Below are 71,165 nucleotides of genomic sequence, written 5' to 3' on the forward strand. Positions count from 1 at the left end.
TTCTTCTTCTTGGTGATCATAAAGTTCTTGTAATGTTCTGGACGACTGATGTAATATATCCCTATTCACTTGTCCTGCGACAATCAGCGAAGTCCTTTGTACACTTGCATTGATAACTCCTTGCGTATAAAATCCTTACACGAAAATGGTGTTCGCCAAACACGTTTACAACTCCTTGCGCAATTCTCCTATACTAAACTCCTTGCGCCGTCCTCCTATGCTAAACTCCTTGCGCCGTTCTCCTATGCTAAACTCCTTGCGCAGTTCTCCAAATTTAACTCCTTGTGCTGCTTTCTCCAAACTTGGTGCTATTTCCACCTTTCACACAATATCTTCAGGAAGCAGGACTGCGATGCAGTTGTCCCCTTATTTTGACAGTTGCGTTGAATCAAAATACCAGACTTCAGCAAGTCGACAGAAGAATATATTTCCTTTCTTGGAAGAATAACGTTCTTTGACGTATTCTAGATCTTCTCCGACAACACTGGTAAATAGTAGTACTTTGACTACATAAAATATTTCTGGTTTGTAATTTCCTTTCTTTCAAGGAATTGGACTGTAAGCATAGCCCAGATCAACACTATCAACTGTGACAATAATAAAGGCTATTGCAGCCTGTCAGATCTGTATCCAGATGATAATAATTGTAACAAAATTTCATAAAGTCGCCTCTACAATCCGCAGTAGACCCTGATGTCTTACTTTGGTCCATTTTCGTAGCTTTGAAATAACCATATTTCAGGCAAGGCTGAACTTGTAGCACTGTAGGAATCCTCCATGGCTACACTTTGAAATACTCCCTGAGTATCCAGAATAACTGGTTAACATTAAATACTCTCTTTTTTGAGAGCTGTAGCTACATCCATTCACATTACAATCAAATCGATACAGGTCTGCCTAGAATTATTATTAACATTGTGTTTTATCCCCATCTGGGATTTTCCCAATGTTCTAATCATAGACATTAACATTTCACCTTACATCACTTCCTGTGGGTTTTTCCCATGATGTCATCATCTTTCTTTACAGTCTCAGGATTTCCCTTGACATAAATAGTCTTGATAAATGATGCTGTTATTGCATTCATCTGGGTTTTCCCCTAGATGTAATAATAAACAAACTATTGCATGATTATAAAGGTAACTTCCCCTATTTCATGAGATACAATTATACAGGGTACATCACACCCTCCCCCTTAAAAGAAGAAAGTTTGAATGTAATGAACACTTTCTTTCTATTTCACATGAACTTACAACAACATCAACTTGCAACTTGGAAGTTACATTACAACTCGTACACTTTGTACAGTGACTACTCGCCACACATGTGTTCCTTTTAAAGGAATTTTTTGTTTGTAAAAACATACAAAATTTTGATCTGCTGGCTTTCTTGTCTTTTGTCTGTATGCTTCAGGCACCAGTTCATAGGCCTTAAGGACTGCTTGTTTGACTTCTTCATAATTATTACATTTCTCTATTGGTAGAGCTGAGTAAGTTTCCCTGGCCTTCCCCACAAAACTACTTTGTAACAGTAGGGTCCAATGCTCTGGAGGCCATTTCAAATTTGTAGCTACCTTTTCAAAATGTTGGAAATACTCGTCAACATCTTTTTCTTTGAATTTAGGCACCAGCTTTACATACTTTGTAACATCAAACCCTGACTTTGAGGAGAAACTTGATGAGTATTTGTCACCTAGCTTTGCCAACTTCTCTTGTTCAAACTTGTACTTTTCTTCAATTTCTTTTTGTTTCAAATTGTCTTCCATTTCCAATTTTTGTTTTTCAAGTTCCAATTTTGCTACCTTTTCCTTTTCTTCTGTTTCTAATTTGTGGTGCTCAAGCGCCATCTTTTCTTGGCGTGCTTTTTCTTCCATTGCTAGTTTTTGTTTTTCAATGTCTAGCCGTTCTTGTTTTTCTTTATTTTCATTCTCTAACTTGATCATTTCCAGTTTTTCTTTTTGGTCCATTTCTATTTTCTTTTGGTCCATTTCCATTTTCTTTTGGTCCATTTCCATTTTCCTGAATTCTAATTGAATTTCCAACTCTTTCAACTTAAATGCTGAGTCCCCACCAATTTCTACTTCAAGTTTCTCTTCCAAATAGGATTCATCAAAAATGTCCTCCCCGACCAAAACATCAATCAAGGCATTTTTGATTATTTGCTTTCTTGTAGCTTGTGTTACTTTCAAGTCATAATGTTTGGCAAATGCTAATAAAGCAGGCTTCTTCAACTCATCAAACTTCTCCCAATTTATAGTTTCAAGAAACTCTTCTGCTTTGAACTCTGCCATACTGTACTTTCACTTTCAAGACTCAGTATATTAATGTCAACTTTTTTACAGTGTATATCCCGGACGAGCCCCCAATTTTGTTACGAGTCGTACTTGACTCAAGGCCAAAATCACCTTTTACCCGAACTCACACGAATGCACAACACAAATACACTGTTTGTTTAAGCTAACAAAATCTAAGTCTTTAATTGAAAGCAAGTTTCGTTTGGTACAATATAATGACTACAAATGCACATATACATTAATCAAATATAATCACTCTTTATCTATTTTGTACTTAGCCAGCATTCTTCTTCTTGGTGATCATAAAGTTCTTGTAATGTTCTGGACGACTGATGTAATATATCCCTACTCACTTGTCCTGCGACAATCAGCGAAGTCCTTTGTACACTTGCATTGATAACTCCTTGCGTATAAAATCCTTACACGAAAATGGTGTTCGCCAAACACGTTTACAACTCCTTGCGCAATTCTCCTATACTAAACTCCTTGCGCCGTCCTCCTATGCTAAACTCCTTGCGCCGTTCTCCTATGCTAAACTCCTTGCGCAGTTCTCCAAATTTAACTCCTTGTGCTGCTTTCTCCAAACTTGGTGCTATTTCCACCTTTCACGCGATCTCCGCGGAAGCCGCACTGCGCTGCCGTGGCCCCCTCTCAATCTGACAGTTGCGTTGAATCAAAATACCAGACTTCAGCAAGTCGACAGAAGAATATATTTCCTTTCTTGGAAGAATAACGTTCTTTGACGTATTCTAGATCTTCTCCGACAACACTGGTAAATAGTAGTACTTTGACTACATAAAATATTTCTGGTTTGTAATTTCCTTTCTTTCAAGGAATTGGACTGTAAGCATAGCCCAGATCAACACTATCAACTGTGACAATAATAAAGGCTATTGCAGCCTGTCAGATCTGTATCCAGATGATAATAATTGTAACAAAATTTCATAAAGTCGCCTCTACAATCCGCAGTAGACCCTGATGTCTTACTTTGGTCCATTTTCGTAGCTTTGAAATAACCATATTTCAGGCAAGGCTGAACTTGTAGCACTGTAGGAATCCTCCATGGCTACACTTTGAAATACTCCCTGAGTATCCAGAATAACTGGTTAACATTAAATACTCTCTTTTTGAGAGCTGTAGCTACATCCATTCACATTACAATCAAATCGATACAGGTCTGCCTAGAATTATTATTAACATTGTGTTTTATCCCCATCTGGGATTTTCCCAATGTTCTAATCATAGACATTAACATTTCACCTTACATCACTTCCTGTGGGTTTTTCCCATGATGTCATCATCTTTCTTTACAGTCTCAGGGATTTCCCCTTGACATAAATAGTCTTGATAAATGATGCTGTTATTGCATTCATCTGGGTTTTCCCCTAGATGTAATAATAAACAAACTATTGCATGATTATAAAGGTAACTTCCCCTATTTCATGAGATACAATTATACAGGGTACATCACAGTACATTCAGCCAACGGAGTGAATGTGGCATTCAGCCGCTGTCAGTCCCATTCAGAGGACCCTAAGTTACAACAAGCAATTGCTTTGACATTTATGTCCAAACCATCTTTATCACCAATTGCTATTTCATTTCAGAGCTATCTACGGCTTGTTCAGGTGGCACTATCAATCTGACTGAAGTCCATACAACAAGTGTCATGAGTCCAATGTATCCAAGTACTCCTCGGTCTATATACGCTTTCCATTGCGCTTGGATTATTCACGTTCCTCCTGGTATGGCATGCTTAATCGACATCATCCACTATGAGGCTTCTTATTGGTTAACGACACGTATACGAATGACATCGACAGAGACTGGAGAAAGAATTTCTTTTGGCTTCCACAGCACAATGGCACCAAGTTCAATAACAGTTGGAAACCAATCAGTCATTGACCTCGATCTACGTGAGCAAATTTTTCAACCTCAACGATCTGCAAAAGAAGTATTTTTCGCAAATATCACAGCTCTGCCGCTCACAGATAATAGTAATTATTACAGTGCTTTTTTAAAATTCCCAACCAAAGTGATTCCATCTCAAACGTGTTCTAAAACAGGTATTTCTATTCACAGGGGCATTGAACAAAATCAAACCGGTCAAAGGTCATATGGGGTCAAACAAGTATGCCAATTGGACTTAAACGTGCTAAAAGAATTCTCAATATGACGGGAACATGTCTAAAAGTCAAAAGATCATCAGGGGGAAACAGTATCTATATCATTCTACTTGTGGTCTCACAGCTACAGAGGCCCTCACAGCTACAGGTGCCCACTAGTATACAAACATTTGATTATTCAACTCAATCAAATCCGAAGCCCTGTCTGCCAGCAGGACTCAAGGCGATGTACCTCCCAAGTTCCAATGAGGCACACGAGGGGGATTTCTTACTCTGGGTTTCGCGATCAATAAACCAATCCCACAATTTCGTTCATTCATATATGTGATGCGATCAAGCAAAATCAGTCGGAACTCGGAAATATTAAATTATCAGTTTCTTATACATGTAGAAAAGTTAAAAGCATTTACAAAGCTAGATTTTGCAGAAAACCCCATTGAAATTGAACAGCCAGTTCCAAAGATATGAGCAATTAAATAGTTTCCAAAACAACAGGAAACAAAAGGAAATATTTCCTCAAAATATATCTCAAAATCAATATTTCCGAGTTCCGACTGATTTAGCTTGATCGCATCACATATCTCGTTGTTTCACAGGTACATGGATGTGCAAATTTAATGAATACCAATGTGAAGTGGATTATACCGGGTTATCAGTTTGCTTAGACAGCCATCGTGTATGTGATGGAAAATATCAGTGTTCGCTCTTCCAAAAAATAATGGAAGGACGAATAGTGCCAGCGACCAACGAAGAACAAAACTGTTCTTCAAGTAAGTTCGTTAATTGGTTGTGGTGTTGGTGATGCTGGTGTTGGTGGTGATAGTGGTGGTGGTCGAGGTGGCGTTAGTGATGTTGTTATTGTTGGTGGTGATGAAGATGGTGGTAATGATGGTGGTGGTGGTGGTGGTGTTGTTGTTGGGGATGATGGTGTTGGTGTTGGTGATAGTGGTGGGAATCACCTCTTTAGCCAGTCTATAACAAAACTGGATTACTTGTAGTTAAAGTGATGGTTATTGTTATGGTTAGGATTTACCTCATCAAACAAGATGTCGAACAAACGGTGGGCTACTTTTTCCATTTCAGCATGTGGATTAAGGAATATAAACCTACACAATAACCATACATTGGATTCACTCTCTATCATAAGCAGTGATGGCCAAAGTGGCTATCGGAACGACATCATCTGTGTGTATCAAATTTCAACCACTGAATCTGATATGATGTTATTACGAGTCAATCATTTTGATATTGAGTTAGATTACGACTTTCTCATCGTCGGATATGGTGAGGATCCATCTGATCATAATACCGAATTGGCCACATTGACTGGGAAGTCTAAGCTACGCACACTGGTTGCTTCAAATAATAATGTTTGGCTAACTTTTGTGACTGATTCATCTGGTGTTGCAACAGGATACAGCATTGATTTCAGCATCCTCCAAGAACAATCTGTTGATGGTATTCTAATATTCACGTTTTTCAAGTAGTTACATCAATAGAGCCAATTATGTTTGAAGTTGTAAACAGGTTGTTTGTAAACGGGGTTGATATAACATATCGCAAAAGATAGTTCATAGTTTCATGACCTTTAATTTTGTATCATTTGCATTTTTTATATCATTTTAGGTATTTGTCGAGAAGATGAGTTCTCTTGTGGCTCGACTGGGTTTTGTATCGAAGCATCGGGTGATTGTGATGGTTTTAATGATTGCCATATCAACAACGCTGACGAAGAAATTTGTGGTACAAAAGACGTTTTTTATTGTTGTCCTTTGCTCATGAGAGAAATGGGAAAACTACCCGTATCCCGTTCAGAATATAAGAACATATTTATCAGAATGGAAGATAGTTGTGTCGTCAGAGAAAAAAAATAAATGACAACAATTTTGATGTAAAACAATACATGTGTAATAAAAAAAAAGTGGTCCCATTATTGAACCCTGGGGTACAACACACATCACATTTTCATAATGTGATGTAACATAATCATAATATACAATATACAAGTAATTACGTATGATATATTCTATGGATATATATATTAGTAGCGCTTGCTGCTTATACGTGACTTCTGTGTGCAAGTGCATGGGGGTACGGTGATGCGAGTTTGTTTGGAAATAATATGTGCTCGGTTTTCATGTTATTTTTTTCCTATATTAAATATCAAATTCAATCCGTTTTGTTTGAAGCGTATATTATATGTCCGGAACACTACTTATGTAAGAAAGCCACATTCAACACAGGGAATACACCATTTTGCATCATTATGGCGCACGTTTGTGATGGAATTCAACATTGTTACACAGACGAGGATGAGACAGAATGCGGTAATGTATATTAATGATCATTATCTTCATTATCATCATCATCATCATCATCATCATCATCATCATCATCATCATCATCATCATCATCATCATCATCATTATCATCATCAGCAGCAGCATCAGCAGCAGCAGCATCATCACCATCTTCTTCTTCTTTTCCATCTTCTCCTTCTTCTTCTTCTTCTTCTTCCTATCACAGAAACTAAACGTTGTCCTGCTGAGTGTAGGTGTACTTTTATTGGCGGAAAGTTCCAAACAGAATGTCGAGGATGGACATACCAAACTCTGTTTAACGTTGCACGGATAACGCAAATCTTGTAAGTATCTGTATCATGTATGTTGATTTGGGAACATGTTAACCATTAGGGTAATTTTATCATAAGCAAATCTCTGCAATACGTGAACAGGTTCATGGTTTAATTGGATAAGTTCTCATTTACCCTTAAAATAGGACATTGGCTGACAAAACGTCTTCAAGCATTGCTTATGATGATATGTTCAAAACTTTGAGCAATCTACAGACGATGTAAGTGATTTTATTTGTTCATGTTAAATTTCTGGTCACATTGAGTAAAAGTCTTATTTAAGTTATAACTTCAATTCAAAGCTATATAGAGATATGCAATACTACCCTACAACAGTAAGCAGGTAAAATGGCACAACTCGAGATCATGGACACACCCACGAAGAAGTTGAATTTCGGCAAAATGAAAATATTTGGGACAAAGACGAAAAATATTTCCAGGTTGCATCTTTTTGAACTGGTATTATCGGTGAGAGAGAGACTATTCATCTACAGAATTCGAGTCTGTGTGAGGGAGCACTCTGCCACCTGCCCCTGACTACGCTACTGCTATGAATTCCTATCAAACATTTTATCCAGATGAACCTAATGCAATGTATTACTATGTTTCTGTTTATTTGCATATAACTTTTTGTATTATTCATTGGGTTTGTTCGTTCACTCTGTCTGGAGCGAAATAAATGGCTTTTGACTGATGCTTGCACTTGATCATGTTATTATTATTATGATAATAGTGTTTTAATTATGCTGATCAATTGGGTAACACAATAGAGTAATGTGATTTCTTATCTTAGATCTCTGGTTCATAGTATGATAACTGAGATCCACAAGAATGCATTCCGTGGAATCAACGATGCAACATTATTGTAAGTTATTTAATAGCAGTATGCAAAGTACATCATTATGCAGTTATGGCTACAGCAGAATTCACCACGACCTTTGCAGGACTTCAACCCCATTAAATCAAGATAAACCTCCTTGAAAACAGCTCAACTATGTTAAAAGGGATGTCTGATATCCCTGGTTAAATCCATAAACACATGTTTCTGATTTACCTGTGCAATATTACAATGTGCTGTGATGAAATAGGTATTATAATTTCAGTTGGATGTACCATTACAAAGCAAACGCACAGTAACAATACTTAGCGTGGACAATAGTCTGCATATTGTTATCCAGCCATGTTGATGGTACAACTCATGTCAAACTTGTCGTAGTTATTGTGATCGTAATTTACAAGTAAATGAGAAACATGTGGTTTTAGACTTAACACGGTTTGGAAAAGGTTTTTCCATTTTTAGCTCCCTATCGGGTAGTCAGAACTCCATTACTCGTTGATGGTCGATAAACGTCCCAATAAATCGGACTTAGTCACCGGTCAGTTCTACAGCATAGATATCCATGGCTAACGATGGTTAACTATGGAAACATGTTAAAGGACATCAAGAAAATTTTCTAAGTTATTTATTTTGAGCTCTTTCGAGACGAGTAATGGATATATTCTGTAGATTTAGTTTTGTCTGTGACTGCTAATGTGAGGCCGTCGTAGGTCGTACGGGGCTCAAACTCGGTGGGTGGGTGTAGTTCTGTCCTGGCAAGAAGAAGTTTATGTTCGTTAAGTCATCCGACCCCGGGGCCCCCTCCAAGGGGTCATTTGAGGTCAAATGACTAAAAACTGCCATATGGGCATGAAACTAGGTCCTACGGGACTCAAACTCGGTGGGTGGGTGTAGTTCTGTCCTGGCAAGAAGATGTTTATGTTCGTTAAGTCATCCGACCCCGGGGCCCCCTCCAAGGGGTCATTTGAGGTCAAATGACTAAAAACTGCCATATGGGCATGAAACTAGGTCCTACGGGGCTCAAACTCGGTGGGTGGGTGTAGTTCTGTCCTGTCAAGAAGATGTTTATGTTCGTTTTAAAGTCATCTGACACCGGGGTCCGCTCCCAGGGGTCATCTGAGGTCAAATTACTAAAAAGTGTCGTATGGAAAATAAACTTGGGAGGTACAGTCAACATTTAAAACAACATTTTTTGAAGGTCTTTTTGGGGTCATCCAAGGTCACCACGGGTCATCTGAGGTGAAATTAGTAAAAACTCATATATGGGCATGAAACTTGGTGGGTACAGTCAACATTTAGAGTTATAAGTTTAGATTATTTTGGGGTCATCCAAGGTCACCCAGGGGTCATCTGAGGTCAAATTACTAAAAACTGTCGTATGGGCATGAAACTTGGTGGGTACAGTCAACATTTAGAGCCAAATTTTTGGAAGGTCATTTTGGGGTCGCTAGGGGTCATCTGAGGTCAAATTAGTAAAAACTGTCATATGGACATGTCACCATCAGCCTGGTAATCGCGCCCAGCCGAGAACCGCCAAATATGGTAACCGCCTAGTCTATTTTAAAACTGATGCATCAATGACTATGTTCATCATGTCATTATTGTATCATTCTCACATACATTAGGAAATGAATTTGGAGAATAGAGGCCTTGCATGTGACATATCATCCCGTAAATATGGCGGACTACTCAAATGCATTCAACAAAAGCATGATTGCAATCAAATAGGTTGATGACAACATTTGATTGAATGGACTGCACTCCGCCATAACTACGGTGAAGGACACCGGCTCAAATCCTTTGTTTGGAGCCAATCGATAATTTCATGCAGGGCCTCTATACTTTCTGTTAATAAAATACTATGCTGACCTCACACTCCAGTAATTTCAGATCATTGAGCTCAGTAATACATCAAAGAATGTCTTCCAATTCATGAAAACAAATAGATAATGTGCATATCGGATTACAAGCTTGAGGCATTTCAATTGCAAGGCCCATTACTTATACACCAACAACAACATAGGCCTACAAGTGTATATAATGTAGCATGTGCACACATTATCATGTTGTGGATGGTGAATCAAGCTGCAGTGCCTACCCATTCCCAAATAAATGCAGTGACCAACCGGTGTTCACTCATGATTGACATACTGATCATTATGTATGATTTAAACTCATAGGTTTTGGCAATTTGGGAGGGGTGGGTTCAAAATGACCCCATAGGATGAAAAGAAAGAAAAAATTTCAAATTGCTCAAATACCCCTTTCAAATATATCAAATTATTTAAATAAATAAATGAATGAATGAATGAATGAATGAATGAATGAATGAATGAATGAATAAATATATTAATAAATGAAAAAAAATTGAACAAATTGTAGCGTAGCATTAAAATCATAATAACCATTGCTGGCAGGCGGATTCGAACCAACGATATTGACATTACCAGTCTGATGCTCTAACACTGAGCTATGCCATCATCTAGTAATGAGGGTCGAGTTTTTAGCGTATACAGTGTTTGTCTGTGAAAATGCCGCCTTGTGAAATAAATAAATATAAAGTCTCAATTTTTAATTTAAATTTATTTGATAATTTTCTAACCTATATTTTCTTTAGAGCAGGGACAAATATTTCCCTTTTATCCAATTTGGCCGCTAAATAAGAATCTACTTCTTTTATTACTGATTTAATTCCGCGATTTGTTCCATTCAGCAATATCAAAGATTAATGTCAAGCATCTCACGACAGATATTTAGTTGGCTTAGTGGTTTTGCACAGTGCTTTTTAACCGGGAGGTACCGAGATCGATTCCCACCTCTGCCTGCAATATTTTTTTCAAGACTGGGAAATAATACCCTGACATTCGCCGCTGACATTCGTACTGCAGAAGCGGAGTTGTAACTTGTTAAACTTTGCTCCTTCCGTAAAAGGGTACATTATTTTGGCACTACATTATTTCTTTTTTTTCCACATTGCTGGTAGGCCCTATTAAATATCAAATGGTCATAATTGGCGGTCACTTCAAATCATCGCCAACTGAACGAGGTTCAGGAATGTACTCTCATTGTTAATTGTTGGTTAATCCACCACTTGAACAGGACTTAACCAAAGCAAACAAAGACTTAAGCTTTTTTACGAATGCTATACATAAGTATAAGCTTATTATCCTCTTCAACAATAGGATTAAAGATTGGTGCTTGACTGGAATTACGTGCTAGTGTCATTGGTTATTGTTAAAAGGCAATAAGGTGTGTAATTGCAATATTTCCTCTGAATAGGAAAGACTCTCTACATCGAACCATGGATGCTGGTGGTTCGAATTAAGCCCGATCCTGACTCCACTTCGCAGCGGTATGCGATGCTGCGATGCTTTTCAAACATCTCAGCATCCAGCGATGAAATTAAAATGTACAGGTGGAGTCAGTATCGGGCTTTAGGAATAAAAACCCAATTCGAAATGATGCGCTTGAGAATTCAACAACATAAATAATGGTAGCTCTATTATAATACACATTAATGATAAAATTCCAAAATATAATACGTTTTCTGTCTTTGCTTGTCACGTGGTAGCGATTATATTTTTAAATAAGTTTCAAATGAATAACAACAAGACAAGTGGCCGAGTGGTCTAAGGCGCTAGGCTCATAGAGTACTAAGCGTTGCGCCGTGAGTTCGAACCCCGCCTCTGCCAAACTTTAAAAGAAGTAAATTAAAATTTGACTTTTTTTAATTTCATATTTGGGAAATGTGACTGGGAGAATTTATGTATGGTGTGGAGTGGTGTGATAGGGCATGTACTTTAACTGGCCGGCGCGGTCCGGTGACTAAGTCTTTATTGGGCGTTTTATCGGCAGTCAACGAGTAATGCTATATTTGAAAGGGCTCGACAACAATCTTCCCAAAATCGCATTTTAATAATTTTTAGATGACCATAGAGGGAAAGAATTGAAGTTTATTTACAGCTTCTATGGCGAAAACTGATCAAACCGATCACACAATGGTGCCCGTTCGAAGTTGGAGCTCGCGAGTCAGCTGTTGAGCACAATTTGACATTAAAATTACACGTCCGACTGTTATGAAATTTTGGAAGACTCTCTTCGGAAAAACAGCTCGACAACAGCTTTCCCGTGACACTTTTTACTTCTAATTGTAGTATGTTAAGGATGAACATTATAATTCTCATGTGAACCTCTATTGGGTGAAGGGTTTTCCCACCAGCCTACTAACTAGTCTATTGCCTATACCTACAGTACAGTGAGTGAGCGAGAGGTCAATCATCAATTGGAGCGATGTGTGTGCACTGGTGAATAGGGAAAACGGACAGTAACTGCATAATGTATAATACACCATACACGTAACATACAACAATTTGACTTACGGTAAATCTCATAAACCATTGTATATGGACCCCTGTTATCGTCACGCATTTGCGCACACCCTTACTGCGTACTTATATATGCGTCTGAAATATCAATTTGTATGTAATTATTTATAGGGATCTCTCAAGAAATCCAATTACAGATATCAGCAACAACTTCTTGCGCGATGTGCCTAATCTTTCTCAGCTGTGAGTACTGACAAAATTGCAATTAGCAGATAGTCATGATAGTGGTTTAAGATGGTTTAGAGGAAGCGATTGGATTAATAATATCCTTAATTGCATTATCGTTATTATTATCATGATCCTTATTTTCACCACCATCATCAATACTCGCAGCAGCAGCATTTTCATCATCAGTAGCATCATCAGCAGCAGCACCCACATCATCATCATCATCATCATCATCATCATCATCATCATCATCATCATCATCATCATCATCATCATCATCAGGATCATCTTCAGTATCATCATATTATGGATGAAATCAAAACTCGACCGCCGGTTGACCGGTGGTTACCGGTGGTTGGACCGCGTTCGATTGTTTAGAACATTTGAAACCGGCTCCAAGCGGAATGAATTACCGCCCAGAACCGGCGGTCGACCACCGTTCGAGTTTTTATTTCATCCCTTAAAATATAATTATTATCAACATAGTAGTATAAGTAGTTTAAGTTCATTCTAATTTTTTAATGAGTTCATGTTGCAAAACATTTTATTCGTATAGATTTCTTTTCAATGTCTCGTTGTCTTCTATCAAAAATGGGAGTTTTAATGCAATGAAGAATCTTAAAACATTGTAAGTGAAACAGCAGTGTCAATGCTTCTTGTAATTTTCATAATCCTTTCATCTCAGAACCATTAACATGTTATGGCTTCAAGCCTCAGAAAAAGTGTCTTTCCTTCAAGGGGTAACCCTGCTGAGTCATAAATGAATTCAAATAGTTCTGGTTCATCTCCAATAAAGTTGTATCATAATCTTATACATTTCAGGGTTCTTGCAACTGAAACAAATCCAATCGAGGTTAAATATGGTGGGCTGCACGGAATGGAAAATTTGTCTGAATTGTAAGCATATTACAATAAGTTTATTTCAAAGAGTATGTTAAAAAGTTAAATAAATTACTAATTTTCAACACTACTAAACGTTTAAAATACAGAATATCATTTATTACAAATTTTGAGACCTATTTTGTTAAATGGAATCAATTGTTTTATGTGAACATAAATGCATGACTTACAAAACTATTTCGTTGCAGGTATGTCAGTGACCACCGAATATGCTGCTATTTCAAACATTTGGAAACCTGTATTGTGTTAGAGGAGCAACCTGCTTTATTTCAATGTGGAAGTCTGATGCAGAACAGCGTTCTTCGAGTTTTTATGTGGATAATTGGACTGAGTGCTGATCGGTAATCTTGTTGTACTAACATGGAGGCTAATGGCCAAAACAAAAAATGACATTCAACTAGTTCAAGCGATATTTTACGGAAATCTGTCAGTTTCTGATATGTTCATGGGTATTTATATGTTGTTTTTGGCAATAGCTGATGCTTACTACGGGAACGAATTCTATCAATTTTCTGATCATTGGCGTTTGAGCATTCCTTGTAAGGTTGCCAGTTTTCTTACACTTCTCTCCAATGAAACATCGCTTTTCTTGTTGACGTTCATAACATTAGACAGATTCCTAGTCCTTGTTTTTCCATTTAGTTCAAACCATTTCAAACCCCTCTCGGCAATTATTGTTGTAATTGTCGTTTGGTGTATTACAGTGCCTTTGAGTTTGTTGGCTTCAATTTTTGCTGTTCGTGATTCTGATTTCTACGAACTCTCTGACGTATGTATAGGTCTCCCGTTGATAACAAGACCATCTAGCTACGAACTTAAATCTGACCATATTGGACCCGACACCGCGATGGTTACCTTTGAAATACCTACTCCATTAGGTTATAAGAATTCGTGGTATTTTTCTCTTGTTATTTTTCTCGGTATTAACTTCTTTCTGACTGTTTTGATAGTTATTTTGTACATTATGATATTTCGAGCCGTATTGAAAACCCGAAGAGCTGCCCAGAAATCGCCAAAAGTAAGGGAAGAAATCGTCATGGCACTGCGCATGATCGCAGTCGCTCTGACCAATTGCTTGTGTTGGCTACCGGTTATAATCATGGGTATAGTGTCTCAAACTGGGAACATTTCGGTTCCCCTTGATACGTACATCTGGTCTGTGGTTTTTATTTTGCCAATTAATGCATCACTGAATCCATACTTGTATACGGTTTCTGTTTTGCTTCGTCGCTGATTCACAGAAATTAGGAGCAAAGAAGCTTCAGATTATCGCTGGAACGACTCTTGTTTTATTTAATGCAAGTACAGTTGCGTATTATAATACGTTTACCGAAAACTATTTTGATCAAAACTAGGCCGATTGTAGAAGAATCCGGTGCAAACCTATCCGCACTTAGATTGAAACATCCACCAATTGTATGTGCAGCTCCCCAAATTCCATTGGTTTTGGGTAAAGGAAGTACAGTTGCGTATCATAATACGTTTACCTTGATTTAAATATTTTGATCAAAACTAGGCCGATTGTAGAAGAACCCGGCGCAAACCTATCCGCACTTAGATTGTAACATCCACCAATTATCTGTGCAGCTCCCCAAATTCCATTGGTTTTGGGTAAAGGAAGTACAGTTGCGTATCATAATACGTTTACCTTGATTTAACTATTTTGATCAAAACTAGGCCGATTGTAGAAGAACCCGGCGCAAACCTATCCACACTTAGATTGTAATATCCACCAATTATAATTATGTGCAGATCTCCAAATTCCATTGGGTAAAGGAAGTTTTTGATACCCAAACAAATCGCCATTTTTTTTTTTAAATCGGCGAGTCCCGCTGGTGACTCCCCAGCAAACACAAAAACGTTTTTGAAACGTTTTAATTAAGTTATATTTTGGGTTTTGGTTTAGGTAAAAACGTTTTAATAACATTAAAATGTCGAGTTAGATAAAGGTCATGAAAACGTTTTGTATGAAAACACACTACAACAATATTTTTAAAATGTTTTCGAAATGGCATTGTAAACTATTTTTGCAAACATTTTTGGCCAAATATTTTGTCAACACTTAAATAACATTATGTTAAAATATTTGCACCCAGCAAACACAGAAATGTTCTTAAAATGTTTTTTACAAAACGTTTTAATAAATGTCGGGTTATATAAAGGTCATGAAAACATTTTAAAAACGTTATTGTAAATATTTTGGGCAAACATTTTTTGCAAAATATTTTTTCAACCCCAAAATAACATTCTGTTTAGAATGATTTGTATCAAGTTTTCAAAAATGTTTTTGGAATGTTATTAAAACGTTTTTATACCCTTTATATAACCCGACATTTAAACGTTTTCTGTAAAACATTTGTGTTTGCTGTGCAGTAAATTACCAACAAATGTTATGAAAACGTTTTATACCATTAATGTCCCTTTATATAACCCGACATTTAAACGTTTTCTGGCAACCTTTTATAACCTTTTGCGAATGATGTCGAAAACGTTTTGTGTTTGCTGGGTCAGTGAGTGAAGAAAAATCACTGCATGTTATTGTTATTCGTGCATTGTTGAGATTGACTCCGGTAATTGAATATACAGGAATGAAACAGTATGTATAACTCGTGAAACCGAATTCCGGGATTTTTATGTGGTGTCCCTCATGGTTCCCTTTTTGGGAGCTTTACTGTTTTACTTTATTTAAATGATTTTGTAAAAAACTGCTGTATTACATTTATTCTGATCGCAGAAGATGGTATAATACATATTGTCATACGGATAATCAGTAATCAGTTATGGGTTCAGGCAAACAAATCAGTACATGACATAAAAACCAACAATATGATACTAAGAACACCACATAATTATGGTATTCAAGAATAGGAACGAATGTAACTTAACAATAAAGGTTAAGACGCAAAAATGGGATGTAAAATTGAATAGTAGCTTTTCAGATGATGAATGGAAGATATACTCTTTGTTGCCATTTAAATGTACAATGGATACAAAATTACGGTGGTTTCAATACAGAATTTTAAATGGAATTCTTACCACAAATACATTTATGTTTAAAATTGGCAAAAGAAATGATAATATATGTACCTTTTGCAACGAGGAACCCGAAACGATAATTCATCTTTTATCAGACTGTAAAAAGGTTAAACCCATTTGGTCTCAGCTCGAAACCTGGTGTTTACAAAAACTCGGTATTCCTATCACATTTAACCGAAATCATATTCTTTTCGGGACAGATTTAGGAAAACTAAATAGTGCTATCAATTTAATTCTCATTTTAACTAAGTTTTATATATACAGAAAAAGATGCAGAAATTCAACCCTTTCTTTTATCCCCCTTCAGAAGGAAATAGAATATTATCATAAATTGGAAAGATTCATTCTTTTAAAAGATTCAAAATACCGAATTTATCAAACTAAATGGCAGGTTTGGAAGGGACTTTTCAACTAAACATTTGTTCTTATTGTAAAAGCTAGACAAATGCTATATAAATATGTATGGGAGAGTGTGTGTGTGCTGGTACTGTTCATGTATTGTTTAATATTTAAAAAAACCTAGTGTATAAAAATCAAATTTCTGTATTTATCTGAGTAAACTATGATTGTAAAATGTACACTGGGAAAAAAAAAAAAAAAAAAAAAAAAAAAAAAAAATAATAATAATAATAAAAAAAATAAAGGTTAAGACGCTACCAACTTAACCATGAATTTAAATATATAATATATATTCACTGATCACGCTATCCCTACTGTAGTTCTGTGACAATGAGAACCATTTCCGTAAAATGTATAAGCCAACTTATATTTCGAATTATGATTAATTCTTGAGCATTTCATTGGTTTCTCGTGCTTATTTCCTGTGCTTGACAGGTGAAGAAGGGCGGGGGCGATTGCCAACTCTTATGAAAAAAGAAAAGAAATACTGTCTTGTTCCTATACACACACATTCGATTAACATCTTGTCGGAGTACGAAATAGTGTAAAATTGCACAATTTCGCGCACTTTGCGCGAAATGAACCCAATGGGCATCACCTTCACTTCATATAGTATGAAACTGAAACTTTTTGCGCGCTACATGCGCAGATATCTTGGTAAAATTGGGCCGATCTAAATACTCACTGGGTAAGTTTGTTCTTTCACGCTCTAACAAAAAGTTCAGGCACGCCACTGCTGGTTACCGTTTGTTCTTCGTTTAACATTTTCTACATAATTTACTTCTCATAGTTCTATGTAATTGTATGTCTTGATGGAAGACGTGAGTTTGTAAAAGCTATAAATAATCATATTGTTTCTGACAATTGAGTCACAAAAATAAATATAACATTTTTTTACTTCATTTGGAATTTTTGAAGGGAGGCTGAGCCCATAGACCAACATTATTGAGGGAAGGGACTGCTAAGCCCTCTTCCCCTTCTCGGTTACTATGCCTATGCAAATCCCGGAGTGCAAACGTGGATACAGTGCAACCACTACTCCCCATTCCAGAAAAATACAGAACTAATTTTTTTGAATAAAAAAATATTATCCTGTTTTGCCACATGAAACATAGCCAAATCCTAATCCTTTAGTCCTAGCTAGCGATGGAAGTCAAATTTTAATAATTAGCCAATTTTTGGAAATAAGGGCCAAAAACATGCGATTTTAGGGTGTTTTTCGTATGCTGTGACAATCAAGTTCAAAGACTTGTACTAAGACTAATTTCAGTTTATGCATTCTAATTTTTGGAAAAGACATGTTTCATTTTTATAACCAACCATTTATTAAAGTAACAAAAAACACACCCAAAATTAGAGCAAAATTTCAGCATATACTCAAGATTTTGAATGCTTAGACTTGTTCCAAGTCTGTGATTTTTGTGACTCAATTGTCAGAAATCATATGATTGTTTATAGCTTTTACAAACTCACGTCTTCCATCAAGACATACAATTACATAGAACTATGAGAAGTAAATTATGTAGAATTTGTTAACAGAAATGCTGGCAATAGTGGTCGCCCAGAACAGCTAGAAGCCCAGCTGAACTTAATTTCACAATTTTATTGTTTTGTACTTATGGATGGAAAAACTGTTCTCAGTTTTACCAATGATATCTCAGGGATATGAGAAATTACTTTATAAGATTATTCAAAAGAAATTCAATGACTTCCTTTATTTTAAAGAAATATCATATCATTATTAAGTTCATGTTAATTATATGCAGAAACACCACTTATAATTCTTGTATCAGTTTTTCGATGTTTAATGCACGTTATGGGTTCAGGCAAACAAATCAGTACATGACATAATAAAAATTCCTTTAAAAAGGAACAGGGCGAGCAAATGAGGAAGTGTCAAGATAAGAGTGTAGTTATTTTATTGTTTGAACTGTTTCTATAATTCGCATCGATCACAATAAAAATGTTTTTACGTACCTTAAATGACAAGGACTACGGTACTTGCCCATGATCTTGCATTTTGACTATTTACCCGACTATTTAATTCTGACCATTGTGATTAAAACAGGCTTTCAGATTGGTGAGCTATTGTGTACCAAGTGATAAGACCGGGCACGTATAGACGAATCCAACGAGCCAAGTCATGGTCAGGATTTGGTCGGCCATCTTTGGGTAGCCGCTAGCACCAACCTGGTGTTTTGAGCGCCCCATTGTGCAATTTAATAAAAGCCGCCTAACACCTAGAGAAGTTGCAAGGACGAGGAGGGTTAATAGAATAATATATACAATAGAGATAATTCCGCAGGTAATCCCGTCGCATCTATTCATACATAGTCTTTTTGTTCGCAAGTACATCCATTTGTAGCGTTTGATATGGTGTAGTTAATCCGATTATTATGTCACTTCAACAGCGAATAGACCATGTAGAAGCTGTGTGTTTTGCCGAAGGGAACTATAGGGCCTATTGTGTTGTAAACTTTAATTATTCTTTTGTCTACCTGTGTTTTCACGGAAGGTGTAAAACGGGTGATCGAATGCAGTTTAAAATTTCCGCCAAGGCCGAATCATTTCACATTTTGGGTGCATTGTAGCCGACGGCTACCCAACTAAAGGCTGCTAGTCAGGTGTAGGAATGCGTGGATTTGGATTCGTCTATAATAAAAAATACACTGGATAATAGCCTATTTACTGGCAAAAGGTGGGCCAAATAAATCTTAGTTGATTCTTGAACACAATTTAAGCAGGAACCTTGAGGCAGAATTTGAGTACATATTATCCTGTAACGTTTACTTAGCCTAACAGTCAATGAACGTTCATTGTTAGCATAATAAGTAGCTTTGGGTATCCTATGTTATGAAAAAAAGTGTTTACAAAAGAATAACATCTGTTATACATATATACATCTACTTGCTAATACACTGAAAGTCTAATAGAAATGAAGGATAATGAACAATTACAGAACATTTATTGTTGATTGGAGTAGCTATGGGTATACAATGTTTACAAAATAAGAGCGTTAATGTTTTGTACATGAAGTTAACGTCTTTGCTACAGTTGTTAATACATCGAAAATGTGACTAGAGATTTACAATTTGATGACATTCAAAATAATTTAGTATTGAAGAATTTCAACAAATTACAGAACTTTTATTTGTTGACATACTAGCAATATTGTTAACAATGTTGAAAATCATGTTCATAAGCGTAACATCCTCTATACATCTATTTATTAATGTTCATAAACGTATAACAATTTGATACATCTATGTCTTAATGCTCATAAACGTAACATCCTCGATACATCTATTTATTAATGTTCATAAACGTCCTTGATACATCTATTTCAATGCTATTTTATCACCGTGTTCTGACAATAAATTTGACCCGAATAACATTTGTAAGAGGTAGAAACCTCAGACGGCGAGTGGCATGATAGAGCCGGCAACTTGTGACACCGCCCGGCCGTATGGCATTTTCCAATATACTCGGTTAATTTTGTGGGGTTCATTATCGAACCCCAACGGTTTTAGCTTGTATTTATATTATTTATTAACATAGGCCTATTTGTTTGTGATATTTCAAGCGTTTTAAAATTTCAAAATTATCCCATTCAATTACACGGTTGACGATGGAAATTTACTGAATTTAGAGAATGCACTGCGACCACCACCTGAAAACTATCAAAATAGTATTATTAACTAATCCCATATAAACTGTTCAAATATTTATAATATGTTAACATGCATGACATGTTTTAATGTCAACAACAGCCCTCACTTAAGACATTAATTCTCAATCGACAGGAACCATAAGTGCTAAAGTAAATATATTTTCTCTTATCGCCTGCCTAAGTTTCCCCATTTAAGGGGTGGGGTATGAACGTTTGGACAGTATTTATTGTGGGACATTAGAGCACATCAGACATGTTGAATTGCATTCTGAATACGAAGAATGTCCTTTTGATATAAAATATTTTTTTGAAATTCGCAAATGATGATTTTTACTTAAAGTGTATGTAGGTGGGATGAAAAAGCCGACGATCAATTGAAAATTTTGACCTTTCCTATTGAAGATATGGATCTTTTTCCTAAAACACAACAAAAATTAGGTCATTTTGGGAAAAAAATCCATATCTTCAATGATGAAAGGTCAAAATTTTTCAATTGATCGGCTTTTCCTCCCAGCTACATACACTTTAAGACTATGTCATTAGCTTTATAAAATTTACTTCGAGGACTGTTATATATCAAAAATATGAAAATTTTAATAATTTGTCATAAAATTTGTATTACATCGTGATTTTCAAAAATGAAAATTATTTGATATCAGAAAGACATTCTCCGTATTAGGAATACAATTCGATATGTCTGATGTGCTCTCATGTCCCACAAAAAAATACTATCGAAACGCTCATTCCAGATCCCTTAAGGTGGTTCTGGACCCATTTTGGAAGTGCTCTATTTATGGTTTAAACATATTAATTGAGTAGGGCAGAGAACACTGATCCATATGCCTTTTGTTTGAAGCTAATCGGACATACGGTTTTCACAATACATACATTTTAAATGTCTTTGTATTGTATTGTTTTTATCAATAATCAATACAGTTAATGAGCTAATATGACTTGAAAGTGCTCATTAATATGTAATTTTTGCCAATATTTTGCTAAAATCCAATGCATAAATGTTCATAACATTTTTATTTAACAGAATATTGGTTTCAAACTCGGTCAAAGTGTTCCTAATGACTTCCAGATAATTTATGCATAATTAATGAGCTAGCCGCCCTAATTTGCATAATTAATTAGCATTTATGCAAATTAGCTCATTAATTATGCAAATATGCAAATGAGGGGCGGCTTCACTATATAATACATTAGAACATATTAGAAACACTTTGACCAAGTTTCAGGGCAAAAGTATGCAAAATAAAAGTACCATGAACATTTATGCATTGATTTTTAGCAAACTATTGGCAAAAATTACATATTAATGAGCCTTTACAGTCTTTTTAGCTCATTAACTATATTGATTATTGATAAAAACAATACGATACAAAGAAAATATAATTTGATGTAGTATAAAAACCGTATGTCCGATTTGCTTCAAACAAAAGGCATATTGATCAGTGTACTTTACCCTACTCAATTAATCTGTTTAAAACATGCTCAAAGCATTTCCTTATTTCTAGAAAATGCATCCAATACCACCTTAAGTACTCTCTTTAATTTACTCAAGGTTGTGTTTGTATAAATGAATTCAGTTATATAAACACAGCCTGTGAAAAGGACATGTTGAAATAAATAAATTGACTGTGTGGTTATAGTATCATTAACAGATTCTATACGCTATAGCAGAACAACAAGCACATACAGGCAAGTATTTTCCCAGTATCAATAAAACTATAATTTATTTATTTATTCTTTCTTTATCCAGGATAACCTCTTCAGTATCTTGTACTGATCTCCAAGAAGGCCCTGCACTTAATTACAAAATATACAATACTTATTAAATAACATATCAAAACAAAGCTTATACTTTCTAATACAGAAATAATGGAAACATGGAAAACATTTTAAGAAGACATGTTAAATAGAACATTGAGCAAATACATTTTTAAACATATGAAGGTTCATTGACTCATAATTACTTCGTACATCAGATGCAAGTTTGTTCCATGCCTTGGCACCTCTATAATGAAAAGTACGCTTACCCTGATTATTGCTCCAAAGTGGAACAATAAGGGTTTTAGAACTTTGACTTCGCGTACATTTACCATGCATAGACTCTGTAAAAGAAAATTGGGAACTCAGATAATTTGGAGCAAAACCTTTCAGACATTTAAAACTACAATGAGGAGATGGTTTTCCATCTTTTATCAAGTTTAAACCAATTCAGAGAATACATTAAATCAGCTATAGGAGTTCTAATGTCGGCATTGAGCAGAATTCTAGCAAGTCTATTGTGAAGTATCTGGAGAGAGTTGGATAAATCAGCATTACAGTTTGACCATACAGTACTACAATAGTCAAAATGGGGCATTACAAGTGCATTGGCAAGCATATTTAAAGTTTCAGGAGGAAGATAATATTTTACTCTACGAATAATACCAATACGCTTGGAGATATTATTTGATACAAAAGTTACATGATCATTCCAACTTAATTTTGGGTCAAGTACAACACCCAAATACTTAAATGTTTCAACCTTTTCAATAACATTATTTGCATGAGAAAGTGAAATATCATCAAATTTGTTGAGAACATGATTGGTACCAAAGACCATGAGTTTTGTTTTTTTAACATTAAGAGTAAGTTTGTTTTCATGAAACCATTTACCAATACAACTCATATTTTTGTCTAATTCCTGTTGGAGTATAGCGGGGTCAGAAGAGGAACATAAGAGAGTGGTATCATCTGCATACATCACACAATTACATGACACACTATCAGGCAAGGAATTAACATAAACAATAAACAACAGAGGCCCTAAGATTGACCCTTGTGGAATTCCTATGTTAATGCTTTTGAAGTCAGACAAAGAGGAATTTACATTAACTCGTTGTGCCCTGTTACTTAAATAAGATACAAACCAATTCAGGGTGTGATTTCTAATACCATAGTCATATAATTTGCTGTAGAGAATTTGGTGATTGATAGTATCAAACGCTTTTCTTAAATCAAGAAAAATAGCTGCAGTTGCTATACCATTATTCATGTTATGGAGAATGTAATCTGACACATCAAGAAGAGTAGAGTTAGTTGAACGGTTACGTCTAAATCCAGATTGGGCTGGGTTTAAAATATTACACATAGTTAAGTACTTATACAACTGATCATGTATAGCCCGAGGCTATTAATGTAGCCCAACTGTACGTACAATCTGGCAATACCGCTAAATCTTAAAGAAATGAAAAATATCTGTTGCAATTTTCGGATTTGCATAAAAGTAATTCTAGTTCATCCAAGTTGTTAAACAATTATTTCTTTTAATACAAACACATTCCTTGGTAAGACAACGTTATAGCACTGTTTGAATAGCAACATGAAGTAGTAATGACAAATTTAAATGTACACTATCGCCTCTGTAGTTTCCTGATTACATAGACAGCACGATTATTTTATTTTTATTCTGCAATGCTGTGAGGAAATAAGTAGGCCAAAACCACTCGCAATAAGGACGAAAAACCCTTCGCGTTTTTCGCCCAAAAACCAACAATATGATACTAAGAACACCACATATGGTATTCAAGAATAGGAACGAACTTGTGACTTAACAATAAAGGATAAGACGCTACCAACTTAACCACGAATTTAAATATATAATATATATTCACTGATCACGCTATCCCTACTCTAGCTCTGTGACAATGAGAACCATTTCCGTAAAATGTATAAGCCAACTTATATTTCAAATTATGATTAATTCTTGAGCATTTCATTGGTTTCTCGTGCTTATTTCCTGTGCTTGACAGGTGAAGGGCGGGACGATTGCCAACTCTTATGAAAAAAGAAAAGAAATACTTGTTCCTATACACACACATTCGATTAACATCTTGTTGGAGTACGAAATAGTGTAAAATTGCACAATTTCGCGCACTTTGCGCGAAATGAAGCCAATGGGCATCACCTTTCACTTCATATAGTATGAAACTGAAACTTTTTACGCGCTACATGCGCAGATATCTTGGTAAAATTGGGCCGATCTAAATATACTCACTGGGTAAGTTTGTTCTTTCACGCTCTAACAAAAAGTTCAGGCACGCCACTGCTGGTTACCGTTTGTTCTTCGTTTAACATTTTCTACATAATTTACTTCTCATAGTTCTATGTAATTGTATGTCTTGATGGAAGACGTGAGTTTGTAAAAGCTATAAACAATCATATGGTTTCTGACAATTGAGTCACAAAAATAAATATAACATTTTTTTACTTCATCTGGAATTTTTTGAAGGGAGGCTGAGCCCCTAGACCAACATTAATGATATAAAAGATCAAGTTGATTTTCAAAAATTTATCAAAATTTGAAGAAAAATAATGAAAAAATTTATCAAAATTTGAAGAAAAATAATGAAAAAATGGAGTTAGAGATTATCAGAAATTTCACACATCACAAAACAATGGCTTTAGGAAGTTTTTCAACATTGGGAGGGCTGACCAAACAAGAATTTTTGGTGATCCATCCTGGTGGGTGCCCTACAGGAGTTTCCCCCATCAGTGTCAGGAAATTCTGCGAAAAATAGATCAAAAACCACCCCATTAAAACCACACCAAACCATATTTCACGCTATCTGGTCAAATTTTTTTACTTCATCTGGAATTTTTGAAGGGAGGCTGAGCCCCTAGACCAACATTATTGAGGGAAGGGACTGCTAAGCCCTCTTCCCGCTCCTCGGTTACTATGCCTATGCAAATCCCGGAGTGCAAACGTAGATACAGTGCCACAGGGATGCAAATTGTTCCCGGGGGGGGGTCACTCCCATTGTGGCCTGTACACCATCCGCGATAATGAAAACGCGTAAAAGGGTAGTTTTTCGTGGGTAGGGACGATACGAACGTACCGTGTTTAGGGTGTCAAAAACATGAACAATTGGAAAAAAAAGGGTAGCAAAATTGCAATTGCTAATACGCAGAAATGAAATTTAGGGTATGAAATTTGATACAAGGAAAGGGTAGCAAAATTGCAATTGCTAATACGCAGAAATGAAATTTAGGGTATGAAATTTGATACAAGGAATAAAATTCCTGTTAAGGGTATCGTTTTACCCGGGTCGTTTTAGCCAAGGGTTAAATCCTTGTTTAGGGTGCTTTTCAAAAGATGATTATCGCCCCCGGGAAATTGTGCGGGAACGGGGAGCACGGCGCTCCTAGGAAATGACAGTCAAAATTGAGGAAATAATGCCTTGGGAAGAAAAAAGAAAGAGAGGAAAAAAGAAGGAGGGAGAAGAAAAGAAAGGCGGAGAGGAAGAAGGAAAAAGAGGAAAGAAAAAGAAGAGGAGTGAGGTTGAAGATTATGTAGAGGGAGACAGATCTCAGCAAAAAGTAACAAGTTATTAATAGGAGAGGGCTATGAGGCAGTGGAGCTACTGAATGGAAGAGAGGAAAGGTTGTGCAAAATTTGGAGGAATTCATAGCAAAAAGAGGAAGGTGTTGGTGTTAGAATAGGAAAAACAGCAAAACTGAGGAAATTTATAGAGAGGCAGCAATCATATCTGAGGAAACTATAGATTCAGTGTATCAATACTAATGCCAGTGAGGAGAGGACGACCTGAAAAATATTGAGGAAATTAAAAATGAAAAAACCATAAAGCACTGAACAAGTTGTGCTCCCTCTGAATAAAAATGACAGAGGAAATGGGGGGGGGGTGGAAGGAAAAGAAAAGGAAAATGAGCAAGTGCGCTATGTTACCATTCTCATCTTTTGAAGTGCATAATAAAGCTATTTTATGTCTGGTATGATTGAGGAAATCTTGAGCCTAAAAACCTTGCTCCTGAGGAAGAAATCACAATTTGCACCCCTGCAGTGCAACCACTACTCCCCATTCAAGAAAAATACAGAACTATTTTTTTTTGAATAAAAAAAATATTATCCTGTTTTGCCACATGAAACATAGCCAAATCCTAATCATTTAGTCCTAACTAGCGATGGAAGTCAAATTTTAATAATTAGCCAATTTGGAAATAAGGGCCAAAAACATGCGATTTTAGGGTGTTTTTCGTATGCTGTGACAATCAAGTCCAAAGACTTGTACTAAAGCTTACTAAGACTAATTTCAGTTTATGCATTATGATGCATTCTAATTTTTGAAAAGACATGTTTAATTTTTATAACCAACCATTTATTAAAGTAACACAAAAAAAACCACCCAAAATTAGAGCAAAATTTCAGCATATACTCAAGATTTTGAATGCTTAGACTTGTTCCAAGTCTGTGATTTTTGTGACTCAATTGTCAGAAAACATGCCGACAATGCATGTTTTGGCCTCTTTTTTCAAGAAATAAGTACGGTAGGCCCTAAAATAGTGAACTTTTTCTTTTATCTCCAGTTAGGACTAAATGAATGATTAGGATTGAGCTATGTTTCATTTGGCAGAACTTGATAATAATCTTTTAATTTTTTAATCCAAAAAAATTAGTTCTGTATTTTTCTGGAACATGTGGAATGGGGTGACAGCGCACAAACAACTTTGACATTGAGAGGGTTCAAAACAAATCACAAATAGCATGTTGGATGGTTGTCGGGTGTTGGTGAGATAGGTCCACCGTGATTCAATGTATCAGCTTGTATCCCCATTTTCATGCAAATTATGGGGTCCTTGTGTGCAGATATTTTAGGCCTACAAACAGGGGTGTGTTTGCAATTATGTGACACGATCTGGTCCATGGGGGCCAGGGCCGGATTTACCATAGGGCCAGATGGGCCCGGGCCCAGGGCCCCCAGATTTTGGGGGCCCCAAAATTGCCCTGTGCAGTGTGCATCTTCCATTTTAGCCGAAAAACACCATGTTTTGGGTCAAAATAGGGTACACAAATTGCAAAATTTTGCGCGCTTCGCGCACAAAATGGCCTGTGTACAGCTTCAATTTGGGCCAAAATGACCTAAAATTGATTTTTTCGCGCGTGCAAATGTCCTAGTGCAATCTAAAAACTGGCACATGCCTTCCTCACGGTGCGTTTGGGGCCTCCAAATTTTGGCCTGGCCCAGGGCCCCCAAAAAGGTAAATCCGGCCCTGATGGGGGCCATGAAGGAGGCATTTTTGTAAATTGAGTTACTATAGGGCCTAATTATTACATTATACTTACAATAGGCTATCATTTACTGAAAACACCAAAGGCCTATAGTATACTTGGTTTTTAAGTTGTGAAGCCTTTTTTGATATCTATTTTCTTATGTATTTTGTTGTTTTTTTACTCCATATTTTTACCTTTATCTCAGTTTCAAATTTGCCGCCTTTGGCCAAAATGTGTTTTAATGAATAATGAATCACACTTAGACTAACCTTTTCAAATCGTACACAATTTCCAATAGGCCTACTTATTATACCCTACTAGTACTACTACATCATGGACACTTTTCTTTGGTACGCCCATTTTCTTTTTAACGAAATTTTTATTCACGCCCGCCCCGTGAGTGATTTCGAAAACTCAATTACAGATTTTTCTTACAAAAAAGTTAGACTGGCAACACTCAAAATAAATAAAATTGTCAAAATGGCGGAACAGACATCGCTCGATCGGTGGATTGAAATCGCAAAAGAATGCAAATATTTACCGGAACACGACTTAAAGGTATTTTAGTATAAATTTCTATGTTCCTACATTATATTCGCTTTTATATTAGGATAATATGCTTTTCTTTAACAATCCTAGGTCGCAGAAAATGACAATCGAAATGCGGATGCCGTCGATCGATGACTCACTTGCATTGCTACTTTCGAATAATTGCAAAATTTAAGTGACTTCCTTGTTCATGTGTTGCTCGAGAAGTCCAGCCAAGAATTTGCTCACCGATAGCTTCACATTCTAGGCTAGAGACCATTGCATTCAAAATCTGGTCGGATCCGCTGAAGCATGACACCGTGTAAAAAGCAATGGAAGTTCAGAAGTATAAAAGTTGTTTTTTTAAAACTTCCGCGACCGTGGTCGTGCCTGCTGTCGCGATCGCGTACTGCGAGCGTGCAAGCCGCACACACAAAAAGATAAGCAATCACGCTGATTGGCTGATCAACGACTTGACAACAAGTCGGTTGACCCATTGGTTGTCTGTTCGGCGCGTATTAGGCGACCTTGTCACTTTTACGCGATCGCAATTCACCAGCGCGTACCCCGACCACGGAAGTTTAAAGAAAACAACTTTAAACACAGCCGATCACGATAAACAATGACAAAGTCGACAGGCGATTGCATCAAAAATGTTTGCTAAAATTACACAGACTGTCCAAAATAGGCACATCTTGCTCAAAGTCAAAAGATACAGTTGACCATGTTGACTCATCGAAATAACTTTCATCCAAATTTCAACATTAACGGAATAAATAACCTCCGGTGCAAAAAAATTGCACCGCTGTCCGACCGAAAAAACATAGCAAAGTTTATAGCAACGAATGCGTATAAACTATCGTGTGCAAATTCGAAGCTAGAGTTTTGAGTAACTTGCTTGTTCATTGTTGCCACAAATTTTGAGATGTGTTGGTTTTTCCAGCGTTTCAAATTCAATCTGACTTGTAGAAACTTTGCTTTTACTTCAATGAACTATGTGCAATATGCTTCCCAGATATATACGAGATTTTACAATTATTTGATCAACTCACACCTCTTTCACAATCATGACATGACAATCATTTTAAATGGTCACTACGATTTCCACTCGACCACTGCACAGCAAGCCTTGAAATAAGCGGACTGGAACCAGGAGCAATTTGTTTTTGAACATTGCTCCTGGTTCACTGGGATTTACAAGAACCAGGATCAATTTCTGAAGAAACAGGAGCAATTTTCAAATACTCAATTCTTTTCTGCATAAACAGTACAGCATACAATGTACCAGCACTACTGCATCAAGTGCAAAACTGGAACCAGGAGCAATTTGTTTTAGAAAATTGCTCCTGGTTCATGTGAATTTTACAAGGACCAGGAGCAATTGGTGGCTTTACGAGAGCAAATTTGCTCCCCGCGCCCGCTTATTTCAAGGATTGCTGCACAGTGCACTCACATCATTCATTAGCCCAAAACATCATGGCCCTAGTTGTTCCTTCCTCACCATAGGGCCACGGATGCCGTACGTACGTACATGTAGAAACGGGGCACTCTGAACTCACATCGCGGTGATGACGTCACACTGACGGCATCTTTTTATAGGAAGAATTCAAAACACGGCGACGATTTATAACAGTCACAAGTCTGGTCTTTTACATCCTCAACAAATGTGCTCAAAATTTACGAACATGCACCAAATATGTTTTGTTTAAGTCTCATCTTCACGTGTGGAATGGTAGGAAGTGGTATTTATGAGAAAAAGTGGTACCGGTATTTTATGTGTACCCTGTCCCATATATGCCTAGGAGTCTCAGACCTTCGTACGGAGAAGGACAGTGGAAATCGTAGTGACGGAGGTGTGAGTACCTCGGGCTATCACATCATGGACGTACTCTTATTTAGTAAGTCCATGTTCACACATGCTCATGCACTAGCATGAATGACAAACTCATGAACTGCAGATTTGATCGAAAAGTCTATAGACTATAGGATAGATCCTCAATCCAGGCCACTGATAACCGACAATGGATATGAGGATGGCACGTGGAGCTATCTCGTGGGGGGGGGGGGGGCACTCTCATATTGACATACGTCATGTGCCCATGAAAAGACCCCGGTATTTGTGGCGAATCCTACACCCAAATGACCCAATGAACCTGTTTCTTTCAGGAGCCTACACTGAATGACCCCTTTCTTGAACTATAGTCCTCAAAATTAAAATTTTGGCACGGATTTTGAGATTTATGAGTTTTGCCTATTTTGTACTGTAAATTGGGTCAGTTCCAATAATCGGATCCGACCGGGAGTTCCAACAGGTGCTGTGTATGTGTTTGTATGTGTTTAATGTGCATTCAAATACACACTTAGCCGTCGGTTTGAAGAAATCGTTGCTCCAAAAATGATTTTCACCACAAAATATGATATGAAAACACAGGTGAGCAATGTATGAATATGGAGAGGTTCTCAGGTTGTTAATTATTGTCAATATTAATATTTTGCAACATTTATAATGAAAATAATTAACACTGAAGACACCCTACACAGTGTCATCGCCCCGATATCTCCATGGTAGAAATCGCCATGGTAGGTTGAATCCACAGCCACGAAAGTTCATTTTATTCCGACCTTATGAGATGCATATAATTAGCCAAGTGACCTGACTAAGGCTACTGAAAATAGCCGGGGTAATTGATTTCTCGCTGTGTGAGTAAGCTTGTATACGACATTGCGGTCAATGGTCATACATACTGCCTCCACTCTGAGACGAATACCTATGCGCGCTGTAGTCCATACAGGACCAACACAATATAAAATTAGCGATTTTGGTTCAAGACTCACGGCCGTTTCTCAAAGCGCAAACTAGCGACTATCATATCTGTTCCAGGGGTGGAATTTCGCGGGAGTCCGAGAGTCGACTCTCGCAGAGACTCCCGTAAAAGTCCTATTGCGAGAGTCCATGTGGACTCTCGCTGGAAATGATAGGCTCAGCGAACTTACGTTTAAGTTCAACACGCCTTAAAACTCAAAGCCTGCAAAATATAAAGGAAAAGTTGTCAAAGATGCAATGACATATATGGAAGTGAGAATATGATGACACATATATTAAAAACTTAACTTTGTTAGTTTATTTGTTTGAATGCATTTACGTAGGCCTACATATAATACCTTTTGGACTCCCGCAAGATTGTACAACGAGAATCCATTTACGGGAATCCATGGACTCTCGCAAAACTCTCTTGCGAGAATCCACTTGGACTCCTGTGACACTTTACGAAATTCCACCCCTGCTGTTCAACACGTATTTTCAAGTGTATGAGACCAGATCTGGTTTCTTGAGACGAAATCATTTACGGGAGATATTCATCATTTTCTAACCCGATATCCGAAGATTTTCGTCTGATATCAAAATCGTGCATAGCAATTCATGTGTATCGATCCCGTGTATTCATTTTAGTGTCTCTGCTGCACCAAATAATTATTAGCCAGGCGCGATGTCGGTGTGCCCTACATGTATATGGCACCTTCTACAACTTGAGAACAAGTCCTCAAACGTTCGAAATTTGTAGTTACTACGGTACTTGCTGAAATTGGGTATAAAGCTAGTTTTGATTGTCAATTAAATGTGAAATTTTGGGCACACATACAAAATCACCCCATTTTTGACATTGCTAACATCGAATGACCCCCTTTTTTATGAAAATTTCTACACCGATAGACCCCTAGTTTCATATGCTGGTGGGCACAGGTACGTCACTTTCATATGGTCATTTTCACGGTAAAGGGTGTAACTTTGGATTTTTAACACTTGATCTGTGGTGGTCTAATAAAGCTACAGAATTCCACAATGTTTGGCCACATAAGTCACCTAGTTAGCAGCTACCTTGGGTAGCATAATCATCTTTGGGAGTTACTGCGTTCAGTTTTGGCAGGCTAAAATGTCCATAAATATATGGCCTTTTTGATACTAAAAAAATAGTAACATTTTTGTAAAGCCCTGTGTTTTCTTCAGTTAGTTCATGTATAATTTTTCTTATGCTGAAAGTGTAGTCATATGCTCAGTAAAAACTGCCACATTAGTTTTAATTGTGAACAGCCCTGTATTTTTGAGAACCAGACTTCGATATTTGTCGTTTCGGAGGCTTCATTTTCCGTTAACAATTGTTTTAACAAACTTTGTGGGTATAGCTTTGGTTCATAATTCTTTGTTATTTCTTTATTTCTTCTTGATTCATAACAGTTGATTACTTAACTTGAAATAGGTAACAAAAAATTAGTCGATTTGCAATCTTTTACAATTTTTATAAAATCTTGACTTCAAGAGGCGATTTTCCGTTAACAATTTTGAAGCCTCCGAAACAAACTGTTCAGCTAGCTTGTGCAAATATAAATAAAAGAGCTCATCCAATCTATTTATCAAAATGTAGCAAAGTAGATCCTCAAGTCACTTGTTTTTAAACAGTGAAGATATACATCACCGTTTGAAAATGAGACCCAATACAAACTTTCCGTTAACACTTGAAGCCTCCAAAACAAATGAAGCCTCCGAAACAACAATAAGATGAATTATCATCTTTGCACATCTAAATTGGTGTGTTTCATATTGATATCTGCATTGTAATTGTTACTTGATATGTGCAGAATGTCATAAATTTCAAAAAGTGTTGATATTATGGTTAATGTTTGAAAAATATTCTGATACCCAAGAAAGCCTGTTTCGGAGGCTTCACATGCAAGTTAACACCATACTTAACAAATGTGTGAAAAAATGTAAGTGTGATAAATCTACAATATCTTCGGCATAGAATCATTGATTCAATACTTTCAAGAAAATAACAGCTTAGATGATTCTTTTCAAAAAAACTACTTCTGCAATGTTGTTAACATGAAGCCTCCGAAACAAAAAATCATGACTTGCTGTGATAATTTACTTTTTGTCACAACTGAAATTCAATACTTAAAAGCAAAGCATGAAAATTGGTAATTGTGATATTTTTTACCTATTTTTTCATGTCAACTTGTAGTAGTTAGCCAAATATCTTACTTTTATGATCACTTGTGTTATTAACTGAAGCCTCCGAAACACAAATCGCTTGAATTGCTAATTCTAAAAAATAACTCCAATTTCTATGAAACTTGGCTGGGAGGTTCCTTTTATCAAGTAGTATTTATTTGTACATGAAGTTAGACATTCAAATTATTTTAGGAACCCAATTAAGGGGGTACTACACCCCTGCCCAATTTTGTGCCTATTTTTGCATTTTTCTCAAAAATCATAGCGCATTGGTGACAAGTAAGATATGTATATTATAGGGGCAAGGACTACAACTACTGCACTGGAAATTTTATTTCAACACAGACAACAATTGTGGAGTTACAGTCAAAAATGAGGGAAAACCAATATTTGATCAATAAATCAATAACTACTTGCCTTGAGTTGCTGAATTTTCAGTGCAGTAGTTGTAGTCCTTGCCCCTATAATACATATCTTACTTGTCACCAATGTGCTATAATTTTTGAGAAAAATGCAAAAATAGGCACAAAATTGGCCAGGGGTGTAGTACCCCCTTAAAAGTTAAAAAATATGTTTAACGTTGGGAAATTTCCATTGTAAATGACACTTTATGTTAAAGATTTTCAAAACTGCAAATAAAACATAGCAAAACATGGTATAAAATTTCTGTTGGCTTACTTTGGAATGGAATTTCACATGTATTCTAGCTTTCATTTCATAATTTTCTGAGCTTATGTAAAATACATTTTTTCTTAGATTTTAACCAAAATGTTATGGAAATGTCAATTTTTTTATTATAAATCAAAAGGTTAAAGCCTTGAAACATTATTTTACTTGAATTTAAGTTGCGACTATGCATGATTTCAGTAAACAGAAACATATTTAAGTGGTTTGAAATTTTGACCCTAAAAATCAAAAGTTACACCCTTTACCGTGAAAATGACCATATTCTAGTGCCTCCACCAGGGCTACATGTATCTCAAAACACGTCTGAATCGGTGAAGCATGACACCATGTAAATTTGTAATCAGGGAGTAAATAGTGCCGATCACAACAGGTAAAACTGCCGAAAAAGTTACTCAAATAACACATTGGCGAATTGTTAGCATGGTTAATCTCTTAAGATAAGCCTATCGGCATTGAAAGTTTGCAGTGCATTGTCTTTGCAGTTTTGGGACACTTTGCCATCTGACCTATTGGTAAAATTCAGAAAAATTGTTTTTTATGCACATACAAAATATAGTCTAAATGTTTGACAAGAATAGAAACAAACCCAAAAAACACTATTATTGTATAATTAATTTAATATTTTTAATGATCGTAATTTTATAACATTGACAATAATGAATTAATAATGATTACAGCATTTTCCCCGATATGTCAGAGGTCAAAGTGTCCCAGAAGTGCTCTCAAAAACCGGAAGTTACAATGGCGATTGGGCTTATTATTAGCAAACTTTGCTCAGAAGATACAGATTTAAGTCATCAAAATAAATTTCGGAAACATTCAAGTTCACAATTGACAACGATTGAGTGACTCGAGCAGATGGCTAGAGCTCTATTATACATAATGTAATTCCACAGTCCACACTCTATCTTCTATCCACACAGTAAAACTACTGTGTCGTCGTGGATAGCATGACAATAGACAGATTTCTCAAACAACTGCAGACTTCTCCGCTTGGTATGAACTGAGGCCCTGGCTAGGCTAAATATATCGCCGATTTGCAACATTAAAATGGTGGAATATTTTAAGTGATGCTGGATATTTTGAAATGTGTGGAATTTTTTTATATTCTACCATTTTTACTAGAAATCATAAGGAATCGATGGGTGCATATTATAAATCTTATGATACTTAAGTATTGTTCCATGCCAGTGTTGGTGAGTACTGCAGGGACTGCCTTTTGAGGAGAGCGAGAGCAATCACTCTCTACTGCTCTCCTTACATCTGATATAGGAGAGTGATTTTTAGCTCTGCTTAGTTGACAATTCTCTGCTTACATTCTGTTGTAAATGCTCTAAACAGCTCTCCTTGAAGGCTCCAGAAAAGATATTTAATGCTCTCCTGCAAATTCCAAAAGACAGTTCCTGGTACTGACCATTTGGCAGGGGTCGCGCTAATGCGGGGAACTGTTGCTGGGCCTCAATGAAATTAACCTTAAGCTTACCTAATGCGTTCAACAAGAATATCTCAGACGCACAGAAAATCAGGCTGTAAAAACTTAATGGCATTGACAGGCACAAAACAAATTCCGATCATTTCAGACAAAATGTCAAACAAGTCTTGCAAAGATGTAAATATTCCTAATCTCTCATCTTTTTATTTCTTTTTTGCAGAAATTATGTGACATAGTATGTGACCAATTATTAGAAGAATCAAATGTGCAGCCAGTCAAGACTCCAGTCACAGTATGTGGAGACATTCACGGTCAGGTAAGAAAGAAAGTGTTATAAAATGCCCACATTAACAGATTACATCATGTCATATAGCACGTCTCAAACTTACCACCTTAGCCTTATGAGCGCAATATCATGCGACAGCCCTTAATTATTATTTCACAATTTTATATTGACAGTTTTACGATTTAGAGGAGCTGTTTAGGACGGGAGGACAGGTTCCAGACACAAACTACATTTTCATGGTAGGTTCTTTTTGTTACATTTTGCTAATGCTAAACTAAAGGATTTTAATTTAGTTTTGGCTGATATATTTTGGGATAAGGTAATGGGAAGAGGAAACAGGGACTTGCAGTATATGTCCAGCACCTCCTAAGAGATACTTTAGGGATGCTGCAGCCAAACAAAATTGTTTCGCTAGCCCAAGATTGCAACAGTTGGAGAAAGCTTGTAGTCGCTTGCTCCGCAGCCGACAGATGATGATGATGAAGGCAATGAGGTGGAACCAAAAGAGTACCGACTTCAATATGTTTGTGTGTTGCTCATGGAGGGCAAATAGTGTACCTCCAAATAAATTTCACTATGCACTCGGTGATAAACACAGCTTGGCAATTTTTGAGTTGATACTCTTTGGGATAAGGCAAATATTTCAGAATTCTTTCCATCTCTGTTTATCTAAATTAATAATAAAATGAAAAAGACCTTTCAAAAAACCCTACTATATTTTCATTATGTTAATAAAATTTGATTTTTTCATGACAGGGTGACTTTGTAGACCGTGGTTATTTCAGTCTTGAATCCTTCACAAGATTACTCACATTGAAAGCCAAGTGGCCTGACCGTATCACACTACTCAGAGGCAATCATGAAAGCAGACAGATCACACAGGTCTATGGATTCTATGGTAAGAAGATATTAAATAGAGGTCCTGAAATGTTACCCTGGGGTATGCAGTTTTATTTTAATCTTGAGATGATGATCACACTATTGTGTTATCCACTTGATGAAGTTAGCCCTGGACAAGTAGCACTTGTAATTTTGAGAACAAAGTATTATAAAAAAAAAAAAGCCTCATTCCGCATTAAATTTTTGAAGTCAGAGGTGACATGAGACAAAGGGCGTGATCACATCAGGCACTTTTGATGTAGGGACGTGGAGTCGACCCTACATCGAAACCACTTCCCGTGTAGTGTGAACACAAAGTAAGTGGATTCGACCCTACATCAACAATGTGGATCGAAACTACCTGGTTGAGGTAGTTTCGACCCTAGGAGGTGGGTTAAATTTCGTAATGTGAACGGATCGACTCCACATATACCGGAAGTGGCTGTGGTTGTACAGGCCGAAATGGTGAACGTCAATGGAACAAAACGAACTGTATTCACTGAGAATTGACTTCATGACATTTACATGCTAAAAATATTTCAGTCCACAGCATGCTCAACATAAGCTTACATAAATTACTTGTTTTAAGATCAAACAGGCCGTGTTACGGGCAATCCCAAATAAATGGCATATATGGTTCTGTTTTCGGCGTTTTAGCCGCCACAATGTTACCGCTAATCGCTTCTCTGGGGTGATGGTTTTTACGAAATTTGGTATCCATGCTGCGTGGTAACGGCGCTTTACTTCCGGGTCGTTCTAACATCGGGGTATGTGGATTCGCTCCACTTACGTCATAACCCACTTTCGATGTAGATTAGCTTGGTAGTGTGAACGCGAACTCATGTGGATTCGATGTGGATCGACACCACTTCACTACCTAGGTACGAACCCACATTGTGTAATGTGAACACGCCCAAAGAATTAATTTTGTTTGGCCTGATCGACCATGTTCCATACAGAGGTGTTGAGGACATATAGCATATTAAAGTGAATTTTTGTCGTTTCAGATGAATGCCAGAATAAGTATGGTAATGCCAATGCATGGAGATACTGCACCAAGGTGTTTGATTTACTCACAGTAGCTGCAGTAAGTAAACAAGATAGAACATTTAACTTTCTTGTGAATATGTTGTGAATATAGTTTAAGCAATGAATTTATTGATTTTAAAATAGGTCTAAAGTCATTTATCTGAGACAAGCAAAACAAGTGTCAGGCAACCTGAAATGGCATTGAAGTTTCACAATGGACAATACACATGACATGCTAGTGCCGTACTATTACGCTTACTTTCCTATTCGGAGAGGATGTCAATTTCGACATCCTCGTCTGTTTACAAACAGAGAGGTAGACAAAAGACCGTTCCGCTTGTCCAAACACACAAGTATCAGAAAGATGGTCCACAATAGCGTGATTCACGTAACATGAATAGGGATTAAAAAGCTGTCAAGTAGAACCATGTGCTTCTTTTGTCCAATTTGCCATCAAGATTTCATATGGAAACAGTTCAGACCCAGAACACGATCATGTCAGAAATTAATAATTTGTTCTGGGACTGATTATTCGGACTAATGACATGCCTGTATTTGTGACCATGTACCTTAAATTGGGTTGGAAAACTAGCAATTAATGTACCTTTTTTAATTTTTAGCAAGCATATCCTGACAACTTGATACCAGGGGCAGATACAGGATGGTACTTGGATTAGATAGAGACTATAATTGGCTAAATTGGACTTTTGCATGGTTCTGATCAATTTTTTTTTTGGGGGGGCAGTGCCCACCTTATATACCCCTTTTCACACATAATATGCACAGTAGTGTAAGTAACCCATCATAGCTCTTAAAATACACATATTGTGATTATATTTTGCAGATCATTGATGAGCAAATTCTCTGTGTGCATGGAGGTCTTTCACCAGATGTAAAGACATTGGATCAAATTAGGACCATAGACAGAGCCCAGGAAATACCACATAAAGGAGCCTTTTGTGATATCCTTTTAATATTGAATTATTATCTACAACTGTGGTCTAGCTTGCATTAGCTTTATGTACATGTATCTTGTGGTTTTCTCAACAATTATCGAGATTCTTTTGTTAAATGTATCCACATTCGTGTACAATGTACACTGTACATGTTAGACAGCCTTGCTGGAGAGTGATTGTGACATTTAATGCAGAGAACAACATTTGGAGATTAAGCAAAAGGAATTTTTGTTTTTTCTGTCCTCTATGGTGTCACAGAGGATAGACAGATCCAACTTTCCTTTTCAGTAAATCCCGTAAGCCTTTGCGGGGAGATGTTTGATGTCATGCCGACATGTACATCGTTATTGCCAACTTCACAGCTTTCAAATGTGCACTAACGATGTTCACTATTATGATGTGCACATTAGCATGACATCAAATGACAACATCTCAAGTCTATCCACAAAGGCTTATGGGATTTACCAAAAAGATGAATAGATGAGCTTAGCTACACCCCCACTGACTAAGAAAGTGTAATAAACAATAGATTGGTGCACTGCAGGAATTTTACTCTGGCATGCTGGGCTGGCAATCACATTTGAACTTAAGGCGCCGTATTGATGTGCATTCAACAGGTTGCTGTCACTGACTAAAACTATTTCATTAGTTTATATTCATGTTGTTGTTGTTTGGTTGTTCCCCTGACACTGCTGGGTGATACCACAATTTGAATACTAAAAATGCAGATTGATTATGTTGATAACAAGATTTGAAAATTTGTAGATTATCCTTGACTATTCTTACATCTTGTTTGGTCTGATCCTGAAGATGTAGACACATGGGCCATTAGTCCCAGAGGAGCTGGTTGGCTGTTTGGGGCAAAGGTCACCAATGAGGTAGGTTATAAGTTATTATCTGAGTGTATGCCATTGTCCCAAATGATTCGTAAATTTCTTAACCTTTCATTGGTGTCTAGTTTTGGTTGAATTTTATTTTCATAGAAATCACTGTGAAAATTAAATTTGTTTGAAATTTGTTTAACATTTTAAAATGTTGGCCATTTGAATAAAATTAGAATGCTATGATGATCCTTGTATTTACCTGAATATATTGCACCCAGACTTGAAATCTTTACAACTTGCAAAGTTTTGCTGAGTGCAGTGTTGCTGAAAAGCTGAATAGTAATGTGTGGCTTAAAGGTAGTGATGACATCACTAATCTACGGACAACTTGCAAAAGTACCATCATTGAAACAAAACCATGAGACACTGCACAAGATAGTATGATTACACTTTAAACAGATGTAATATACTTAAAGGAGGATTTCGTGATCCTAGCATCCTTTTTTTATGACATTTTTCAGTAGATATCCACCAAAAAAGCTTATTTCCAAAATTTCAGTTGATTCCGATTTTGCGTTTGCGAGTTATGCATGATTATGTGTATTACACTGCTCCATAGACAATGTGTTGTAATTTCGTTCTGATGCACCAGAACGAAATTCAAATTTGGCGATATTTTTGCTAAACGAATTAATCTGCAAGAAATATTTGGTACATAAACATTATGTAGCCAGAGGTATCCAGTGGTGTAAAAATCTCAACTTTTTTTGGGAAAAGTGGGGGATGAGGCTGTGGATCACGAAATGCCCCTTTAAAGAAAGTAACAAAATAAAAAAAGTTAATATAGTTTTGTAGATGCATCAATTTATTCTACTACACACTTTGGTGTTCCACTTGCTACTTTAATTTCTCCAAGTCATATTTATTTGTATGACAAAAGGTAGAATTTCAAGAATGACAAATTGACATTTTCTCCAGGCATACAAGCAATGAACATCATGCCCATCACCCTGATGTAAGCCTTTTCAAATGTTACTAGAAGCACTGAAGGAGCAAGGCTAAATTTGTTATTTATCTGATCTTTTGCTGTATGTCCAGACCTTAATAAAATAAAATAATATTAAATTAATGGTACCAAAATAGGCAGAACAAATTTAATATGTGATGCGATCAAGCAAAATCAGTCGGAACTCGGAAATATTGATTTTGAGATATAGCCAAACAAAGGAAATATTTCCTTTTGTTTCCTCTTGTATTGGAAACTCTTTAATTGCTCATATCTTTGGAACTGATTTTGCTTCATTGCATCACATATTTAGAACCTTTTAATTTTTCTGTAAGTTTTTTTCTTTAAATAATTGCTGCTTATTTTAAGTGCAGCAATACTTTTTGCAATATCTTATAGATAAAATTTGAATTTCACATGTTCTGATTAATACTAGAATCGTTATCTGTTTTTTCTCTTCATAGTTCGTACATATAAACAACCTGAAATTGATTTGCCGAGCTCACCAATTAGTCCATGAAGGCTACAAGTACATGTTTGATGAGAAACTCGTTACAGTATGGTCAGCGCCCAACTACTGCTATCGCTCATGTAATATCGCTTCAATATTAGCTTTCGAGATGCTGACACCAGGGAACCCAAACTCTTCCGGGCAGTCCCTGATGCAGAGAGGGTTATACCAGCCAGAACAACAACACCATATTTCTTATAGAACTTGTTGAACTTGTTTAGGGATATTCTCTTCTCTGTGGATATATTGGTCAACAAAAAGATGAGACAAAGAAAATGTCAGATATGATATAACCCCAAGTGATAACCAACTATTTTATCTGCTGTATTTTGACACAACTGTGCATCATTATGATGACATTGTGAAAATTGCAAAATTTTAACATCGCAAAGATCAATTAAAAAGCCTGATATTTTTGTTATTATTAAATTCTAACAAGTATGGTCTGGCCACATTAACTTGTATTGTATTCAACAAGGCATGATATTGCCAGTCACAAGGAAATCCAATTCAATAATTTGGGCCTATTAACTGAACATCAAAAAGTTGATTTGTGCTGTGTTGATGTGATTTACAAATAACATGCCTTCATGTTATAATGGATGCCTTCCAATCCCAACTGATGTTCAGCCATCAACATCCTAGGACTAGGAGAACTGGCAGTTAGGTTTTGATGGCACCCCTAATTGCTACATGTACTTGCCCAATTCTCATTAAAATGCTCATGCTTTTTGAGACGATCATTCAAAGCCAGGCATTGATAGTAATGCATAATCTGTTTTTTTCCTACCTCTTGATCTTGTGTTAAAACCCTGCCTAGTGGATTACCATAGCAAAATCATGATTGGGCCAAAAAGTTCCACCTACATGTATATGAATGTTCCCATGTGAATTAGTGTTGAATATTTGGCCACATTATGGGTTTGCCAGTCATTAGTAATCGGACATGTCACCCTCAGCCATTACAAAATTCATTATATTTGTTGGCCAAATTTTTATAAGTTTTGTATTTTGTTCGAATTTCGGCATTCCCCAGAAGTCCTTAACAAGATTTAATTGAAACTTGGTTAACATCAGTGTGAATGCTCAATGCCATTTTCTTGGGACTCGCGTAATACAAATGTGTATGCCCGAACATGAGCATTGGTGTTTAATAACATAATTTCATGCAAGATTATGGGGATGTTGAAATTGGTGTAGTATTAAAAGGGGAGACTAGAGTTCTGCTAGTACCCCTACATGTTTTGTTTGGTGTATTTTGTGTTCTTTTGACATTTTGATATATGCAACAAAATAGTTACCATAGCTTTTCATGTAATAATTGTATTCCCTAAAGGATCAAATTAGCCAATCATTCCATTGAGGGAAAATACTGGGGCAAGATAATGAAGCCCCTTTTTGCAAATACCTGTAATTTGAAATGCAGTAAGTACAAGTTTGCCCATGTTTGAAATATCAAAGCAACCAATATCTTTTAATGTGTATGGAGAAGGTAACTGAGGTGCATGTACATGATTAGTTATTATAATAAATAAATGATTTAAAGTCACATTTTGTGTCAATTGTTTGTGTATTGTGTATACGAATTGAGCCATGTTTACTAAATTAGTCTAGGAAACCAAGCAAATCAGAGACAAATGAAATGTTGAAACCATCTTTTAATATAACTTGCGGCATGTACTATGCAAGGCACTACGGAGAAGATGCAAAGTAAGTTCCCCCTAATACTTTTTAAAATAAGTCACAAAATATTTTACGAAATGTAAAAAGGTATGTATAGCCCTATTTGTTTTACACATGTGGACCAATTTGTAGCGTCGCACATTATTGCGTTCAATCACAATGGCTAATTGTGTAAGAAAAGAGGCCGTTTTAAAAGTTGCACCTGAGTGCATAGCAGTCAGGTTTTCTTTAAGAAACACATGAATAGGCTGACTGTATTGTTTGAGAGTTGAATCCTATGGACTCAGATGCAACTTTTAACACTGTTTAAAGCGGCTTCTTTTTTACACAATTAGCCACTGTGACTGAACGCAATGACATGTGACGCTATATTTTGGTCCGTATGTGTAAAACAAATAAAGCTACCCATACCTTCTTACATGTTTGCATTCCTTCAAATATTTTTCTATTTATTCTAAAAAGCATTTAGGGGGAACTTATAACTTATGGACCCTACAGGAATCTATCATCCACTTGACAACTGCAGATTAGTCTACAAATTTTCCATGAAAACTTCCAGTACCCACTACCATTGCGCACAGAACTTGACCTCGAGACTGTTGTGTGTGCAGTAGTGTAGCAGGTGAGTTCCCCCTGGAATTGACAGAAAAGTACACCTCTGGCAAAAGATGAAAGAAAATTGGGAAGGCAAACAGCACAAATCTAAAATTCACCCAATCATAGGCCAAAATATACATTTGCATGCACATTTTCCCAATAAAGTCCTTTTTTGGGAAACTCACTTTACATGGACAATCTCTCTTTAAAAAAACGCTATACATGCAAATATATATCCCACCGATAATACCGGGTCAAAATAATACAACCGGGATAATTTTTTGTCCCCTGGGTGTGCATGTTTTTTTATGCTATACGTCCGAGGATTTGGCATACCAGTTTTCCCAAGGACCTATATATATGCACTGTCTTGCATTATGTTCTCATAAAGTAGCCTATACTTTTATTCAGAGTACAAGTATTCGCTGTAGATGTTATGATGTAACAGGATTAACTACCATAATGCTTTTGGAATACATCATACTTCACTAGTATGTTCACGCTGTACTTCTGTATTGAACCATAGATGTCAAAGAACATGGATAATCGTATTTCTATAGAATATTCATACCATCCCGATTACTCGCACCTTTAAGATTAATATCTTTGAAAAGAGTGGTATTGTATTCAATCTATACATCTAGGTGATGAGTGCAACCTGCTTGTAATGCAGGGCGATATATTCCAAATCTGTTTTAACCTATTGCTATGGTAGTTAATCCTGTTACATCATCACATCTACAGCGAATACATATCAAAGTATCACAGGTCACAGGCACCCCCTCCTATTCTGATCTCATGCCAAGGACTTGCCCAGGATGTGCCCAAGGACTTGCCTACGATGTTTCAAATTTGGTCTTCGGAAAAGTAGATATAAGAGAATGAGCAGAGTGCGAGTGTCTGATTATGTCTGCCAAATGTATGTTTTAGAAATGTATTTCTGTACAAATTGAAATGATCACAATACCAAATATAAATAAAATTGCCCCAAAGCTTTATTTTTTCTCTCAACATTTTACATTCAAATATTTTTGATACATTGTAGTAAAGAGACATTTCTTTCATATGCCTTTGTATTCATTCAGATTACTGAGCCATGTAGGGTAGTAGTGACATCTGTAACGTTTGGAAATGGCAAAATCTACATGAAGCACTTAACATGTACATGTTCATAATGAACTTTAATTTTACATGCAATTTGCAAAATAGGCTGGCAACACAAATTGTGATACATAGATCTGGGTAAGATAAAACACACACACACATGAATGATATAATTACCAGATGCTTGGTGATTTAACTGTACAGAAATTTACATTGATGAGAAAAAAATATATTGCAAAATGGCTCAGGTGGATATATGATACATTATAAATAAAACAAATGTTGTTCATTTGTAATCATATTGTGGTTACAAAATGTTCCAACCACAGCCACATTTACAATCTGGTTAAATTAATATGATAGAAGTTGTGAAAATAAATGTAAATTAAATATATAATAATACATATTATAAAGTTTGTACTGCATAACTTTGAAGTGCGTCACCGTGGTGACTGGTTAACTGGTTCTTTGATATAGGTAAGAAAGTGTATTCATAGTCGTACTATTTGCAATTGGCACATAAAAATTACCTTTCTGGCATTGCCCTTACTTACAGAACTAATTAAGATGGATCTTTTCCATCAAATTCAAAGTGTATTTACACAATCTTTTAATTTTATAATAAGCAGACCAAAATATGTAATTAATCCCCTTGCCCATCTACACTTTCCTTTTAACTGTACTGCAATCACTAAAGTAGCTCATATTGCAGTGAATTCTTTTCCTTGCTTTTTGTTTTCAGTGTGGCAGTGTTCAAATGCATATTTACAAAGATGTCAGTGCAAATGCAACTGATAACCCAAAGAAGATTTTTTAAATTATTACTTATTATTTATTACCCAAAATTCAAGACTGGATATCTACCTTTTTTCTCCAACACACTACTTCAACCTACATCACATTACTTGCATATTAATCCAATTGGGTCTTTGTACATGTAGCGCTTAATTCAAGAGATCCGCATTCCCATTGAACAAAAAAATCATACTACACACTATTACAGTTGTATGTGTTCCAATTAACTTAGACACAAAGTTTTAATTGATTACTTGACCAGGTTACTTAAAAATGTGATCATGTTTTCTTTTCACTGAATCTATTTATATCTATTTATAGTGACACCTTCTGCATATTGTCTTGGGTATAATTAGACTTTATATTCACTGGAGGGACATGAAAACTAGCAATTCATCCTGATATATTAATTACCTCAATTTTTTCATGAGAACAAACAAGGCCTGCACCGGGTCTCGAACTGGTATCGCCAAAGGCCAATAAACCAGAGTCTAATTCTTTGAGATTGAAATTGAATCGAAAGAACATTCAAACATGTGTGGCTACTATTGAAAATGGGAACACATGTTATGTCCCAAGTCGTAATGTTCTTAACATTTTTCTTTCATGAAATTTTTAAAGATCAAAACAGTTTTCAATAACACAATAAAAAAGTTAACTGAACACATAATATATAGATTGCTGCCACCCATATAATCCCTTTGAATCCATTCTCAATATGGCATATTGACCCCTTAAAATTCCTAAAGACATATGCTGCTAGGAAATGTACATCACTTTTACACAATCAATCTACAAATCTATAAAATAAAACAATGCTAAAGCGTTTCTTTAGTTTCAATCTCTATTTTCCTGTCCAATTGTCAAATCTGTTATTTTTCTTTATAAAAAAATGCACATTTTGTACAATGCCCCTTAATATTCATTTATATTTTTTGACAAGTAAGTTGTCAGGCATAATGAATGATCCCTTTTTAAATGGGTTTTGTCACAAAATTACTACAAATAAAGACATACAAAAAATGCTAATATTTAACAAATTACATTTACACAAGGTCTATTCCTTAAATCCCATTTACCAATTCCAAGAGGTACATTTAGTATCATGCACAAGGTGGACTCAATTTACAACATATTTTATTTTGGTGTGAATCTGATCTGAAGTGAGAGACAACAATGTATTGTTGTTGGGTCTACAATAATGTAGACATTAGGTCATAACGAACAAAAAGTTTTTCCCTGAAAACTTTCTTTTCACAAGCCATGCTAGGTAACCAAATAACTTTGCCTACATTTCAATATTTTTGTTTGTTAAATCAAATGTTAACAGATTCTATCAACAGAAGTCCATATCCACTTGCCCAGTTTGGTACAGTGTCAGTTATTATATAATTACATTGTTTCAGAGACAAAACTACTGATAAAGACCTTCAACAAACTGGGTATAAAATCAAACCAGTGTGACAAATGACTCCATTAAATTTTAGATAAAAATTAAAAACCATGATAAATCTATTCAATGATTATTGCAACATTTCAACCACGTCACAATCATTAGATTCATCATGTCAAGCGGATTCCTGTTATCAGCTCTGGTATTCAAACCTTGGACCCATTCTATCATAAGCTATAACAAGTGCTACATTCGACCTAATAAGTGCCTCTCTACTAATAAGCACCTCCTACAATTTTCCAAGTGACACCTGTCAGAAGCATTCCCTTTTCAAAGCACCTTTATAAATAAATTCCATCAAATGTCAACATAACATCACCATCTGAACCTTCCTGCTAGACAATTTTGACTTCGGACACGCTTTACATTATTAATTCCCAATTTTGACTTATAAAGCTTAAGCAACGTTAGCACCTAAGGAGCTTATCAGGTCAGATATATTCTATACAATGATAGGCTCCTGTCATGAGAAGAAAAGATCAGGGTAAAATTATTCCTAAAATGTTAACATCCTGAAAGCAATGATATCAGACCCTGGCATTTGTGCATGGGCCAGCAATCCTATAAGGTTTCCCAGTGATTATGTAAGGTTTCCCACTGGTACCACATTCATTGCCATACAGTTGTATTGTTTACTTGTACATAAGGTATATATGCAGGTGTAATATAAAAGCACCTGTAGAGAGATGGACAATCCACCTGTTGTTTAATATCAATGATGATATATTTTGCCATCGTATGATTAGGAGCAGTCATGTTAAAATGCATATAATTCACTTGAAAATTCTAGTTCTGTTTAATATACTCCCAACAAAGCAGGGTCCTGCATCACATCAAAGGTTTGTCAGATGATACTAATCATAAATATTAATCTTTAAGCTGCAATTATCGTACTTGGTTAGGTATAATTAGGTGAATGAAATGACACCAATGTATAAGGTTACATGTATAAGTTTTATGGTTGATGTGATGCTGATATACAATGTAATAATGAATGGGTGTGTGGTACAATTACGCCAAGCGACTATAATCTATGGATAAAATTAATTATCCTTTTTAAATATCAGGATAATATACCGTTAGCATCTCCCTCATGTACAGTTATATTATTACTTGTAAAAGATTTATGACTTTATGTAAAAGTAAATAGAAAACTTGAGGTACAGTGTATGTTTAATTATGTGCATTTTCCACCATGTTTCCTCTTGTGATTATGGCACATCATTTTTTACGCAGATGCTTTTTTCACTTGAATGAAATTAATAAGCGAAATTTAAAATAAATATATTTAGAGCTTACTTTGTGAACACCAATGTGACAGAATTGCTCTACATGTAAAATATAAATGAGCAACAAGACAAGGAGACCACACATAATATTGTCATGTTGAATCTTTCTTGAAATTTTGTTTTGCAAACATGAAAACTGTCACCTTTTACTTTACTCTACAAACAGAAATGTCATCATTATAAAGCTTGCAATACATTTAAAATTCTCCCGGCTATTCTTGTATCATTGCAATATTTGCACACTATTTAAAATAGTAAAATAATTAGCAATAAATTTGCTATTAAAAATGCTCAAAAAGATAATTAGAAATCATTATTCATCACAGATATATATCAGGTGCTTAGCGGCCTCAAATATAATATACAAATTCCATTTTAAATAGATATACAAATTGTTACCAAAATTACTGGTATCATTTGGTATTCAAAATATTAAATTGGCCCAAATTGAAATTAAAGGGACTTTCACAGATCTGTCAAAAACAAAATAATACCATAATATAGCTTATTCATTTTAGGGTTAGTTTTAACTATATAAGTTAATATTCCAAAGCTCATTTGACAGATCTGTGAATGTCCTTTTAAATTAAAATCCTCCATACAAGATATTGGAACAAAATGCACTGATAATAATTGATATAAATTTGACTTTATCATAGCAATCCTAAAGCGAAGTTGCGTATTACATCAGGTGCAGCAGCGTCAAAGCCGACTATATCCATCATGCCCGCATCCTTGGGATCTGCTAATGTGAAACCATTGGATGTCATGGCAACCACGATGAGCTTGGCATCGATACCCGTCTCCTTACGGTAGCTCCTCAGTGCTTCGGCTGGTTGGATGTTCCCTGCCCACGTCTCACAGTCAGTGTAAATGATGAAAACATCCACAGAGATTTTCTTTTGGCGTGCGTATATCATGGGTTGGGCGCAGTCTGTGGCACCCATTGGAATCTGAAATAAAACCAACATATTTGTTGTGAATTCAATGAGAGGTTTATTACATTACAATCCTACTTGTCAATTGTCATTGTGTTGTTTATAGTTCGCTAGGACTGCAAACCTTGCTAAAAAAATTCAGATACAATGTGTGGTGTACATCATGTTATATTTAATCTTCTCCTACATGTATGAGAGTACATTACTCGGGAGCATTTGTGTACAATGTATGTGATGTTATTGCTTATGCCCTGTGTAGCCAATTATGGGTTCAGAAATAACCTAATTGAGACAATTGGCTTTATGGCCACAAAACAATGCCCCACAAGGAAAAATGTACCAAAGGGCATTAGAAATTGCTGTAAATTGATTGGCCCAAAAACAATGTCTCCAGGGGGTCTATCCTGTAGAGTTGTTCTGTGATGTGTGGTCCCATTATATTGCTAATGGCATGTGGAGCCAATCACTGGGTTCAGGTGCAACCTTATGGAAATAATTTTGCTCCATACAGAAAAAGGACACAGTGGGAAGAAACATACATGTGTGATCTTCAGTAGGGAGGGTATTTGCGTAGTGTGTTGTGGCTGTGATACCCATATTCAGGATTCTATCTATAATGTATGTGAGCAATAATAGGACTCAAGCTGACCACCTAGCATTCCAAGCAATATCAGGTCTTGCTATCCATCACAAAATGGAGAGAATAATATTAACATGTTTTTCACTAAAAAGTTGTAAAATGCCACCTACTTCAATACTGGTCATTTTGTAAGGTATAGCTACAACAATTAGTTAATTATGGTGACTATGTGGTTACGCTGTGTCAATGATGTCGCAGGCTATAATTGCCCCACTACGGATGGAGTAGCCTATGCTTACATAGGCTGAATAAGACTAATGCCCTCTGTGTATGACGTCCATGTCCCAAATTAACAAAAGGTCTTAACTGAACATGTGCATATTGTGTGTGTGAGTGATACCCTTGCTTTTCTTGTACTTTTATATACAATAAATATCATCAAATCTTACATTGCTACAAATCCTGATAACTTCATCCATCCTCATCTTCTCATTGATTGGTATATCCACCAGCCTGTTTGAAAATGCCACCAGATGATGGCGCTTCTCTGTGCGCATTGTGACCATTGTCATGGCAGCAGCAGCCTCCCGTGCCGTTACATTGCGTGCTCCATTGACACCGCTGCAACTCATGGACCCACTCACATCAACTGCTAAAAGGAAACGTTTTCCTGTTGGTTCTACAAACTGAAATTGGAATTTGAAAAAATAATACAAGTTTGTACATATTACAAATAAGGGATTATTATCCTAGAAGCTTAATTTTCCATTTCCTATTACTTTCTGTCAATGTATGTGCAATTATATATAACCATGCTAGAAAGTACAAGGTGTCAAAAATCAGAAAAAAACAATATCAAAAAATGTTAAAATAATGATTGTTTTAGGGTAGTAGATGCAACCAAAATGTGTGTTTAGGTTATTATGGATGCCCTGGCAAAGACTTGTTTATGGTTCATTTTGAAAGTGCATGCATGAGCAATTGAGCACGATATCCCCTTCAGAATACACCCACTGGCCTTTCATACAACACACATACCTTGAAAGACTTGTAGAAAGCATCATCTAAGGCATTGAGAACAGTTTGCTCTGGCTCCCATGTCAGTTTCCCCTTGTCTCCTTTCTTAGCCTTATATGTCTTGTAGGCAAGCAGGATACTGAATGGGTGGATGCGAGCTTTCTTGAGACGCTCGTCACTCTGTAGACGTTCACACACCAGGTTGGCCTCATCTGAGAGTGGAGCTAAGAGTTCAATTGAGGACATTTTGCCAAGGTTTCTGATCATTGCTGTCATAGGCATCTGTTGTAAAAGGCTGCGCCAGATCTGTCCAGGAATACAAACACAATAATGTTATGGTTACACAGATATCAGATATATTGAGACAATCAGAGATATGGTAAGAATGGTCAGTAGGGCTAAATGGGGACTAAATAAGGTTTAAAGAGCTAAGATATCTAAAATTAACCAGTCAGAAGCATTATAAAAAGGCAATATAGTACCCATGGGGTTAACTCTTTTGGAACTTAAATAATTCATAGAAAGATTTTAGTACCAGCCAATTTGAAGTTGAACTCACAATTATTGTATAATTTTCATACACTCTTAGAACCACATTGCCAATCAGAATATGCCCTTAGAAAAATATGCAGAGTGCATGAATATTGCATAATGTGTATGTACTATGTGCAGTGCGTTCACATCTTCCAGGATTTATTAATTTCTCTTGCAAAGGTAGACTAGATGCATTGTCAATTGATGTATGTAATTGTTCAAATTTGCTGAAATTCTTAGTACATATGTATTTGTTCGCAAAAAGTGCAGATTCTTTGTCTTATCACTTGTTGCTCACAAAATTGAACTCAATCATGCATGCACGCTGAAATGTTGGTGAGTCTAATGCACTTCCCCTGCGGGTCTCGTACATTAGACTCATCAACATCAGATGTGCAGCGTGCATGCATTAATGAGTCCAACTTTGTGAGCAACAAGTGATAACGCATTCATCAGCCTAAAAATCAATTGTGTGAACCATTTTGACAATCATAAACATTTGCAAACAGGATTCCCTCCCTACTACAGAGGTATCAAAAAGCATAGATTGATACATTCAAATTGGCTTTACTTGTTTGGAATCAAACTACTTACCAGCCCTTGAATTAAGGATCTGAAGGGGCATGGCAACTTTTTTAGGGCAAGTTGATAATTGCCTTGGATTTTCACAGAAAAGGCAAAGCAGCACGGCAGTTTGTAATATTTCAAGAGGGCATCATGGCAATTGTTGAAAATATGAGAAGGGCACCAAGGCAATTTCTCAAAAGTGAAGAAAACACACACAAACATAGATTGATGATTTTATAATGAAGGGGCAGGGTTGGGGCACCGACGGCAACTTCATTAGAGGGCACGGCAAGTGACTGCCTTGGGTAAAGGACATATTTTGTGAGGGCATTACGGCAGTGGGGATGGGCACCCACGGCAAAATGCTATGGGTGCCGTGGGTTAATTCGAGGGCTGCTACTTACATCTTTCTCTTTGAGGAATTTGGTTGGTATGTGTTCCCTGACAAGGTTGTGTTCTTCAATGAGTGTCATGATTTCTGTTTGATCATCCGACACTTTGGCATCTTCCACAGCTCGTAGTAGCATCATCACAGACTTCTGTCTATCATTGGGTTCTTCTATCTTACCAAATTCTTCCAACAATGCTTTCTTCCCTTTGGCAATGTATTTCAATACCAGTGATGTGGCTGTGATGAGAAACAAAATGAAATGTTGTGTGGTTCAATTCAAGCAAATATTTTGTCCATGTTGGTACAAGTTTCCTTAAATCTTACTCAATCCTTATTGTAGTGATTTTTTTCTTTCCAATAAATATCTCTGAAAATTGAATCTTCTTGACTGAACCCTAATAATTCAGTAATGCTGGCTTATCAAATTGATAATTAAAATCTAATCAACTGGTCTTACTATTTTGAATGGTGCTGCCGAGAAATCAGACGGCTTGAGGAAGCAGCCAGGATAGGATGTGAAACGTTGCCAGTCAAAAATAGTAAGTCCAGTTGACTAGATTTTAATTATCAATTTGATATTTTATATACCTGAATGACTGAGAATATGTATACACAAATATATAATGCTGGCTTATAAAATCTGGATGCAAAAGCCACCATTTTTACATTGGTATATTTAGAAAGGTCTGACATAACTCATAAAATATTCAGGATATTTTAACTACCCAGGAAGGTTTATAAAATAACTACACTGTCATCTTCATACAACTTACCATCATTTTCTGGTTTCACATGAGCAAGTCTGAGTACATCTCGATGAGTCCATCCATTACGTTTTCTGTACTTGGTTATTTGGTAAGCAAGGTCATTGGGTTTCTTATTGTTGTACCATCGGCTTATTGCACGTCTTTGCGCTCTGCCCCAGCCTGTTCCTTCACTGAACTTTTCAGAGTACTCTATGAACTGAAACAGATGGGTTGGTATGCGACACACTTTGCTTAGCGCATCATACGCTGCTTTTTTAGTCTTCATGTCTGTACATCTTGCACACTGTACCAGAGCTAGCATTATTGGGTTCTGTTTGGCAGCTCGGCCTTCGACGCTGAATTTCACAATTTCTTTCACAACTTCTTCTCCAAGGCCATCGTCAATTAGCTTCTGAATACAGTCTATATTTTCAAGTCCTAAATCTTTGCTTTGTATGTAATAAGTTCCACCTTCTGTGCCAAGAACCATGAACCTTCGCAGGCGGTTCATGTCACTTACAGGCCACACATAGCCTCCTGCGCTGTTGCACACTTGGTCTTCGGAGGCGGGCACTTGCTGACCGGGTTTTTGGTCACCCATCGTGACCTCTTCACTTGCCGCGCCTGAGAGTGATTGAATAAACTGAAAATAACAAAAACAGTTTTTTCATTAATACAAACATGGATCTATTGTATTTTTCCCAAACTTCATCTTACATGTGGCCCATTCCATGTCAACTCCAGGGATGTGCACCGCAGCACCTCTTCAATTTTTTTCTTTTTCTGTGTGGCGGTAGATATTGATGAGAAAGTAAAATCCTGAAAATTTGAGCTTCATACTCCATTTTTGATTTTGCATGGTATAATGACTTTGTACAATTCTATGGGAGAAGGCAAACCTAACTGATGTGTTGAAGCGATCGTCCATAAATGTATAAAGCTAATATCTCTCAGAAATGTTGTCCAAGAATATATCTTCAACATATCTGAAGTTGATGGTGGGGCAAATTGTCTGACATTGGTTTTCAGGGGGTCAAAATCAAAAAAGTGGTTTTGCATGGGTAATATCCCAGCTAAACGTATTCTAATATGCTCAATATTGATAAGAGTAATGTCCTACCAAAGGGCTCTGACTGGCAAAAAATGGACAATAAAATTTTTTTACTTTTGGAGTTCTGGCCCCCCCCCCCCCAAAGTTGGTCCTGGTTGGACGGTTTATCAATTTGAGGGCCCTATATCATTTTAAAGTAAAGGAGTTACAAGTTTTCTGATAGCAGATTTGAATTCTACACCAAAAAAGTACCCCAGGATACATACATCAACTTTTTCAAGTTTTAAAGGGTTCCTTTATACATTTATGGACCTCCAACATCTTCTTTAGAGCGTTGTACACATTTTTACGCTGACCCCCTAAATTTCAAATTGATGCCACGGGAAAACTTCTAAATGGAGTATGAAGCTCAAATTTTCAGGATTTTACTTTCTCATCAATATCTACCACCACACAGAAAAAGAAAAAATTGAAGAGGTGCTGTGCACATCCCTGAGTTGACATGGAATGGGCCATGTGACCTAATTGATAAATTCAAGGGTCTTGCTTACTATGAAATGAGCAACACTTTATAAGACACTTTTTATCTAAAAAAAAAAAAAAAGAAGCTTAAACAAGTGTACAAGTTTCAGAAGTCTGCAGCAGTTTTAGAATCCACAGCCTAGACAATAATATTATGTTGACCTGTGGTGTTAGCCAGCGACCAGGCCACCCATCTTATGGATGGGCACTTCTGGACAAACAATGCATGGTCAACTTGTCTGATGAAAATCCCAGTTGAGATCAATTTATATACAATTCCCTTTAAAAAAGGTATAGCAAAATCACTAAAAGTCTCTACATTTCTGGCAAATTCTGATGCATTGCAGCCGCAAATTAGCATAACAGTCGCCATTCTTTAGCAAAATATTAATAGTCGTAATTTGACATGTGATGGCTCATTCATTGGCAGCTTGAATCCAAGGTTGGAACGGCCTTCAGTCAGGTCGGTGGACGGGTTATTTAGAGAATAAACGATAGGAATTTTTATTTTGCCTAGTATCCTCTACCGTGTGATAGACGACAGGCAGGTCCAATATTTTGAGTAGCGGCTGCTGGCACTATGATAAAAATATTGGACCTGCCTGTCGTCTATCATAGGAGAGGATAGGCAAAATTAAAATTCATATCGTTTATTCTCATTCTTAGTCAGTTAAATATTATTTAAATAACTGCAAACTATTTTTTAAAGCAAAAATTAAGTTACCGTCATAAAAACTCCCTTTTTTAAAAAATGAACGAAACTGGATACATGTACGGTAGGCCTACCGGTACCTCATTTCCTATCATACATACAGTGTTCGATTTAGAGTTGTTTTACATGCACAAATACCTGTAACTTTAGCTCTGTGCATGTAGAATTTTGCCTGTGCATGCAAAATTGTGTGTTATTCAGCCCATTTTGAGGAAAAAATCAGAGTTGTGCATGTAACCCTGCATACATGTACATACTGAACAGTTTGTCTTGAATCACTAAAATTTTAAATTTTGAATCACTAAAACTTTTGTTACCAATGTGTTATTATTTTTTTGAGAAAATGCAAAAATGGTCATAAATTTACCACAGGGGTGTACATGTACCCCCAGGGTTGCCAAACCCGCGATTTGGTAGCCCAATTGGGCGACTTGTGAAGATTTTCCCCACGACTTTTGACAATTTCCTGTCCCATGGCATAGAAACCAATGGTTAAGAAAAAATTTGGGCGACTTTTCAACTTTGGCTCCCGCGACTTCCGATAGTTTCCTGCCCCATAGAAACCAATGGTAAAGAGAAAAATTGGGCGACTTTTCGATTTTTTGACCCGCGATTCGGGCTGAAATCTTTTGGCAACCCTGAGTACCCCCTTGATAGGCGTTTTGGGTCAAGCTGGGAGAAAAAAATCCCAGGTCGACCAAAAATAGCGTATCGTACACGATAGACCACCTAAGTTATCGTAAATCGGTTTCTCCCAGGTCGACCGTAAATTTTGGGTTGCCACATTCGCCCATAAGCGCCAGGATTTTTAGCCCTGATTCGACCCATGACAAGCATGCAAATAGCCCTACACGTGCCCCCACCATGGCGATATACATGTGATGAGTATAAACCATATTGTACGGCATTCATTCATAACTTTGTGCGAGCGCCGGTGTGACTTTTACGAAATCAGTTTCAGTGTCTTGGCATCTAAATTAATTCAGTCATAGGCCTACTCACATTTTCGTATTTATTTAATACAGTAGGACCCTATTCTTGTTTGCAAAATACAGAGTCAGATATATTCCCGGGATATAGTCATACTTCCAAGTTTTCTACTTTCTTGAATTTGCGTCAACATGTAGGCCACTGCAATTTAAGCTTACATCCAAGTTTCGCGTGGACGGTACTACGACTCGATGTTTCAGACTTGTGAGAAAAGGAAAGTAATGAATTTTGAGAAGAGGTCACAAATAGGATCAAATAAAATAATCCAACAAAGAATCACCCTGCTTATAGTGCCAGAAATAAGCTAGGCCTACATGTTTTAAACTTTTAGTATTATTATCCACCACGAATGAAGTGCCAATAGGTTGTCTTTCTATCAACAAACGTGGAATCTCCCAGCTTGACCAATTTGGCCTTAATAATCGGGAGAAAATCACACAAATCTCCTTGTTGGAGACATTCACATTCAGATGTGGCGGGTTTTTAAAAACACGAGCCCTGATCAAAATATGATGTGCGCGCATACCACCAGGCCCAGACAAAATACAATGAAAATTGTGATGATGCGCGCGCATACTGCCAGGCATTCAGAAGTCTCATTTATGGTCATTTTCACGGTAAAGGGTGTAACTTTTGATTTTTAGGGTCAAAATTTCGAACCACTTAAATATGTTTCTGTTTACTGAAATCATGCATAGAAGCAACTTAAATTCAAGTAAAATAATGTTTCAAGGCTTAAACCTTTTGATTTCTAATAAAAAATTAACATTTGCATAACATTTTGGTTAAAATCTAAGAAAAAATGTATTTTACATAACCTCAGAAAATTTTGACATGAAAGCTGGAATACATGTGAAATTCCATTCCAAAGTAAGTCAACAGATATAAGTTAAATTTTACACCATGTTTTGCTATGTTTGTAATTGCAGTTTTGAAAATTTTAACATCAAGTGTCATTTACAATGGAAATTTCCAAACCTTAAACATATTTTTTAAGTTTTAATTGGGTTCCTAAAATAATTTGAATGTCTAACTTCATGTACAAATACTACTTGATGAAAGGAACCTCCCAGCCAAGTTTCACAGAAATTGGAGTTATTTTTTAGAATTGGCAATTCAAGCGATTTGTGTTTCGGAGGCTTCAGTTAACAACACAGGTGATCATAAAAGTAAAATATTTAGCTAACTACTACAAGTTGACATAAAAAAATAGGTAAAAAATATCACAATTACCAATTTTCATGCTTTGCTTCTAAGTATTGAATTTCAGTTGTGACAAAAATTAAATTATCACAGCAAGTCATTTTTTTTTGTTTCGAGGCTTCATGTTAACAATTGTTAAACATTGCAGAAGTAGTTTTTTGAAAACAACAGTGTTGGGATCATCTAAGCTGTTATTTTCTTGTGTGTATTGAATCAATGATTCTATGCGGCAGATATTGTAGATTTATCACACATTATTTTTTTCACCCATTTGTTAAGTGTGGTGTTTTTTGCATGTGAAGCCTCCGAAACAGGCTTTTTAAGGTATCAGTATATTTTTCAAACATTAACCATAATGTCAATTTTTTTAAAAATTTATGACATTCTGCACATATCAAGTAATAATTACAATGCAGATATCAGTATGAAACACACCAATTTAGATATATGCATAGATGATAATTAAGTTTACTGTTGTTTCGGAAGCTTCATTTGTTTCGGAGGCTTCAATTGTTAACGGAAAGTTTGTATTGGGTCCCATTTTCAAACGGTGATATATATTTCCACGATTTAAAAACATGTGACTTGAGGATCTACTTTGCTACATTTTGATAAATAGATTGGATGAGCTCTTTTATTTATATTTGCACAAGCTTGCTGAACAGTTTGTTTCGGAGGCTTCAAAAAGTTAACGGAAAAACGGCTATTTGAAGTCAAGATTTTATAAAAATTTTAAAAGCTTGCAAATCGGCTAATTTTTGTTACCCATTTCAAGTTAAGATAACAACTGTTATAAATCAAGAAGAAGTGAAGAAATAACCAAGAATTATGAACCAAAGCTACACCCACAAAGTTTGTTAACAATTGTTAACGGAAAATGAAGCCTCGAAACGACAAATATCGAAGTCCGGTTCTCAAAAATACAGGGCTGTTCACAATTAAATCTAATGTGGCAGTGTTTACTGAACATATGACTGTACTTTCAGGATAAGAAAAATTATCCATGAACTAACTGAAGAAAACACAGGGTTTTACAAAAATGTTACTGTATTTTATAGTTTTTCAAAATGGCAATATTAAGTACATTTAAGCCTGCTAAAACTGAACGCAGTAACTCCCAAAGCTGATTATGCTACCCAAGGTAGCTGCTAACTAGATGACTTATGTGGCCAAAAATTATGGAATTCTGTGGCTTTATTAGAACACTACAGATTAAAATGTTAAAAATCCAAAGTTACACCCTTTACCGTGAAAATGACCTTATAGCAAACGCGTTAAAAATATAACTGTCTTACTTTCCACATGGAAACTTGATGCTTGATCACACTGTAGTAACACAAAAGATAGTAGATCCCTGATCACATGCAGAATTCTTGTTGGATAGACTTGGCAATCAATCTACAACATCAAATGATGATCATTAAAAATCAAGTCTAAGCCTAACAAACTAAGTAAAACACAACACAAATGTTTGTAACATTATCATCAGCAGTAACTGAGTAAGCACTATTTCACAACAGTATGACATACGCTGGCCTTGCTAAAATACTACAACTCTGGGATTTCCCAAATAACGCAAACAGAACGTAGGCGTATAAACGAGTCGCCAAACGACTAGCCCTAGACGGGGTCATGTCCGTGTCATGCATTGTTTGCATTGCAGGTTTGTGCTTTCATACACACAGTTCAATGTACACTCAATATATCAGATCCATACAAACACATAGAATTTGACTGAATATGCTTTTCGATTTAGCAGCAATTTTCAACTTACCACACGATGTCACGAATATCAGAGTCAATCAGTTGGAAGAATCATACATAAATACGATCCTTCGCTAGGTCTGATTACTTCATAAGATGTGAGAAAGTCACTATTTTCATGTAATAAACAGGTAATTTACAGAGCTACCAAAGATATTAGTTCCTCTTTCCTGTGAAAATAGCGCCCTCACAGGCAGCAATCACCAATCGGTACACGTCACGGTGACGGTTCCTGAGTAGATTGGAAAAATAATGAAGTTAAAAATGAAATTGTTGCTTTCATTTTCATTTAGCAAGCCTTTTGTTTCGTTAGGCCTATTTTAATGTTTGCTCACAGTGAATGAAAAGAGCTATAGCTTGTAAATAAATCTATATTGACACGTCACATGAACATATCGGTCAACATAGGCCTACCCCGGGGCCAATCAATCAACCAATCAATCAATCAATCAATCATTCCATCAATCAATAAACGCTTATCAATATATCATCATATCAATCACATTATCAATAATTCAATCAATCAAACATAGGCTAATAGCAAATGTCAATCAATCAACAACTGAAAATATTGGAATAAAATCAATCAATCATTTATATCAATAAATCAATATCCATCAATCAATCAATCAATCAATCAATCAATCAACATATCAATCCGCTTATCAATTAATAAATGTCAACCAAGCAGCCAATAAATAAGGCCCCGCAATGAATCAATATATATCAATCAATCAATCAATAAATCAAGCCGATCAATCAATCAAGAGCTTAATTATGAGCCCTGAGGAGCAAGAATTTTAGGCCAGTCGAGAGGGGTGGGGGAAGTAATTTCAAGTCAGGAGGGGGTGGGTGCAATTTCCGTAGTCATGGGACGCCTTTTACAGCGATGGGTAACCTGATTGACGCTGTATTAGCCTAAATGTCAGTAATTCCATAAAAAAAATTGTCGCATTTACAAGGAACTTTTTCCGGGAACATTTACATGATCTTTTTGCATGAAAGGGACAACATTTTATGTTATACATAAGTAGTAAAGAATTTGATTTTCCAAATATATATCAGGTCACTTTCCTTTAAATAAAACGCTCTACTCCCTATTCCAGAAAAATACAGCACTAATTTTATTAGATGAAAAAATATTATCCCGGGAATATTATCCTGTTTTGCCAAATGTAGCTAAATCCCAATTCTAAATTGACAATGTCAATAGTCAAATAATTAATATTTTTGCAATGAGGTCAAATGGGCAAAAAACATCAATTTTGCATGTCACAGTTTTCTTCATACAATTGTAATCACATAACTTGGCATGGCACAAGTCTAGGTATTTTAAGTAGGCTAGCTCAAAATGTAAATATTCTAGTAGTGTTATTTTTGACAATTGGTTTATGAAAAAGATTATAAATGTTTTCTAAAAATAAGAATGCATAACTTAGAATTCGTCTTTGTACAAGTCTTTCAGCTTGATTGTCACAGGATACGAAAAATACCTTAAAAACGTATGTTTTGGCCCTTATTTCAAACTAATATCAATAATTAAAATTATAAAAACTTTTGTTGCCAGTTAGAATTAAATAAAGGATTAGGGTTTAGCTATGTTGCATTTGGCAAAACAAGATGATATTTTTTTAATTCAAAAATATTAAGCGCTGTATTTTTCTGGATTAGGGAATAGGTTTATGAAAACAGTGCGAAAACGCTTAAATTAATATGGAACTTTACCTGCTCGCTGCGCTCACAACCTCACATCACAATATCTATATAGATCACTTAAAGTTTGCAAATTGGTATCCCAAAAATTTGGCATGTGCAAGGGGGGGGGGGCCAAAGAAATTTGGCAGTCCGAGAGGGCGATTTCTGGCAGTCCGAGTCTGAGAGGGGGGGGGGGGGCAAGCATTTTGAGGCACTTTTTTTTGAAAATTTACCTCCTCGCACAGCCGCTCAAACATCTTAAGGGAAAACAATGGTTCAAAAACTGTATTGGTCGCAAAAAATGTCATAATTGACAATGCAAAGGCTGCAAGGCAACAGTGTTTGCTGAAACGTACACAAGTAAGACTTTTAATGCATTACTCTTCCGATCCTGATGGATTTGTTCAACATTATATAGGCCTATATAGGAGATTATAAAAACTACAAAACATTTTCAGTTGCAGATGCAGATGCGTCTTTACAAAGGAGAACTAAAACAAAGGTGTGACTATTTTTTTTTTCGGTTTTGAGAACAATCAACATTACTTGCTCCCCGCCTTTAATCACAGCTATGCCAATGGGTATTTTTCTTCATGACAAAAAGTATCATCCAGAAAGCATGATGATTACAGACAGTGGTTTGCCCAGAGTGACTACCCCGAGGGTTTGAAAAAAGTACTATAGACATGATAGACCATAGATTTTAAATACCCTAGGCCTATCATAAAATGGCGAGTATATTGGCGACCGAAGAAAGGTAATGTTTAAATATCCTATGCGTGCCCAATTGGTATCTCGGGGTCCCGTAAGTCGGCCCTCGACTTAGTAACTTTGGGTACGAGTTACTAAATCTGGGCCACGAGTTACCATGTCTGGGCCCCGATCGAGTTACTAAGTCGGGCCACGAGTTATTATCTCGGGGTCTGAGAAACGTAACTAGGGGCCCGAGTTAATAAACTCGGAGGCCCGAGTTACTATCTCGGGGCACCTAGTTACTATCTCGGGCTCGAGGTACTTAGTCGGGCCCCGAGTATTATTAAGTCAGGCCCGCAAGTTCTTGGGCCCCGAGTAAATTAATATCTCGGGGCTCCGAGTTACTAAGTCGGGCCCAGAGTATACTATCTCTAGGCCCCGAGTTACTAAGCCGGGCCCTGAGTTACTATCTCGGGGCCTCGTAGTTACTATCTCTGCCGGGGCCAGAGTTATACTGTCTCGTGGCCCGAGTTACTATCTTGGGGCCCGAGTTACTATAACTAGCCCTAATTTCTAGGTTTAAACCCTAATAAAACAACTTTTGTCTAGATGCTTATTTTCACTTCGTATAATTTTCCCCATGCAATGAAAACCAAAAAAAATAGATTTTCAAACCCTAATAAAACAAAGTCAAACATAAGAATAACTTTTGTCTAGATGTTTGTTTTCAATTCTCATAATTTTCTCCATAATAGAATGAAATACAAAAGAAATAGATTTACAAACCCTAAACATAAGACTAAATTTTTTCTATTTTGCTTATTTTCATCATAATACAATGAAAACACAAAAGAAATATATTTTCAAACCCCAATAAAACAAATTCAATCATAAGAATAACTTTTAGTTGCTTTTTCCAATTCTCATAATTTACCTCACAATACAATAAAAATCAAAAGAAATAGATTTTCAAACCCTAATAAATAAAGTCATACATAAAAATAACTTTTTTACATGCATATTTTCAATTTTCATAATTTTCCTCATGATAAATGGAAGTTATTCTTATGTTTGACTCTGTTTTATTGGGGTTTGTTCATCTATTTCGTTCGTTTTTATTTTGTATTATGAGGTTATGATGAAAAAAGTTCTCCTATCTTATGTTTGACTTTGTTTTATTAGGGGTTTAAAATCTCTTTCTTTTGTTTTTCATTGTATTATGGGAAAAAACTATTAGAATTTAGATTTACAAACCCAAATCATCATTATATAAAAACAAGTCAAATAGTACATGGTGTTACGTAGAATTCAGTCAGTGCAAAATTTGCTACACTAGTGGAACCAAGGTTTTTTTGCACCCTTATACCCAAGGTAACAAATACCTGAGTTGGTTCCATTTTTTTCGAATGTGTCTTCGGCGGCCATTTTGAAATTCAAAATGGTCACTATATTTAGCCTTTTTTAAGCCGTATTTGTCCCGAAAGCGCACAAAGTCATATTTTTCTTAATGATTATTTATACTTTTGGTTGTCAAAATCCACTTAGAACATAATTAGGATCATTTTCTAGAATCCAAGATGGCTGCCAAATCCAAAATGGCCGCCAAATTGTCTAAAATGGTCTTCCAGCTGTAAGGACATTGATTTCTGTCCTTTTTTGCTGATTATTTTCACTACTTATGTTTCTGAGAATCCACTAAGAACTAAAAACTTAATTTGGTTCATTTTCTCCAATCCAAGATGGCCTCTAAATCCCAAATGGCCGCCTGTTATCAAAATATGGCATACCGCTTTAGGCAATTACTATCATTGAGAGTAAAATACATGTATCTCATTTCTGTCAGATATGGATAAGAAAATGATTCTAAACATCTTAAAGTAGTGCAACAGCATTGTTTAAGGAGAACATAGGTGCATTTCACCTTTCAAAATGGCTGCCAAAGTGTCTTGAAATTGGCTAAGATTATTTTTTCAGCTTTTATGCAATGAAATGCAGAAAAGCATGTTTTTAAAAGTTGAAATCTCAATATTGTAATTCAATTTTAGACATTTATGATAGAGCTGACCTTGAGGCATTTAAATGCCTATAGTTGTCATCATCTATGTTATCAGTTTTTTCAAGCTCCTCAGTTTGGTGCACAGCTGTATTGGTACGCTCTTCATCTGCTCCACAAGCACATGCTTCTGTACAAGTCAGATTGTGTCGTCCGCAGAAACATCTTCTGGAACATTTGCTTATTCCACATCCGCACCTAACAAGCTCGACAACAGACGCGGGAGATACCCGGTATTGCAATGTCTGACAGGATAGGTACTGGAATGTTATCTGCATCACTCGACCATTCATACTGCAGTTACTGTCCGTTTTCCTATACACAATACACAGTGCTCGACGCGTGACCTCTACAAATAGCCTACGTTAAAAAGTTCTAGAAAAATATAGTTTTGTAACATGTCCTAAATTTTAGCTAATTTAGATGTTTGGAAATATGCGTACTTTGGTGTTTTAGTTAATGTTATAGGTAATAGTACATTGCCTAGTTAACGTCGCTGTGTGAAAAATAACCGGCCAATATTAAAAGTACTCTTCTAAAATTCTAGACAATATAGTTTTGTAACATGTCCTAAATTTTTAGCTAATTTAGATGTTTGGAAATATGCGTACTTTGGTGTTTTAGGAAGGATATGTAAACGACAGATAACACCAAAAATATGAAGAAATTATTTCTAAACCGTGTTAAGTCTGCAAACCACCATGTTTCTCATTTTCAAGAACGCTGGTTAACAATAAGCACGTATTGTCTCATTTCGTAAACAAAGACCACACACAATTGTTCTCTAGCGCTCGCTTTATAATCGTTCACCCAACTGAAAGTATAATCCCAGCTCATTGCTCCATTGTACGTGTAAAGCAGACACATTATGTTGTGTGTATTTAACCAGAGAAGATATGATTTAATCAGTTGAGCTGTTTTCAATGAGTGTTATCTTGGTTTAATAGCTTTTAATGGGGTTTAAGTCCTGCAAAGGTCGAGTTGAATTCTACTGTAGACATGACTGCATCATGTCTAGCTTGATCCGGAAATTGAACGGGTCTGGAATATTTGGATTTACCACAAGGTCTTCACTCCAAACATATGCTTGCATATGCGCCCGCAGAATGTGTTGATGCCACACACCAGAAGTTGGAGGTATTTTATCAATTCCCCCTGGTTGGCTCTTGAAGCGTTTTCATCTCAGTTTTTCAGCTGTGTTGGCATGTAGGTCATTTTTGTGCCCATGAGCGCCTGCACAAAAACCTCTCACCTAAAACAACACTTTGAGAAGGCATTTCTGCATCACCAAGTTGACTGTGCTATGAGTTCTTCAGGTGTTGCTTCCGTGAAGGCCTTGCAGGCAGTCTTCTTGGCTATACCTCTGATATGTCCACTATGTGTCGCATCCTGTTAAACAATGAAATCCTGGAAGCGCTGCTGCTTTTGATGTCCCAAGACGGATATGTATTGGTTTCAGCAAGTTTTCCTTCTGTTGTCACCTGTTCCCATAAGCATGGTTATCTGAAGACAAAGAACCGTGAGTCTTTGAAGAGCAAGGATCATAACATCTGTATCTTTGGTCATGATGTGGACATTCTTTCCAGCTCCAGAAATCTCTGCTGCATGTAGCATGATTAGAGTGTCTGCTTCCTCTTGTGGACTATATATAACACATGTCGATGTCTAGCTTTTATAGCTGCATAAGAATTCACCATTGAAGAAGATTGAAGATGGCTGAGCATCATTCATGTTGCTTTTCACAGTTATGATTGTTACAGTGACTATGAAGGTTGAAATTAATTTTTAGTTCTCAGTGGATTCTCAGAAACATAACTAGTGAAAATAATCAGCAAAAAAGGAAAGAAATCAATGTCCTTATAGCTGGCAGACCATTTTAGACAAATTGGCGGCCATTTTGGATTTAGCAGCCATCTTGGATTCTAGAAAATGATCCTTATTATGTTCTTAGTGGATTTTGACAATCAAAAGTATAAATAATCATTAAGAAAAATGTGATTTTGTGCGCTTTCGGGACAAATACCCAGCAAACACAAAACGTTTTCGACATCATTCGCAAAAGGTTATAAAAGGTTGTCAGAAAACGTTTAAATGTCGGGTTATATAAAGGGTATATTAAGAGTATAAAACGTTTTCATAACCTTAAAAATATATTTTAATAATCGACTGCTCAGCAAACAAAAATGTTATACAGAAAACGTTTAAATGTCGGGTTATATAAAGGGTATTAAAACGTTTTAATAACATTCCAAAAACATTCTTGAAAACTTGATACAGAACATTCTAAACAAAATGTTATTTTGGGGTTGAAAAAATATTTTGCGAAAAATGTTTGCTCAAAATATTTTCAATAACGTTTTAAAAACGTTTACATGACCTTTATATAACCCGACATTTAAATGTTATTAAAAGGTTTTGAAAAAAACATTTTAAGAACATTTCTGTGGTTGCTGGGTTCAAATATTTTAACATAATGTTATTTAATTATTGACACAATATTTCGCAAAAATGTTTGCAAAAATAGTTAACAATAACATTTTTGAGAACATTTAAAAATATTGTTGTAGTGTGTTTTCATACAAAACGTTTTAAAACGTTATCATGACCTTTATATAACCCGACATTTTAATGTTATTAAAACGTTCTTGCCTAAACCAAAAGCCAAAATATAACGTATTTAAAACGTTTTTTAAACGTTTTCGTGTTTGCTGGGTACGGCTTAAAAAAGGCTAATAGTGGCCATTTTGAATTTCAAAATGGCCGCCGAAGACACATTCGAAAAAAATGGAACCAACTCAGGTTTTGTTCGTAGGGGTATTCAGAAGCTAAAAAGCATTGGTTCCACTAATGTAGCAAATTTTGCACTGGGTTACATAACACCATGTACTAAAACATAAGAATAACTTTTTTCTAGATGCATATTTTCAATTCTCATAGTTTTCCTCATAATACAATATAAAAACAAAAGAAATAGATGAACAAATCAGAGTCAAACATAAGAATAACTTTAAAATTCCATTTATTTAGTTTTTCCTTATATCATGAGGAAAATTATGAGCCAATTGAAAATAAATTTTACATTCTCATAAGAAATATATTTACAACATAAAACAAAGTCAAACATAAGAATAATGTTTGTCTAGATGTTTGTTTACAATTATCCCCAGACACTGAAATGACGAAAACGCTCACACCAAATTTTGGGCCTCTTGTCAGCCATTCAGAAAGAACGCATAATTTATTCAAGCAATGTTTTTAGACAATTCCCTGGAATCAGCCAATTAATAATGATTTCTGGACAACTTTTTTCGCCCGAAGTAAATACCCGACCGAGCATCCCAACATTTACTGGGAAGCTAGTTGCGCCTATAACCCAAGAGTTCCCCTTAACACACTGGGAACTATTTTGCTAGGCAATCATCTAGCGATCAACTCCTTATCGAGGAGGAAAAGCTTCATATACAAATGGACAAATATTTCGCTAGGCAATCCTCTACACGATCATCTCCTCGCAGGAGGAAATAAAAAGCTCCATAATATACCAATGGAGAGAATATCAAATGCCGCGGACTTACATGAATTCGCTAGGCAGTCATCTAGCGCGTCAAAAGAAATTAAATGGCTGATACCTTTCTCATTTTCCTATTATATTCATATTTAGATTCCATAGTGGACATCGGTAAATACCAACGCCAAATTACCCAGTAGGTAGATGCCTACGGATATTGGAACTATTAAATAGAATTTATTAATGTAGTATAATTCTGTACATTAAATCGATCATTTTAGAAAAATGATCCAAAAACTGCCACGAGGACTACTTGTTAACATCCGTACCCTGTACCATGGAATAAGCTATTTCCGATCCCCTCATTTCCTTTGCTAGTAAATACCGCTCGATCCACACTTGTGATCATTTGAAGAGCCTCTGAATTTTACGGTTGAGGCCTCTTCACCACAGTGGACCATTAACCCGATTTTTTTTATATTTGAACATGTTGAAGGAGTTAATTGCAAAACCCGTTATTTTTCGCTGCCAACGCCAAGCAAACACAGTGCCATGCTCCTCACATTTATGAAATCGGATACATAACTAGGATACCATGTCTACCCTAAATACAAAAGGGCAGCCTTTAACAGAAATTAACGCGATAACCAGCCGGCTGCGCAACCTCATAAAAACTTGAACCCAATATTTCATTTTTATTTATATTTTGATGAACAAGAAAATCTGAGGGCATAGTACTTGGCCCCTGTCTAGCTATCCCATGCCAACCTGGTGTTAATTCGTTCCTTCCTGCTATAAATATAATTACTCGACCTAAGACTGAAGGACATTAGCACCTAAGACTGAAAGTGGTACCAATTTTCTCAATTTTGTTAATGCTTCTGAAGACACAGAGTGAACACACCTATACAAAATAGAATTAAAAAAAATACAACTGCGCAACAGAATACAATGTGTTGTTGAGATAGAAACTGAACCTAAAGTGATCTACCCACGCACCCCCACACCCGTATACAATAGTCATACTACTATGCAACTCAAAAAACCTCTGTCAATGCAATTAGAATATTATTCAAATTCGGAGAACTCTCAATCGAATATATTTTCATTTCTCCTTCGTATTTCATCTCATTCCTAATTACCTTTTAACTTGAAGACAGACACTTTATATGTACTTGTCTCACTACTGTGAGACTCAAATTTTATGACACACTATCAAACTCTTTAAATCAATTTTAAACAGATATCAAATATGACATATGGGGAGTGGTGGGTGGGATAAAAAATTTCTGCATCCGTTCTTGCTGAAAAACTGACAGAGAATGACCTTAGCCAACAAAATGGCCACTGACGGCCACGAGCAAGGATGCCCGTGATTCGCCCTCCTGATACCAAACAAGGCACCCAATTGGCTCCCCATGAAAACATCGCGTGACCTCACGAGGGCGATCCCATTTCAGTCGCAGGGATAATTTCGTGTTTCATTTGATGTACAAATTAAACTGCATTCCCATAATTTTCCCCACAATAGAATGAAAAATAAAAGAAATAGATTTACAAACCCTAATGAAAGAAAGTCAAACATAAGAAATTTTGTCTAGATGTTTGTTTTCAACTGGCATAATTTTCCCCACAATAGAATTAAAAAAACATAAGAAATAGATTTACAAATCCTAATGAAAGAAAGTCAAACATAATAACTTTTGTCTATATGCGTATTTTCAATTCTCATAATTTCCTCATAATACAGATTTGACATTTAATATGGAATATTTTTTCTCAAAATTCCGAGACTGGTCTGGGAGGGGTCTGCATAAACCGCACGGGCTAAATATTAATTGGGTGTGTCGGGAGATGATGTAAAATAATTGTTTCATAGAAAATCTGCTTTCCATGACTTTACATTATGGAGATAATAATATAGCGAATTTGCCAAAAATGGCGGATTTCGGGAGGCTGAATTTGAGCTTTGTTAGGGACACAATTTCGGACTTCATGCAACATTGTTCTGTTATTATCAAATTTATAGGTGTTTGAGGTGATATTTCCTCCGTATTTCCTAAACTTCGTCAGCAATTGACATTTATCACAGCTGAAATACACTTGCAATGTAGGCCTACCAATTTTTTGAACATGGGAGGAGCTTAAAATATGGCTTTTAAAATTGTAATACGAACTCAGAAAGTTTGAATGGCCCCATGAGGTCACATGTTATGAACTTACGGTAAAAAAACAACAACTTCGCAGATTTTTGGTTGTCCAATGAACTCACGCTGTTTATTTGTGTACAGTAACTTTGTAACATTTCAGTGGCGTACCGTGGCCGCCCCACCCCGGGGGCTGAAGAAGAAACAATTTTGCCGCCCCTTCCTTAACAGCCCGAAAAGGTTGACCCAATTTTTTTCACGGTCGTTTGAAAAAGTGAAGAAAAAAAAAATAAATAAATAAATAAATAAATAAATAAAAAAGGATTTTAGGCGCTAGCGTCCCAAAAACAACCTTTTTTCGATTTTTTTATGCTTTTTCAATTTTGGCGCCCCTTTTTCTTTGATAATTCGTTTTGCCGCCCCTTCGTTTTTGCCGCCCCTGTTTTTGCCGCCCCTTCTTCTTCCGCCGCCCCTTCATTTTTGCCGCCCCTACTTTTGATTCCTGGGGCTGGAGGCCCCAAAGCCCCCCAAATACGCGCATGCATGCATTTGGCCCCAGGTGGCCATTCAAACTTTCTGAGTGCGTACCACTTTTCAGAGCCATATTTTTAAAGCTCCTCCCACTTTTAAAACTGGTAGATTATAAGTGAATTTCAGATCTGACGAACACTTATTGGTATTTAGGTTCAGTAAATATCACCTCAAACCTCAATAAATTTGAAAATATTAGAATAATGTTGCTCAAATTCAGAAACTTTCCCCAAAAATCAAATTCAGTGTCCTTAAATCCGCCATTTTAGGCTTATTCACTACATTATGAGACTCATAATGTCAACTAATGGAAAGCACATTTTCTGTCAAACAATAATGCTTCAGACCATCTCCCGACACACGACAAACCGTGCGGTTTATGCAGACCCTTCCAGACCAGCCTTTGAATTTTGCGCAAAAATATTCCATATTAAATGCAAGTCTGTACATGGTAAAAACAAAAGAAATAGATTTTCAAACCCTAATAAATAAAGTCAAACATAAGAATAACTTTTTTACATGCATATTTTCAATTCTCATAATTTTCCTCATGATAAAGGAAAAACTAAATAAATGGATTTTTATTCTTTTAAAATTATTCTTATGTTTGACTCTGTTTTCTTGGGGTTTGTTCATCTATTTCTTTTGTTTTCATATTGTATTATAAGGGATAACTGTGAGAATTGAAAATATGCATCTAGAAAAAAGTTATTCTTACGACGTATGTCTGACTTTGTTTTTATATAATATTTGGGTTTGTAAATCTAAATTCTAATAGTTTTCTCCATACTACAATGAAAAACAAAAGAAATAGATCTACAAACCCTAATAAAATAAAGTCAAACATAAGAATGATATTTTCTAGATGATTATTTTTCATTCTCATAAGAAATACATTTACAACCCCTAATAAAACAAAGTCAAACATAAGAATAACTTTTTTTCCAGATGCTTATTTTCAATTCTCATAATTTACCTCATAATACAATAAAAATCCAAAGAAATAGATTTTCAAAAGGAGGGCGCAATGAGGGTTTTGTTTTTATTGGGACACCCTGTACAATGAAAACAAAAGAAACAGATTTTCAAACCCTAATAAAATAAAGTCAAAAAAATTATGATATTTTTGTATATTTTATTTTCCTCTCTCATAAGAATGCCAAGTCAAACATAAGAATAACTTGTTTTTATTTCTCGTAATTTTACCCATAATAGAATGAAAAACAAAAGAAATAGATTTACAAACCCTAATGAAAGAAAGTCAAACATAAGAATAACTTTTTCCTAAATGCTTATTTTCAGTTCTCATGATTTTCATCATAATAGAATGGAAAACAAAAGAAATATATTTTCAAACCCTAATAAAACAAGTCAAACATAAGAATAACTTTTTAGATGCTTATTTTCAATTTTCGTTATTTAGCGCATAATTCAAATAAAAATCAGAAATATAAATTTAAGATGTTTGTTTTTATTTCTCGTAATTTTACCCATAATAGAATGAAAAACAAAAGAAATAGATTTTCAAACCCTAATAAACAAAGTCAAACATGAGCATAACTTTTTAGAAGCTTATTTTTAATTCTCGAAATTTTCCTCATAATACAATGTAGAACAAAAGAAATACATTATCCCCAGACACTGAAATGACGAAAACACATACGCCAAAATTTGGGCCTCTGGTCAGCCATTCAGAAAGAACGCATAATTTATTCAAGCAATGTTTTTAGAAAATTCCTGGAATCAGCCAAATAATAATGATTTCTGGACAACTTTTTCGAACGGAGTAAATACCCGACCGAGCCTCCCAACAATTACTGGGAAGCTTGTTGCGCCTATAACCCAAGAGTTCCCCTTAACACACTGGGAACTATTTTGCTAGGCACTCATCTAGCGATCAACTCCTTATCGAGGAGGAAAAGCTCCATATACCAATGGACAAATATTTC

The 71,165-nt window shown here is 36.0% G+C and overlaps 2 protein-coding genes across 3 annotated transcripts; one reads left to right on the forward strand and one right to left on the reverse strand.

Moving 5' to 3' along the window:
• The first annotated feature begins 27,938 nt into the window (after nt 1-27,938).
• Nucleotides 27,939-42,202, forward strand: LOC140138134 (serine/threonine-protein phosphatase 6 catalytic subunit-like). Its single transcript, XM_072160058.1, is given in 9 exon segments — nt 27,939-28,065; nt 35,383-35,478; nt 35,622-35,687; nt 36,205-36,346; nt 37,335-37,414; nt 38,201-38,318; nt 39,099-39,190; nt 40,607-40,757; nt 40,760-42,202. Coding segments are annotated over 9 exon segments (918 nt in total). The 5' UTR covers nt 27,939-27,987; the 3' UTR covers nt 40,855-42,202.
• A 1,704-nt stretch (nt 42,203-43,906) lies between these two features.
• Nucleotides 43,907-58,783, reverse strand: LOC140138135 (RNA-binding protein RO60-like). 2 transcript variants are annotated; one of them, XM_072160059.1, is made up of 7 exons: nt 58,600-58,783; nt 58,121-58,223; nt 52,375-52,990; nt 51,615-51,838; nt 50,131-50,415; nt 49,542-49,778; nt 43,907-48,527 (listed from the first exon to the last, which is right to left on the reverse strand). In XM_072160059.1, the coding sequence occupies exons 2-7, from the start codon at nt 58,127-58,129 to the stop codon at nt 48,228-48,230; spliced, it is 1,671 nt and encodes a 556-aa protein (XP_072016160.1). In that variant the 5' UTR covers nt 58,130-58,223; nt 58,600-58,783; the 3' UTR covers nt 43,907-48,227. The 2 variants fall into 2 exon arrangements, with proteins under 2 accessions (XP_072016160.1, XP_072016161.1); XM_072160060.1 differs by lacking the exon at nt 58,121-58,223.
• Between the last annotated feature and the right edge of the window lie 12,382 nt (nt 58,784-71,165).

Source organism: Amphiura filiformis, chromosome 17 (assembly GCF_039555335.1).
Source record: "Amphiura filiformis chromosome 17, Afil_fr2py, whole genome shotgun sequence".
NCBI lineage: Eukaryota > Metazoa > Echinodermata > Ophiuroidea > Amphilepidida > Amphiuridae > Amphiura > Amphiura filiformis.

Coding starts and splice junctions, on each gene's coding strand:
- LOC140138135 (XM_072160059.1), bottom strand. Junction 50,416..51,614: donor AATTCCTCAAAGAGAAAGAT/GTAAGTAGCAGC, acceptor ATTCCTGGACAG/ATCTGGCGCAGCCTTTTACA. Junction 48,528..49,541: donor TTATCAGGATTTGTAGCAAT/GTAAGATTTGAT, acceptor GTTTTATTTCAG/ATTCCAATGGGTGCCACAGA.